General features: G+C 50.7%; 2 protein-coding genes and 1 pseudogene across 5 annotated transcripts; 1 reads left to right on the top strand and 2 right to left on the bottom strand.

Moving 5' to 3' along the window:
* Positions 1-40,651: 40,651 nt before the first annotated feature.
* Positions 40,652-43,120, top strand: LOC109757681 (RING-H2 finger protein ATL46). Its single transcript, XM_020316515.4, has one exon. It carries the CDS (start codon positions 41,671-41,673, stop codon positions 42,781-42,783), a length of 1,113 nt encoding a protein of 370 aa, XP_020172104.3. The 5' UTR covers positions 40,652-41,670; the 3' UTR covers positions 42,784-43,120.
* A 2,044-nt stretch (positions 43,121-45,164) lies between these two features.
* On the bottom strand, positions 45,165-54,051 carry LOC109757669 (AP-1 complex subunit gamma-2). 4 transcript variants are annotated; one of them, XM_020316494.4, is made up of 19 exons: positions 53,820-54,051; positions 53,419-53,721; positions 53,160-53,301; positions 52,609-52,782; positions 52,046-52,225; positions 51,516-51,670; positions 50,770-50,860; positions 50,496-50,659; positions 49,777-49,831; positions 49,567-49,689; positions 49,378-49,473; positions 48,781-48,908; positions 48,009-48,113; positions 47,621-47,910; positions 47,184-47,294; positions 47,026-47,103; positions 46,770-46,942; positions 46,173-46,277; positions 45,165-45,631 (listed from the first exon to the last, which is right to left on the bottom strand). In XM_020316494.4, the coding sequence occupies exons 1-19, from the start codon at positions 53,861-53,863 to the stop codon at positions 45,536-45,538; spliced, it is 2,613 nt and encodes an 870-aa protein (XP_020172083.1). In that variant the 5' UTR covers positions 53,864-54,051; the 3' UTR covers positions 45,165-45,535. The 4 variants fall into 4 exon arrangements, with proteins under 4 accessions (XP_020172083.1, XP_020172086.1, XP_020172084.1 ...); XM_020316497.4 differs by having other exon boundaries at positions 47,041-47,103; XM_020316495.4 differs by having other exon boundaries at positions 47,026-47,100.
* A 6,265-nt stretch (positions 54,052-60,316) lies between these two features.
* On the bottom strand, positions 60,317-62,922 carry LOC141026867 (uncharacterized; annotated as a pseudogene).
* Between the last annotated feature and the right edge of the window lie 8,191 nt (positions 62,923-71,113).

Here is a 71,113-nt window from a genome sequence, read left to right as displayed (position 1 = left end):
ATGGAGGCCCAAAGAGATCCAAGTGAAGGAGCTCCAAAGGCCTCTTCGAGTAAATGATAGTCGTGGGAGGGTGAGCCTTCTCATGTAGCTTTCCTTCGATACAAGCACTGCAAGCACGATCTTTAGCAAAACTAACATTCGTTAGTCCACGGACATGGTCCCCCTTGAGAAGACTTTGCAAAGATCTCATATTGACATGGGCTAAACGGCAATGCCAAAGCCATCCCACGTCAACTTTAGCCATTAGGCATGTCGTGGTCTTAGTGGGTCGCTCCAAAAAGTTAATCACATAGAGACCGTTCTCAACATGCCCAACAAAGGCTACTTTAAGAGTCTTGCTCCACAAGAGGGCCATGGTATCAATATCAAAGAAAGTGGCAAAGCCCATGATTCCAAGTTGACGAACGGAAAGTAAATTGTATGCAAGGGACTCAACAAGCATGACCTTCTCGATCGTGAGATCATGAGAAATGACAACTTTGCCGAGTCCCAATACCTTAGAAGACGAGGCATCACCCCACTCGACATTGGTGGGCATAGATGGAATCTTGTGCACGTCCACCACCAAGTCCTTGCTTCCGGTCATATGATTTGTAGATCCACTATCGAGCAACCATGATCCCCCACCGGAAGCAAACACCTACAAGAGATCAATGTTTGGTTTTAGGTACCCATTTTGTAATGGGTCCTTTGATGTTAGTAACAAGGGTCTTAGGAACCCAAATAGACCATTCAATATACTCATGAGGAGAACCAACAAATTTGGCATAAACATGCCCATCACTAGCACGGCATAACACATAAGAAGGATTAAAGTCGCCGGCTTTGTTGGAAGGGGTGGCATTGCCCTTCTTGACACCGCCACCCTTCGCATTGTTCTTCTTCTCCATGGAAGCACCCTCTCCCTCCTTCACAAAAGTTTGCTTGAGAGGAGGAGGTCGTTTGGTCTTGTCATTCTTCTTCTTGTTCTTGGGATTGGGTGCGAACCCAATCCCCTCGCCACAACTTCCTTTCGATTGCTCAAAAGGTTGTTGAGGTTCTTCTCACCTTGTATGCATGACACAAGGCCTTTCTCAAGTTGCTCCTTCAACTTAGCATTCTCCTCAACAAGATGCACATGCTCACAACAAGGGTTAGTAGCATTTGCATTATCAATTAACACCACATGAGGAAAGGTGGATTTCTCCTTGGTTAGCTTCACTTGGAGTTGATCATGAGACTCCTTGAGGCTAGCATGAACACCCTTCAAGACTTTGTGAGCCTTGTCGAGAATGTCAAACTCCTCTTTGAGTCTAGCAAGATCAACCCCAAGCTTTGCCTTCTCGGAGTTTAGCACACGAGAAACAACAAGAGCATGATCAAGATCTTTCTTTAACTTAGCATGATCATCGTTGTGTGACTCCTCAAGAGCCAAACGAAGACCATGCTCTTGTCAAGAGCATTGGAAAGATCCGAAATCTCGTCGGCATAGTCACGACTATGCCCCTCCATCTTAGAGATGGTATATTCGTGAGCCTCGATCATGTCATTGGCTTCACCAAGTTGTTCCAAGAGAGCAACAAAGTGCTTCTTGGATTTACCCTTGAGTTTACCCATAAAGGTCTCAAACTCATTCTCCTCCACATTTGTCCCCTCATGTTCATCAATGCTATCCGAAGAAGGATGATTAATGATGGTAGTTTTGATGTTGGGGGTTACCTTGTTGGTGGCTTTAGCCATGAGGCACTTGGCGATGGTGTTCTCATTGGGTGAGTCAAAGAGAGACACCCGTGGAGTTGTCGCAATGGCAACGGAGCCCATGGCAACTGACTCACCATCTTCCTCATCGTCATCATCCTCATTGTACTCTTCTTGTACCACCAATGCCTTGGGAGGATTCTTCTTGGTGAAGTTGCTCTTGTTGGGGAACGACTTGGCCTTGTCCTTTCGGATGAGCTTGCCACCATTGTCTTCCCTCTTCTCATAAGGGCACTCCGTGGCTCACATTGCCACAATTGAAGCAAGTCCTCACTCGTTGCTTGCCCTTTGCGCCACTTGAATTGTTCTTGTTGAAGTTTGGCCTTGAGTTCTTCTTGCTCCAAAATTGCCTTGAAGCAAGCGCCATGTGTTCATGATAGGCATACTTCGTATCTTCGAGGTTGCTCTCCTCTTCTTCCTCTTCATCCTCTTCCTCCATACTAACCTTGGCCTTTAGAGCAAGGTTGGGCTTCTTTACTATTTAAGAGCAAAGAACCGCATTGTCGGCGGTCTTGTCCAAGATGCTCATAGCAACGAACTCATCCAACACTTCAATTGAGGACAAGGTGTGGAAGTCCGGCCTTTGACGAATGACGGAGGACATGGCTTTGTGGTAGGGCATCATTGCCTTGAGGAATTTGCGCTTGATCCAATTGTCATCCGTGTCCTTACTTCCATGATGTCGGAGAGAGACCACGAGTTTAGTTACTCTCTGATAAAGCTCACGAGGTTCTTCATCTTCTTTCATTGCAAACTCATCGGCTTCATCTTGCACCACCTCATAGTTGGAGCGTTGAATGCTTGCGCTTCCCCGATAGAGGGAAACCACTTGGTGCCAAGCATCTTTGTCCATGGTGTAGGGCCGGAGATGAGGAAGATCTTCGGGTGGAATTGCTTCTTGGATGATGAAGAGAGCATTCTCATTGAATTGATTATCCACGGCTTCTCTAGGAGTGAAGTTACTTCGGTCATGCGGATAGAAACCTTCTTCAATGATTCTCCAAAGGTTAGTGTTCACATGATTTAAATGATGCTTAAAACAATAGACCCAAGAATCAAATTCTACATTCTTCTCAATCTTAGGGGCCGGTCCGACATTATTCAAATGAGTGGAAGGAAGCGGTCCACCATAGACAAGTGGAGGTTCCACATGGGCAAAGATGCCGGTGCCATTTTTACCACTAGAAGAAGGAGCTTTCTCGCTAGTAGCTTCCCCCTTGTCGGAGGTAGCATCCGTCACCTTGTTAGCGGGATCACCCACTTTCAACGGTGCGGTGGAAAGTTTAAGCCCTTCTAAGAATTTATTAAACATGCTTTCGACCTCGGTCGTCATGGAGGTTTTCAATGTGTCCAACGCCACATTGAATTCCTCACGAGAGACCGCGGTTCCCCCATCTCCCATAGACGAGACCGGATTCACACCGGAGTGCTCCTCCACACCGTCTACAACGTCAACCATACTCTTCGGACGGTAAAGCCCTTAATAAAGAGACAAGGATTTGATACCAATTGAAAGGATCAATATAGTTGACTAGAGGGGGGTGAATAGGCAACTAACAATTTTTAGCTTTTCTTTACCAATTTAAACTTTGCATCAAAGTAGGTTGTCTAGATATGCAACTAGGTGAGAAACCTATATGATGCAATAATAATAAGCACACACGCAAGCAAGAGATAAAGCACAAATAAGTTTGCACAAGTAAAGGCACGAGATAACCAAGAGTGGAGCCGGTGAAGACGAGGATGTGTTACCGAAGTTCCTTCCCTTTGAGAGGAAGTACGTCTCCGTTGGAGCGGTGTGGAGGCACAATGAAGGAAATATGCCCTAGAGGCAATAATAAAGTATTATTTATTTCCTTATATCATGATAAATGTTTATTATTCATGCTAGAATTATATTAACCGGAAACATAATACATGTGTGAATACATAGACAAACAGAGTATCACTAGTATGCCTCTACTTGACTAGCTCGTTAATCAAAGATGGTTATGTTTCCTAGCCATAGACATCAGTTGTCATTTGATTAACGGGATCACCTCATTAGGAGAATGATGTGATTGACTTGACCCATTCCGTTAGCTTAGCACCCGATCGTTTAGTATGTTGCTATTGCTTTCTTCATGACTTATACATGTTCCTATGACTATGAGATTATGCAACTCCCGTTTACCAGAGGAACACTTTGTGTGCTACCAAACGTCACAACGTAACTGGGTGATCATAAAGGTGCTCTACAGGTGTCTCCAAAGGTACTTGTTGGGTTGGCGTATTTCGAGATTAGGATTTGTCACTCCGATTGTCGGAGAGGTATCTCTAGGCCCACTCGGTAATGCACATCACTATAAAGCCTTGCAAGCATTGTGACTAATGAGTTAGTTGCGGGATGATGTATTACGGAACGAGTAAAGAGACTTGCCGGTAACGAGATTGAACTAGGTATCGAGATACCGACGATCGAATCTCGAGCAAGTAACATACCGATGACAAAGGGAACAACGTATGTTGTTATGCGGTCTGACCGATAAAGATCTTCGTAGAATATGTGGGAGCCAATATGGGCATCCAGGTCCCGCTATTGGTTATTGACCGGAGAGGTGTCTCGGTCATGTCTACATAGTTCTCGAACCCAAAGGGTCCGCACACTTAAAGTTACGATGACAGTTATATTATGAGTTTATATGTTTTGATGTACCGAAGGTTGTTCGGAGTCCCGGATGTGATCACGGACATGACGAGGAGTCTCGAAATAGTCGAGACATAAAGATTGATATATTGGACGACTATATTCGGACACCGGAAGTGTTCCGGAGAAGTTTCGGATTAAACCGGAGTGTCGGAGGGTTACCGGAACCCCCCGGGGAAGTATTGGGCCTTGGTGGGCCTTGAGGGGAGAGAGAGGGCAGCAGCCATGAGGTGGCGCGCCCCCTCCCAAGGGGAGTCCTAGTTGGACTAGGAGAGGGGGCGCAGCCCCCTTTCCCTCTCCCTCTCCCTCTCTTTCCTTCCCCCCCCCCTTCTTTCCTAGTAGGACTAGGAAAGGGGAGTCCTACTCCTACTAGGAGGAGGACTCCCCCTCTCTCCTTGGCGCGCCTAGGGCAGCCGGCCTCCCCCTTGCTCCTATATATACGGGGGCAGGGGGCACCTAAGGACACACTTGATATACGATATTTTAGCCGTGTGCGGTGCCCCCCTCCACCATATTACACCTCGATAATACCGTCGCGGAGCTTAGGCGAAGCCCTACGTCGGTGGAACATCATCATCGTCACCACGCCATCGTGCTAACGAAACTCTCCCTCAACACTCGGCTGGATCGGAGTTCGAGGGACGTCATCGAGCTGAACATTTGTAGAACTTGGATGTGCCGTACGTTCGGTACTTGATCGGTCGGATCGTGAAGACGTACGACTACATCAACCGCATTGTGATAACACTTCCGCTGTCGGTCTACGAGGGTACGTAGACAACACTCTCCCCTCTCGTTGCTATGCATCACCATGATCTTGCGTGTGCGTAGGAAATTTTTTGAAATTACTACGTTCCCCAACACACAATGCTCCCCAAGAAGCCACTAGGGCAACCGTATTCTCCTCACGCCCTCACACAATGCGAGATGTCGTGATTCCACTATTGGTGCCCTTGGAGGCGGCGACCGAACCTTTACAAACAAGGTTGGGGCAATCTCCACAACTTAATTGGAAGCTCCCAACGATACCACGAAGCTTCACCACAATGGACTATGGCTCCGCGGTGACCTCAACCGTCTAGGGTGCTCAAACACCCAAGAGTAACAAGATCCACAAGGGATTAGTGGGGGGATTCAAATTTCTCTTGGTGGAAGTGTAGATCGGGGCCTTCTCAACCAATCCCTAGAGAATCAACAAGTTTGATTGGCTAGGGAAGGAGATCGGGAGAAAATGGAGCTTGGAGCAACAATGGAGCTTGGAGGTGGAAGAGATGGTCAACTAGAGGAGGAAGACACCCCTTATATAGTGGAAGAACAAATCCAACCGTTATCCACCAACTCAGCCTGCGCAACACGGTACTATCGTACCTGAGGCGCGGTACTACCGCAGGGCCCTGCGGTACTACCGCCCACACAGCAGAGACCAGAACAGCCTAAAATGCACTAAAGCAGAGGGCGGTAGTACTGCTGGCGCGGTACTACCGCTCCCCCTTACGGTACTACTGCAAGGCAGGGGCTATCCAGAGATGGGAAGGCACGGATATAAAAAATTACATCCGTGGCTACTTCCGCAGAGTTGGAGTCGATGCAAAACCCGACGCGGTAGTACCGTAAGCCAGCAGCGGTACTACCGCGCGAGGCGCGGATGTAAAAAATTACATCCACCCCTTACTGCCGCGTACTTGCGGAACTAAGTCAGATACCACGGTACTACCGCTTACTAGAAGCGGTACTACCATGGGCCCTTGCGGTACTACCGCACCAGCGGGCGGTACTACCGCAAGGTCCTGCGGTACTACCGCTCAAAGGAGCAGTACTACCGCACGCCCTAGTTCAGCAAGCAAGAGCAATATTTGCATAGACAAGGAAAACATAGGATACTCCAAAGGCTAGAGGAGAGGAGGTGCAAAGGAAGATGTGTACGTGATGAATCCACCCAACCTTTCCAACGCGGACCCCCTCTTAATAGTACGGCTTCCCTACGACTCAATACCACCGAAAAGAACCAAAGAGAAACGTTGTCTTCCATAGCCTTCGAGGGGAACCAAATCATCTTGTGCCTAGTCAATATATCTGAAATATTCGATGCACATGATTAGTCCGCAAAAGCATTGTCATCAATCACCAAAACCAACTAAGGGATAAAAATGCCCTTACAAAGCCTACGATGGAATTACTCACGCACGGCGGTGAGCATCATGAAATTGGTGATGGAGGATGGTTGATGATGACGATGGCGACGGATTCCCCTCGCCGGAGCCCCGATCGGACTCCAGATCAGCCCTCCCGAGAGAGATTAGGGCTTGGCGGCGGCTCCGTATCGTAAAACGCGATGAATCCTTCTCTCTGGTTTTTTTTCTCCCCGAACGTGAATATATAGAGTTGGAATTGAGGTCGGTGGAGCTCCAGGGGGCCCACGAGGCAGGGGGCGCGCCCCCCACCCTCGTGGACAGGGTGTGGGCCCCCTGGCCTTGATTCTTTCGCCGGTATTTTTTATTATTTCCAAAATAATTCTCCGTTGATTTTCAGGTCATTCCGAGAACTTTTATTTGTGCACAAAAATAACACCATGGCAATTCTGCTGAAAATAGCGTCAGTCCGGGTTAGTTCCATTCAAATCATGCAAGTTAGAGTCCAAAACAAGGGCAAAAGTGTTTGGAAAAGTAGATACATTGGAGACATATCAACAGGCAGTGCCGTGGGGATACAGCTAAGGATTTGCCTCTAGATCTATTTGAAATGTACAAGACAGATCCTGAAGAGAATTACAATCAGCGCATGACTCAAATCCAATGGATTCGAAGATATTGGGTAGAGGAGTGGTTCAAATACAGATTTGTGACTGATGAATATGCTGAAAAGAACGCCATCAAGCGCCCATGGGGAGATATCCTACACAGAAATCTTCAGCCCAAGTCCAAGTCCGAAACCATTGCTCAAGGCTTCTACCCATGCATGGTACGCGGACCGAAGCCTGAAAATGCCGACCCGTCATCTATGTTATGGTGTCGAGAAGACAATCTTTTCAAGCACAACTACCAGTTTGCCAAAGATTCTGCTGTGAAGAACAAGAAAAATCTTGGCATCAACTTCAACCCTGGTCCGTCTGCTCCAAGGGCTGATGGCACACGCGATGCCAACCCCAATGTCATCGGCCCCTTTGACAACTTTGATGGTCTCCTCTCCTACATCGCTGCTCAGAGGGCCACAATGGAGCAATCAGGTGATGACGCAGACTCTGAAGATGCGCCAGCTCCACCTAAGCCACAGAAGAAGAAAACAAAGGCTTTGAAGCCCTCTGCTGCACCAAGTGCTTCACGTGTGAAGCCATTGGCAACTGCACCTCCTAAACCCAGTGTGCAATCAGAAGATCTCTCCCGTGTCTCCAAGAAGACGGAGAAGCCCAAGAAGAAGCCCATGAAGATTTCTGGGCATGAACTTACTCCAGCTGCCATTCTGAGGAACGAAGATGAAACCATCGATCAGTCAAGCAATGAAGATCTTGGTGATGATGCCCTTGAGCTACTGATCAAGAGCAAGCAAGAGGCAGAGATCTTCAACGACCTGCCCCTCTTTGACATGGATATTCTCAATAACTTCATCGACGAGTGGTTTGAAAATCCCAGCCTCAACATTGATGATCTTCAGCTGCCAGTTGATATCAGCGTCACCTTCCACGGAGCCATTGCTAATGAGTTGGCCTTGGCTCAGAAGATTGTCGAGCTGAAGAACAAAATTGATTATGAGAAGGCTCTCTTCAAGAAGAACATGGCCAAGCTCAGCGTGGCAGATGTTCAAAGCTTCAAGGAAATGTTGCATGAGCTCAAAGAACAGTTTCACAAGAAGCATGAAGAAGCAAAAGGTTCAAGAGAGCGGATGAAATACTTCACAGAGAAATGTGTTCAAGCCCACTGTCGGGTGGTAGGTGCGACATATGCCAACGGCTGGCTTATCATTGTGGGAGCCAGTAAAACATCGCTGGTGCCTGGAAACGGGATGAGGCGAAGACATGCACGCCAGCGGATCTTACCCAGGTTCGGGGCTCTCCGTGGAGATAACACCCCTAGTCCTGCTCTGCGGGGTCTCCGCATGATCACTAGATCAATACAAGTAGCTACAAGCGCTCCTTGAGCTGTTTGGCTAGAGGAAGAAGAAGGGCAAGGCTAGCTCTCCTTTTCTCTCTATGTGGTGTGTGGAATTCTATGAGATCAACCCTTTGCATGGGTGTCCCAGGGGTTTATATAGGCCTACCCCCTAGGGGTACAATGGTAATCCGGCTGGGCGCGGGTCCCAGCCGTCAGCTTCTATGCTCGCCGGCTTCTCCGCCGGTCATTGGGGCCCGCCGACTGGTGGATCCCGCCGGCTGCCGGCCTCTTGGCCGACAGGCCGGCCCCACCGCTTGGGGGCTTTATCGGCGGCTGGTTACTGTCGCCTCGCCTCTGATGACGAGAGCTTTGTTGAGGTAAGCGTGGCTACAGTGTCGCCGCCTGGCGGGCTCCCACTGTAGCCTTACCTCGTCTTGTCTCCTTAATGAGGCACATGTTTCGAGGGAGGGAGGTAGCCGGCTATTGGGAGCCGGCCACACCCCTGGCCGACTAGAGGAGGCCAGGCCGCCTCCGGGCGTCTCTCTGGCAAAAGGGCCCCGCCGCCTACGGGCCGTACTGGCGCCTGTCGTGGGTGACATCAAGGCCACCACGGCTACATTGCCGCGCCAGACGGGGGATGGCTGGCCCGTACGGCGCCCTGTGACCATGCCTGTTCCAGGATTCGGGGGTAGTAGGCTGTACTGCGGCCGCGCCCCATCCTATCGCCGTTATGTGGGTATAGTCTTAGTGGGTGCAGTCTTGGCCGGCTTCTGGGAGCCCGTTTTCTTCATGGCCGGCTTCTAGGAGTCGGCTTTCTTCATGGCCGGCGTCTGGGAGTCGGTCCTCTTGGGGCCGGCTCCCTGGAGTCGGCTATCTCGTATCTTTCTTGGGGGAGGTTTCTGAGGCTGGGTCGCCTTCTGGGAGTCGGCCCTGGGGATAGCCGGCCGGGGGAAGGCGGCCCTATGCTTTGTATGCTTGAAGGCTTGAATGGCCTGATAATTTTTTGAAGAGCCGGGGGGAGTCGGTTAGGCTACCCGGGGGGAGTCGGTTAGGCTACCCGGGGGGAGTCGGTTAGGCTACCCGGGGGGAGTCGGTTAGGCTACCCGTGGCCATTTACTCCGACAGTAGTCCCCGAAGCTGGTTGGGCTTCGAGGCTGAGAGGAGGTCGAGAAGCTCGGTCGGCTTCTTATCTTGACGAGCCAGCAGCTGGGAGCCGGCTTCGGCTGGGCGCGCCGTCTTGGCGAAATTTTTAAAGTCGGAAGGCGGGAGTCTGTTTGCGCGTGCGCCGGGCTGCGGGCCGGCCGCTCGCCGCCTACGAACCACGTGGCGTCCCTTGGCTGAAAAGAGCCTGCCAACCCACGCGCGTGACAGGATGTCGCCGCAGGCCGAGGGCCCACCACTCCGACGCCTAGGCCCAGGCGCGGATTCTTTGCGGCCCAAAGCTGTCCGCACGTCTTCCGGCGGCGGTTTCCGCACGCCGTTAGGGCGCAATAATCGCGGGGCGTGGGGGAGTGAGCGCAGTTAATCCCACATTCCTCCCCACGCCTCGCCTCCTCGGCTTCGCCGCACGAGGCTATAAGTAGGGGGAGGAGGGGAAGCGGCAGACGCTCGCACGCTCCTCTCCTCTCCGCCATCTTCTTCCTCCTGCTTTCCCTCGCAGCAGCGCCTCGCCGCCGCACCGTCCAACCAATCTTCACTCCGCCCCGTAGCTTTGCCGCCGCAGGGCCGTGCTTTCTCCGCCGCCGCACTCTTCCTCGTTAGCTTCTCGCCACCATGCAGTACGGCGGGGACTGGGACGGCTCCAACGTCCATATGGACCACATCGAGTTCCTTTGCAAGACGCGGCGGTTGCCCGGCGCGGACCAGGTGCGGGTCCGTCTCGCGCCTGCGAAGGAGATCACGCCGGTGCCGGAGGAAGGCGAGCGGGTAGTCTTCCGCTCGCACTTCCTGCGCGACATCGGCTTGCCGGCGAGCGCTTTCTTCTGCTCCTTCCTTGACTTCTATCAACTCCAGCCGCACCACCTCACTCCGAACACAGTGGTGCTACTATCCGCCTTCGTCACCTTGTGCGAAGGCTTTCTTGGCGTTCTCCCCACCCTCGAGCTCTGGGGGGAGTTCTTCCAATCTAAGTTGGGCACCCGCATGCAGGGCGTGCCGGCCCAGAGCGGCGCCTTCATCGCGATGCGGAGGCCGCCGACCGACAACCCCTTCCCCGTCATCACATTAATCCAGTCGGTGAAGCTCTAGCAGAAGTCATATTTCTACATGAAGAACGTCGCCCCACAAGGCGACTACGTCAACTTGCTGGCTTACGTAGCCGGCCCGCCGGCTGGGAGGCGGCCCCAGTGGTCCTATCGGGCCGTGACGCTGTCGCGGGCCGGAGCCGCGGCCGTCGCCCGACTGCGGGTGATGATCCAGTCGGAGGGCCTGACTGGGTCTGACTTGCTGACCGCCTTCGTCGCGCGCCGGGTGCTTCCGCTTCAGAGCCGCCCTCACCTGATCTGTCAGATGAGCAGCCAACTTGATCCGAGTCGGATGTGCACCAAGGACATGCCGCACGACGAGGTGGCCCATATGGTGAATTATCTTGCGAACTGCAAGCTCTCCGCAGAGTGGCTATTTGGCAAGGAGCCATATTCCCATGCACATCCTCCGCCCACGGTATGTTCTCTTTTTCCCTTTCTTCTCTTAGTTTTGTCGCCGAGTTCCTTTTGGCCGACTCTGACCAGTCGGCATGCCTTGGCAGAGCCCTCTCCTTCGACCTGCAGCCGGGTTGGAGGCGGAGCGCGGATTCCTCCCCGACCGGGCGGAGCATGACCTCGAGGACCAGGACTTGGGGGCGGCCGCCATGGATGAAAACACCGAGGCGGGTGGCGGTGAAGCAGGCGGCCCCGGGCTTGGAGCCAGCTTCGACGACTGGCCGGATGACGACGAGACGGAAATCGTCCCATGCCGCCAGCCGGTGTCCGGCCACGGCGCGGGTTCCTCCGCCGCACCGCCTGCTCGGGGCGGCGGGCATAAGCGCCGTGCCGCGTCGGGCTTGTTCGGCAGCCGGCCGAAGAAGCCCAAGGGCGGGGCGGTGGCGACCAGGCGGGATGAGGCGGCCGCGAAGGCGGCCCGCTTCAGCAAGGTAGTGAAGCAGCCGCAGATGGTGTCGGCGTAAGTGTATATTCCTTTGTACATTCTTTCTTCTTTTCTTGGTGATTTCTGAATCCTTGCCCTTTCTCAAAAATCAGGGCTCCGCTTTCGCTTGAGCGGGTTGCTGCCGCCTCCGTCGTTGGATCGCCGGGAGGATCCGGGAGCACCTGCCGCGTGGACCCCCGCGCTGAGCTTCAGGCGGAGACGGAGCAAAACGGGCGGGAGGCGCGGGAGGAGCGGGAGGCGGAGGAGTTGAGGGCGGCTGCCGCCAAGGCGGCACAGGAGGAGGAGGAGGTGGCGAAGGCGCGCGCCGACGCAGCGGCCAAGGCCCAAGCGGAGGCTACGGCCGCGGCAACAACGGAGGGGGCCTTGCTCGTCACCCCTCTGCGTGTCGCGGCGCCCGAGGTCCCGGAGCCCCCACCGGACGAAGCCGGCGGCGACCAGCCGGGGTTGGAGAGGGAGGACGACGTCGTCGTCCCGGAGAGGGAGGCGGCACCGGCCCCGACGACTGGGGCGGCTCAAGGCAGTCGGCCTAACGTGTCGCCCGTGCAATCGGCCGGGGGCGAGCCGGCCGCGAGGACGGACCTGGTGGTCCAGTCGCCAGCGCGCGGGGAAGGCCGCATCGGACCCGCAGAAGGCCGCGGGCTCCGGCTCGTCGGCCCGGGACGTGGAGGCGGCCAGTGCCGGCTCGGGGTGGACGCCGGGTGGAGGGACGGCCGTGGTGAACGTGGCGGCGCAGGACATCCGGAACCGGCTTCAGTCCCAGGCTGCGGCGCTGAGGAAATACAATGACGAGTTCCTTGCGACGCGAGCGGCCATTCGGGTTAGTCTTCCTATTTTTGCTTTTTTTATCTTGGTTTCTTCCGTGGGGGCGCGTCAGCGCACCCACTGGGTGTAGTCCCCGAGTTCCGAGTCGGCTGCTGAGCAGGCGGCTTGGAACTTCTTAGCAGGCTTTGTTTTGCTATCTTGTTCTTATTCGCTTCTCTGCCTGACTTGCAGGACTACCACAACCTCCGCGCGGCTGCCTTCAACTCCCAGGCTCGGGAGCTGACCCAGAAGAATGCTAATCTATCTGAGAGCCGGGGTAAGTGCTTTGTTCTTTATCTCACGTGGGGGCGCGTCAGCGCACCCACTGGGTGTAGTCCCCGAGATTCGGGCCGACTGCTGAGCAGTCGGGTCGGATCTTCCTTGACGACTTCTTCCTTATTGCTTCTTTCTTTTCTGCCGTGCCTGCAGAGGCCAACGCCGGACTGAGGGAGCAGCTGGGTGGGACTCAGGCCGCCCTCCGCGCTAAGGAGGCCGAGTTTGACGCCTTGGCCCAGGAGCGTGACCGCCTGGCCAAGAGGCTGGCCGACCAGGAGAAGAGCCACAAGGCGGCCCTGAAGGCGGTGCAGGACAGCGAGGCCGCCCTCCAAGCCGAATATGAGACAGAGGCGGCAAGCTGGGCCGAGGCGAGGCAGTTCCTGATCAACGGCTACGGCCAGATCGAAGACTTGCTTGACGGTAGGCCGCCCTCTTCTTCGTCCCTTGCTTGCCGCTTGCCGTTTGGCTCATTTTCTGACTTGGTGTTTTTCTCTTCTTTCTCTTTCTTTCTTGTGCAGAGTACTTCCCTGGCTACTCTACTGCCGCCAACCAGGTCGTCGAGGCCCACCGCGAGGCACAAAGGCAGGCTGGCGCCGAGATCGCGCCGAACACTTGCCGGTCGCTGGAGGAGCAGCTCTTGGCGATTCAAGCCCGCCTCCAGCCGGCTCACCGCATGCTCCGCAGGCTTCAGCGTGTTGGGGCGCAGGTGTTGGCCGCTCTCTGGCCTGGTGAGGTGATTCCCCGCACCCCCAGTCGGACTACCGACTGGCTGGAGGTGGCGGTCGGCCGCTTCGAGGCCTGGAAGGCTTCTGCGGCTCGGTCCGGCGCCAGGCGGGCGCTGGAGTTCGTCAAGGCCTGGTATCCCGAGCTGAGTCTGGGCCAGCTGTCCACCTGGCGGCAGGAGGCCGACACGGAGCTGGAGCCGGCGCGGCCGGCTATCATCCAGCGGGCTTCGGCGATTGCCGACTACACCGACACCAGCGCCTTCGCTCCTGAGGTGGACGATAATGGCGTTGCCCAGCCGGAGGAGTGGTTCGGGCTGAACCCGGCAGATGGTGAGGACTCGGCGGAGGAGATCGACTCCAGCGACGAGGGCGAGGAGGAGGAGGAGGAGGGTGAAGACGCCGCGCCAGATGGTGGAGCGGCCGGTCAGCCTCAGCTTGACCGTGCCTCCAGCAACAAGGCACGCACGGGTGCACCGCCTGCAGCCGGCGATGATCAAACCGAGACCCGCCAGCCGGCCACTCCTCTAGCCGGCGGCGCCGTCTCCACCGACCAGCCCGGCTCCCTTGCTGTGCCCTTAGTCTAGTCTGCTGCCTCTACTTTCCTGTTTTACCACTCTTGGAACAGTATTTTGTTAAGTTTGCACAATTCCACCCACTGGGGTGTATTCGAACTATATTGACTGTCGGCCTGTTGGGGGCCTTATGTGTAAATATAATTATGCATACGTTTGGCTTTCCCTTGTTCTTTGCTCTTCATCCTTCGGCTGTTTCCTTTGCCGCCCTCCCTTGGTTGCCGCCTTCCCAGCCGGACAGCTGCTCTGCAATCTGTGGCTGGAGAAGTGCTTGGCCAGTTGGGAGGGCAAGTACTCTAGCTTTGTTGGATTATAGCGAAGTGACTGGGAGGCCGGCTAGCCGGCTGTTTTGACAGCCGGTAGGCGTGGTTGGAGGCCGTCTTTGCGTTATATAAGTTCGTTAGTCCTTAGCCGTTTTTCGTGTGGGCATCCTTTCTGCCTTTGGCTCTTGCCAGTCGGACAGTCGGTTCTTCAAGCTGCGACTTTCAACAAGAGAGGGCTCGGGTGCCGGCACACTACTTGTCTGACTTCAGGTAGAACTTTTAATATAACTTAAGGCGGCCAGTCCCCGGGCCAACTAGTCGAACCCGGTGCCAGACAGAAAATCAAATGTAATAATACATTCATGAGTATGACACTCGTCATTCATAGATAAAGGAGGGCAGTCCCCGAGTGCGCCTCGGGGGGCCCGTTTGTCTCATATTTAATACAAAAACGGTAGCATGATACATACTGCTTTCAGCTATAAAATCTTCTCAGGAGGTTTGCGTTCCATGGTCGTTCCGACTCCTTGCCGGAATCATCCCTCTTGCGTGCTCTTGGTTTTTGTGCGTCGATCAGGTAGTAGGAGTCGTTGCCTAGTGCTTTGCTGACGACGAAAGGGCCTTCCCAAGGGGCCCAGAGCTTGTGCGGCTGGCTGTTCGCTGGACCAGCCGGAGCACAAGGTCGCCCTCTTGGAAGGATCTCGGTTTCGGTTGTGGTAATGGCGCAAACCCTGCTGGTAGATGGCGGACCGGCTAAGTGCTAACAGCCGGCCCTCTTCCAGCAGGTCGATGCCGTCTTCTCGCGCTTCCTTGGCCTCCGCCTCCGTGTACATGGTGACCCGAGGCGAGTCGAACTCGATGTCAGTTGGGATGACAGCCTCGGCACCATATACAAGGAAGAAGGGAGTGAAGCCGGTTGACTTGTTTGGGGTAGTACGCAGACTCCAGAGAACAGCCGGCAGCTCATCGAGCCAGCAGCCGGCCGATCGCTCCAGTGGTACGACCAGTCGGGGCTTGATGCCGGAGAGGATGAGGCCATTTGCTCGCTCGACCTGGCCGTTTGACTGCGGGTGGGCAACGGACGCTGAGAACAGTCGGATGCCCTGTGTCGCGCAGAAACGTGCCAGTGCTCCCTTGGCAAAGTTTGTGCCGTTGCCGGTGATGATGTTGTGCGGCACGCCATACCGAGTAGTGATGTCGGCAATGAATGTCACGACAGTCGGCCCGTTCAGCTTCTTGATCGGCTTCGCTTTGATCCACTTGGTAAATTTGTCCACGGCGACAAGCAGATGTGTCAAGCCGCCGCGGGCTGTCTTGAATGGGCCCACCATGTCCAGCCCCCAGACGGCAAAGGGCCGGGTGAGGGGGATGGTCTTGAGTGCAGAAGCCGGCAGGTGTTGCTTGGAACTGAAGACTTGGCATCCTTTGCAGCATTTGACTATCTCTTTGGCATCTTCCAAAGCAGTCGGCCAGAAGAAACCATGGCGGAAAGCTTTGGCCACAAGTGATCTTGAGGCTGCGTGGTGGCCGCATTCGCCTTGGTGGATATCCTTGAGGATTGCTACACCCTTCTCTGGCTCGACGCAGCGCTGGAAGACTCCAGTGATGCTGCGCTTGATAAGTTCTCTGTTTATTATTGCATATGCTCCGGCTCGGCGTTGCACTAGTCTTGCCGAGATCTCATCAGTCGGCAGCTCTCTGTTGACTAGGAAGTTGAGGATGGGCTGGGCCCATGATGGAGCTGTGACTTCTTCTACTGTTAGTATGGCCACTGTGACTCGGGTGGGTGGGTTGGGTGGTGGAGAGTTGGAGTCGGCCACCGCTTCTTGTGTCGCTGCAGTCCCCGGGCCGACTGCAGCAGTCCCCGGGCCGGGTTCTGAAGTCCCCGAGCCGGGTGCGACTACGGCAGTCCTCGGGCCGCTTGACGAAGTCCCCGAGCCGCCTGCTGGGTTCCTCCAGTCGGATCCGGCTGCATCGGGGGCGGGCGGTACGAAGATAGAGTCCGACTCTGGAGACGGCTTGATAGACGGTTTGAGGAGGCGCTGGAGAGAAACACCGGTTGGTATAGCCTATCGGGTGGAGCCGATCCGTGCCAGGGCATCTGCTTGGTCGTTGTCGGCCCGTGGCACGTGAAGGAACTCGCACCCTTCGAAGTACCCACTGATCTGCTGGACGAGGAATCGATAGCTCGCCATGTTTGCATCCTTGGCGTCCCAGTCGCCAGATGACTGCTGGACCACCAAGTCTGAGTCGCCATAACACAGGATCCGGTGTATGCCGAGCTCTTTGGCTAGCCGGAGCCCGTGTATGAGAGCCTCGTATTCAGCCACGTTGTTGGAGGCGGCAAAGTGGATTTGCAGCGTGTATCTGAGCTTGCCGCCTTTGGGAGAGGTGAGGACGATGCCGGCTCCCAAGCCGGTGCGCATCTTGGACCCGTCGAAGTGCATTCGCCAATGAGTAGAGTCGGGAGCCGGCGGTAGGTACTGGGTCTCAACCCAGTCGACGAGGAAGTCGGCCAATGCTTAGGACTTGATGGCGGTGCGGGGCTGGTAGAAGATTGTGTAAGGCGCCAGCGCAATGGCCCATTTAGCCACCCGGCCGGATGCATCCCGGCTGCCTATGATCTCGGCAAGCGGGGCGGTGCATACGACCGTGATGGGATGCTCTTGAAAGTAGGGCTTCAACTTCTTGGCGGCGAAGTACACTCCATAGCACATCTTCTGGTAGTGTGGATAGTTTTGCTTTGAGCTGGACAGTACTTCGCTTAGATAATATACCGGCCTCTGGACTAGCTGGGCTCAGCCTTCTTCTGGGCGCTGGACCACGATGACTGTACTAACCACTCGGCTAGTTGCGGCAATGTAGAGGAGCATGGGCTCCTTCTCGGTCGGCGCCGCCAGGACAGGTGGAGTGGTCAGCATCTTCTTCAACTCATGGAAGGCTTGGTCTGCTTGGTCATTCCACTCGAAATGAGTGGATTTCTTCATGAGTCAGTACAGGGGGAGAGCCTTCTCTCCTAGCCGGCTGATAAAGCGGTTTAGGGAGGCCAGGCACCCGGTGAACTTCTGCACATCTCGCAACTTGGTGGGAATCTCCATTCTCTCAATGGCCTTGATCTTCACAGGGTTGCACTCAATGCCGCGTTCGGAGACCAGAAAGCCTAGAAGCTGGCCGGCTGGTACTCCGAACACGCATTTCTCGGGGTTGAGCTTGATCTGGAATCGGCGCAAGTTGGCAAATGTTTCTTTGAGGTCTTCCAGCAGGGTGCCGCGCTTCTCTGTCTTCACCACAATATCGTCTACGTAGACATGTGCATTTCTACCGAGTTGCTTGAGGAGGCATTTCTGCATGCAACGCTGAAAAGTGGCACCGGCATTCCTCAAGCCGAATGTCATAGTCAGGTAACAGAAAGCTCCGAATGGTGTGATGAAGGCGGTCTTCAGGCGGTCTGCTGGGTCCAACTTAATCTGGTGGTATCCTGAGTAGGCGTCCAAGAAACTCAACAGCTCACATCCGGCTGTGGAGTCTATCACTTGATCAATCCGTGGCAAAGCAAACGGATCTTTGGGGTAGGCCTTGTTGAGGCTAGTGTAGTCTATACACATACGCCATTTGTTGTTCTTCTTCAACACCAAGACTGGGTTGGCAAGCCACTCTGGGAAAAACACTTCCATAATAAAGCCGGCGGCAAGGAGCCGGGCTATCTCTTCTCCTACGATTCTTCTCTTCTCTTCTGACAGTCGGCGGAGAGGCTGCTTGACCGGCTTCGCGTCGGCTCGGACGTGTAACTTGTGCTCGGTGAAATCCTTCGGAACACCCGACATGTCCTTTGGGGACCATGCAAAGATGTCTCGATTCTCACGGAGGAAGTCGACGAGCTCGCCTTCCTATTTACTGTCCAGGTTTGCACCAATGACTACAAACCTCTCCGGGTTCTCAAGGTCCAAAGGTATCTTCTTCGTCTCCATGGACGGCTGGAAGGAGCCCTGCGCATCATATTCCTTGGGGTTGGGGGACAAGGCCGGCTGCTTGCCGGCCATGGCCACAACTCGCTCCAGCATCTTCTTCTCTTCTGCCACTACGAGGGACTCGGCCAGCCGGCTGCTGGCTGCAGCGCACTCGATGGACTTCTTGTAGTCGCCGGCTACAGTGATGATCCCCTTCGAGCTTGGCATCTTCATCTTCAGGTAGGCGTAGTGGGGCACAGCCATGAATTTGGCCAGAGCAGGTCGGCTAAGCAAGGCGTGGTAAGGGCTTTCCAGATCCACTACCTCGAACCAGATCGCTTCTCGGCGAAAGTGATCCTTGTCTCCGAAGAGAACATCCATCTTGATCTTGCCGATCGAGGAACAGGACAGGCCGGGTACGATGCCATGGAACACGGTCCGGCTTGGCATGAGCTGCTTCGCCTTGAGGTTCAACTTCTCCATGGTGTCGCGGTACGGTATGTTGATACTGCTTCCGCCATCAATTAGAACGCGGGAGAATCGGGCAGCTCGCCTCTCCGTTGCGAGGGTGACATCCAACACCAATGCGTAGGAGCCAGGGGACGGCATCACCTCTGGGTGATCGGCCCAGCTCCAGTTGATAGGCCTTTCGGACCAATGCATGAACTCGGGGTTACTGGAGGCGACTGCGTTGACCTCTTGGTGCTGTCGGCGCCGGCTGCGCTTGTCTTCAACCTGGCTCGTGAAGACGATGTAGGTGGCATGCTCATCAGGGAACTCATCTTGAATGGCTCCGACTGCTGGTCAAGCAGCCGGCTGCTGGGGGGCTGGAGGAGGCGGGCCGGGAGGCAGAGGCGGCACCAGCCCCTCGCCCTTCGAGATCCGGGTGAGCCAGTGGCACTTTCGGGTCGTGTGGTTGGACGGCTTCGCGCTGCTGTGGAACTTGCAGGGGGCATCGAGAGTCTGCTCGTAGGAGAAGGCCGGCTGCCAAGCCGGCCTGCCGCCCTTCTTCTTGGGAGCGGGCCATTCTTCAGGCTGCTCATCTTCGACTGTGGCCACCTGCCGACTGGTGGAAGGCGGCATAGGGGCCTTGCGCTTGTGGTCGTTCTGGTAGGGGCGCCGATTGGAGTCGCCAGCCGGCGTCTTAGGAGCCGGAGCGAGCACCTTCCCAGAAGCGTCCACTCGGAGCTCGGTCTTCATCGAGGAGTCGGCCGTGGCGTACTTGTCTGCAATGACCAGCAGCTCGTCGAGGGTAGCCGGCTCGTCGCAGAGGAGTCGGTGCTTGAGGAGGGTGCCCTCTCGGCACCCAGCGGTGAAGTATTCGATGGCTTGAACCTCGTGCACCCCCTCGCAGGAGTTGCGGAGCTCGGCCCACCGTGTGAGGTAGTCGCGGGTCGACTCGCTGGGCCCTTGGACGCATAAGGAGAGCTGGCGGGGCTTGGGAGGCCGCTTGTACGTGCTGGTGAAGTTGCGGACGAAGACTTCCGTGAAGTCCAGCCAGCTGTTGACGCTGTAGGGCTTGAGGCTGTTGAGCCAGGTGCATGCCGTGCCTTGCAGCATGAGAGGGACGTACTTCACGGCAACGCGCCTGTTGCCGTTCGCTATACTGACAGCGGTAGAGTAGTCGATGAGCCAATCTTCCGGCTTCACAGAGCCGTTGTACTTGGGCGTGTCTCTGGGGAGCGAGAACCCTTTGGGGAAGGGCTCGTCGCGGATGCGGGGGCCAAAGCATGGCGGGCCGACATCGTCTTCTTCTTCTAGTGCCAGGGATCGATCTAGGCGGTCGATCCGGTGGCGGGCGTCGTTCTCGCCGACTCCTTCGTGGTGGCCTAGTCGGCCACCGAGAGTCGGATGTGTGACAGGCGGCGGGGTGGGATATCCCTCCCCACAAGGCAGGGGAGGAGGCGGATTGCCTTGGCGCTCCACTGCTCGAGGGCGGCCTTCCGCGTCGCGCTCGATGGTGATTCGAGTCCGGCTGCGGCTAGCAGCCGGCTCCTTGTCTTTCCTTGCGCGGGCGCCGCTCGCAGTCGGCGACCGGGACGTCACGGCGTGCTCTCGGCGTGGGGGAGGACTCTCAGCGCGGGCGCCGGCTTCATGCCGTTCTGCGGCCGCGTCGATCAGCTGCTGGATGCGCCTTGTCATGTAGGGGAGCTCATCAGCCCCCAGCCCATTCAGCTCTTCTGCGGCCGCCTGAGCGGCTCGCAGATTCTCGAGCGGTGTGGCGTAGACGGGGCGGTCTGCCCCCAGCGGATGGTAGGTGCGACATATGCCAACGGATGGCTTATCATTGTGGGAGCCAGTAAAACATCGTCGGTGCCTGAAAACGGGATGAGGCGAAGACATGCACGCCAGCGGATCTTACCCAGGTTCGGGGCTCTCCGTGGAGATAACACCCCTAGTCCTGCTCTGCGGGGTCTCCGCATGATCACTAGATCAATACAAGTAGCTACAAGTGCTCCTTGAGCTGTTTGGCTAGAGGAAGAAGAAGGGCAAGGCTAGCTCTCCTTTTCTCTCTATGTGGTGTGTGGAATTCTATGAGGTCAACCCTTTGCATGGGTGTCCCGGGGGGTTTATATAGGCGTACCCCCCAGGGGTACAATGGTAATCCGGCTGGGCGCGGGTCCCAGCCGTCAGCGTCTACGCTCGCCGGCTTCTCCGCCGGTCATTGGGGCCCGCCGACTGGTGGGTCCCGCCGGCTGCCGGCCTCTTGGCCGACAGGCCGGCCCCACCGCTTGGGGGCTTTGTCGGCGGCTGGTTACTGTCGCCTCGCCTCTGATGACGAGAGCTTTGTTGAGGTAAGCATGGCTACAGTGTCGCCGCCTGGCGGGCTCCCACTGTAGCCTTACCTCGTCTTGTCTCCTTAATGAGGCACATGTTTCGAGGGAGGGAGGTAGCCGGCTATTGGGAGCCGGCCACACCCCTGGCCGACTAGAGGAGGCCAGGCCGCCTTCGGGCGTCTCTCTGGCAAAAGGGGCCCGCCGCCTACGGGCCGTACTGGCACCTGTCGTGGGTGACATCGAGGCCAACACGGCTACAGTGCTGCACCGGACGGGGGATGGCTGGCCCGTACGGCGCCCTGTGGCCATGCCTGTTCCGGGATTCGGGGGTAGTGGGCTGTACTGCGGCCACGCCCCATCCTATCGCCGTTATGTGGGTACAGTCTTAGTGGGTGCAGTCTTGGCCGGCTTCTGGGAGCCGGTGTTCTTCATGGCCGGCTTCTGGGAGTCGGCTTTCTTCATGGCCGGCGTCTGGGAGTCGGTCCTCTTGGGGCCGGCTCTCTGGAGTCGGTTATCTCGTATCTTTCTTGGGGGAGGTTTCTGAGGCTGGGTCGCCTTCTGGGAGTCGGCCCTGGGGATAGCCGGCCGGGGGAAGGCGGCCCTATGCTTTGTATGCTTGAAGGCTTGAATAGCCTGATAATTTTTCGAAGAGCCGGGGGGAGTCGGTTAGGCTACCCGTGGCCATTTACTCCGACACCCACAATGAGGCAGAGAAGCGCAAGGCACTTGGGCGTCCTGGCATTGACCCCAAGATGGCTGCCAAACAGAAGAAGAAGCCTGTTGTGGCCCAAGCTGAAGCTTCAAGGTAGGAAGCACCTTGCATTGTCTTCCCTGCCAACATGACACGCTCGAAGCCTAAGGTCCCCACAGCAGCTTCCGAACTCAAAAAGACAAGGACAGTTGAAGCCGAAGCCAAGAAGCGCAAGCACAAGAATGATTCTGATGATGCTCCATCAAAGAAGAAACTAAAAAAGTCTTCAAAGAAAGAGTGTGCTGCGGCCTCTGAGCCTATTGTTGTCGAGCCCATTTCTGTTGCTTGTCCTGCCTCCACCAATCAAGAGCGTCAACTTGTGATCCACGAGCCTGCTTTCACAGAGGCTCCTGAAAATGAAGAAGTACCTGTTGTTGACCCCATCACAACTGAAGACATTGTTCATGAAGACAATGTTGAAGATGATGAAGTCCTTCCTCAAATCGAGCACCAACCGGTATCATCGCCTGTTCTTACGAATAGCGAACTCATCAGCATTGATCGTCCCTTGACGCCAATTGCTCAGGATGATTCATGGGCAGATCGCCCTCAACAAGACACCCCCATTGATGATGAGACACCCAGAACTGCACCACCTCAAGCCACCACCCTGGTGCTTGAGGACGACAACTACATGGTGCAGACCACTCCATCACCACAGGCGTCGCCAGCTTTCCGTAGGCTTCGCAAAGGCCCTAGGCCACAGGTCGCCATGTCAAGCATTCCAGAAAGGGAAGCGCCACAAAACTCAGTAGAACGTCAAGTGTTTCCTGAAGCCACCCCAACTGCGAATGTCTTCGAGTCCGAAGCAAAAGCTGCTGAAGACATTCCGGCTGCATCAGCCGATGAGAATCAAGAACCAAGAGAAGACGAAGAAAGAGTTGCCACACCCCCTGCCACTGAAGATGTCATTCTTGAGGAGAATGTGTCTGTGCCCGACCCTCCTGTCATTGAAGACACGGAGGTTGAGAACAGTGAGGCTGCTACCAACAATGATACTGAAGCCAATGACGTTGTCATGGCTGAAGATAATGTCGAGCCTGAAGCCAATGTTGTGCATGAAGCTCATGTACAACCTGAAGCCCATGTGGATGCTGACACCACTGTTCCAGCCCCAAGGCCTCACACAATTGAGCAGGCCTATAATCATGGTGAACTTGTCACTGTCGGTGCCAAAACCGGCGGATCTCGGGTAGGGGGTCCCGAACTGTGCGTCTAGGATCGATGGTAACAGGAGACGGGGGACACAATATTTACCCAGGTTCGGGCCCTCTCTATGGAGGTAATACCCTACTTCCTGCTTGATTGATCTTGATGAATATGAGTGTTACAAGAGTTGATCTACCACGAGATCATAATGGCTAAACCCTAGAAGTCTAGCCTATGAGTATATGGTCATGAATCTGTCCTATCCGGACTATGCTCTCCGGTTTATATAGACACCGGAGAGATCTAGGGTTACATGAGGTCGGTTACATAGGAGGAAACCTTCATAATAGGTCGCCTAGCTTGCCTTCCACGCCAAGTAGAGTCCAGTCCGGACACGGACATAGTCTTCGGTCTTCACGTCTTCACGGCCCATCAGTCCGGCCCATGGATAACAGGCCGGACACCCGAGGACCCCTTAGTCCAGGACTCCCACAGTAGCCCCTAAACCTGGCTTCAATGACGAGGAGTCCGGCGCGTAGATTGTCTTCGGCATTGCAAGGCGGGTTCCCCTTCTTCTGAACCCCAAGGTAGTCTTCGGATGTGACGATTGTATCTGGACCTGTGTATATAATTGCAGAAAATACAATACTCCACGAGTCCAATCTGCTGACAACTGTTTATGACATTGTATCACGCATGCCCGGTTATTATTTCCAACCGTTGGCTAGCCCGTCGCCCCACGTCTCGGGAAGCGGTTTTATTGGCTCGTCTTCTCAAAGCAGAGATCGTGTCCCCTTATTCACGGGATTTTCGATAATTTGTATGGGTAACCCAACCGTCCCCTGGGTACAACTCTTTGGGGATAGGTAAGTTTCAAGACCCAGGAGGGGACGCTCGATATTCTGGGCCTTCATATAGGGACCCAGACTTGTCTTTTTCTTCCGCGCTTGCTCCTTCCTCAACCCTAGCCACCTTGAGTTCTAGCCCTCGAGTTCCAATCACCACTAGCCCCAATCATGTCCGGGTCCAGCCGTTCAGGCCGGTGGGTGGCCTCTTCCGTCACGGAGGAGGATATTGCGAAGCTCCGCGTAGCGAGGTACCTGACCCCAGAAATCCTTCATCGGCTTCCTGCCGAGGGGCAGATTATTCCCACCCCAAAATCCGGCGAGAGGGTAGTATTTGTGTCCCACTTCCTCCATGGATTAGGGTTCGCGCTTAGCCCCTTCGTCTGGGGGCTCATGTTCTACTATGGGCTAGATTTTCACGATCTGGCCCCGGACTCTGTTCTTCTCATCTCAGCATTCATCGTCATGTGTGAGGCCTTCCTCCGGACTCCTCTGCACTTTGATTTGTGGCTCAAGACTTTTGATGTGAGGCCGTGGGTGATATAGGGGGAGCAGGCGGAGTGCGGCAGCGTTGTAATAAACAAGCTTGCCAGCGCGGTTTGGTTTGAAGGATCCTTTGCCGAGTCTTCCGAACTATGGCAGCAGGGGTGGTTTTATGTCAACGAGTCGTGGGGCTCCAAGTGGGTGGCTACGCCTGCGTTCCGACCCGGCCCTCCGACTCAGCTTGCTTCATGGATCAACAAGGGGTTGGACTGGGGATCCGCCAATGAGGTACAGACTCTGCAAGGTCGCATCCGAAGCCTTACCGAGAAGGGCATCGAACTTGTGAACGTCGTTCAGGTAATGTTGGTCCGCAGGATCCTGCCGTGTCAACGGCGGCCTCTCCGTATGTGGGAGTTCAATCCAGAAGGGCGGCGGACTGTTCAGCACTTCTTCGGTACTACGCACGAAGGAATGTGGAAGTTATATTTCGGGAAGCGAGAGCAATGGCCGGACACCACCGAAGACGTCGGCCTCGACTGCAATCATCCGGACACTCCGGTAAATATTCAATCCCCGCACACCTTTCATTCAAGCATCTCTTGACAAGACACTAAACAACCTGCCCTTATACAGGACTGGATAAAGAAAGCGGTGTTAATCTAGTGTCTGGCGCCCCTTCCCGAAGACCCTGCGTCCGCCCTACTGACGCGGATGTTGATCCCGACACCATACCTGGTGTCTACAGAGGGGGGCGAGAGCGGGGAGTCCAAAGGAGATGCCCATCCTAAGGGCGATTTAGGCGCTGTGTTCGGGGAAACCGAAACCCTTTTGCCCAGGGGCAAAGGTGTGGAGGGGGCACTTCATGGCAAGAAGAGGGCCGCTTCTGGAGGTCAGGAGGGGAAGCCTTCCAAGAAAGGGAAAATGCCATCATCGGGCGGCTTGAGCCGGGCAAGCGATGTCGTCGTTGAGCTTGATGATGAGGACGAACCTCCGGCCAGACCGTAAGTGGAGCAGGGCACTTTAACCATACCTCATTCCTTTCTTATTACTGAAATAACCCTCCGACATATGTGCATCCTCGCAGGTTAACGCCTGGTGTTTCTCAATCCTCCTCCTCCTCGGGAGACCTTCTTATGGAGATGATGGAGAGTGACACACCTTCTCCGGCCTCCTCGCCTAACAGGGCGGATGATCTCGAGGTGTCGTCCCGGAGGGCTCCTCCCAACCGGCAAGTAGCGCAGGAAACGAGGAAGGAGCTACCCGAAGGTGGTGCCTCTGTCACTCAGGGTTCGGGGATCAATAATAACGGCCCCGAACTGTCCGGTTTACAGCCGGAGACAATGCTGGAGGCGGGTAAGCGGATTCCTTCAAACGAACGTCGTGCTTCGGCAGCGGTGTCCGAAGAGCCAGGAGTGCCGGAGACGCTGACGGACATGCTGCAACGAGCGTCCGTTTCAGAGGAGCACCGTGCCTTAATGGTTACGGTGGTCGAAAAAGTTGTATCCGCGAAGAGCGGGTTGAACGAGGTCTTTACGAGCCTTCTGAGAGGTTTTGATGCTTGTGATGTAATGTTGCCAATTGAATAATATTGACAGAATGCACCTGTTGTGTATGCAGTAGCCCCTGAGACTCGGATCGCCTTCCAAAGGAAGTGATCGGAGGATCGAAAAGATATTTTCCGGTACTAACCTTAGTTTAATTTGGAATGCAGGCTGTCTTCCCTCCTGCCACTGCCCGAAATTCGGAGGTAACCAAACTGCAGCGAAAGCTGGATATTGCGGAGGATGACATTGCTTTGATCAACAGGCGTCTTGACGACCCACAAGGTATATATTTCGAGCATTCCTTACACCAATATGCTTGTAATGTAAGCCTGCCTCTGAAGAGAGGTTGATATGAAATGTGCATCAATGTAGATGGTGCTGCCGCCGTGGAAGCCCTTCGGGCGGAGCTAGCCCGGGCCAAGGAGCGGGCCCGGTTTAGTAATGCGGCTACCGAAAAGGCATCGGCTGAATTGAAGGCCGAACAAGCCACGCGGGGCTCGGACAAGGAGGCAATGTCCACCATGGCGCGTGAGTTAGAGAATGCGGCTGGCCGCTGTAAACTTCTTGAGAAGGAAAATGAAGCCAAAACGGTTGAACTTGACAAGGCCTTACGAGAGGCGAGAGAAGCGCGGTCTGAATCCAGAGCAGCCCGTGAGGAGATCCGGCAAGCTGGGGAGATTGTGGCTGGCAAGCCCTTTTTGCTACAGGCTAAGTTCGACGATCCGAACTATGCTCAACTTAACCAAGTATGGAGTTCTCCGGACAATTTTTTAGACTTGCCGAAGAGTTCTTCCGATGCGGCGCGGTTTTATCAGGCGCAAGAGGGGTATGCAACGGAGAAGCTTTTCTGGTCGCAATTTGGCGCGTCGAAGCGCCCTCTGTTGTTGAATGAACAGATGTCCTAGTGGGCCGAGCTGCATAGGATATCCGGCGCTGCCATGAAGAACGTCATGGTCCGTTTGTGGCTAACTGAACCTGTTCCGAGTAGTTACTTTGGCCTGGTGTAGCGGCTTGCTGACACGGTGCCGCGTATCGACGCTGTGAAGCAGGCGGCGTGCATTGAAGGTGCACGGATGGCCTTCGCCCGAGTCAAGACATTCTGGGGGAAGATGAAGGCCATCGATGTTGCGACGAAGAGTCCACCCAAAGGCAAGGACCGTCCGGAACCGGAGCATTATTTTGGAGACGTCCTAGAGGCCGCCCGCTTGATAGAGGGTCAATGCTCGAAAGACATAATATTCGAGTGATGTGTATAAGGGTTGTAACAGACAACTTTATAGTTAATCTATTTTTTCTCGAAGGCTTGTATTCCTCCTGTGCGGCCGTTTTAATGTAATTTGATAGTTTTCCAGACGTCGGCTTCAGCCCCCTCGTAGGAAATACGGGGGTGTTCGGAAAAGCATTGAATCACTCTTTATCCAACGTCTTGGTCCATAAAGGAGGTGATAATGCGGCGAACCAGGCAATCGGACTATAGGGCGTTAACACTTTCACTTAGCCATAGGAGTTTTATGGTGGGGCTACGACATAGCCCCTGGTATGTATGCGGTGTATCGTAATATTGTTCCTTACATGTTTTGATCTGAAAAAGATCCTTCCTGTAACACGGAGAATCGCTAAAGATTCGAATAAGTCGTCAAGTGGTTGACCGGCTCTCGCCGCATCATGACTGTCAGTTTTCGGCTTTCTCTACTGAGGTGCTCGTCCAGTCAAAGCCAGGGCACAATCGCAGTAGTTCTCCCTTTACTACCCTAGCCGATAGAGCGGAACGTAGGGTAGCAAGCACAGGAGCCGGGGAACCCAACTATTGACCAAAGACAATGATTCGGAGCTGATGCATATAAGGCCAAACTTGCGACGCCGAAGTACGTTGTAGAGTTGTTCGGACTTTTATTGGCGACTCATTTGTTCCCATACCGGGCCTCTGGCATGTTATGCTGAGACGCTTCTTGTGACACAGCCGTTGCGGCCGTACTCATTGTAGCAAGAGTATTTCAAGATTAGCTCAGATAAAGTTTACTGGGAGTGGAGCAATATGCAATGATAAATTCATATATAAAAAGAAAAACCACAACCCGGCTATTTGACATGCTCGGGGTCGGGAACGGAGGAAAAAGGGCATAGTACAGGCTCAAAATAAAGAGTGTGGTCTACAAAAAGCTATTTTGGACCTCCTGTCGCACGTCTGCGCCGCCCGTCCTCTGGGAGGGGAATCCTTAACGGAAGTAGCCCCTTAGGTGAGTGTACGGATCCGAACTTCGATAGAGTCCGTTGTAGGTGACGTCCTGTTGGTCACATGTTTATAATAAAGAAAAGTGAAGAAAACGGATAAAAACGTTACGGGAATTCTTGCAGGGGTGCCCGTATTGTGCTGCCGCCGATGCCCATGGTATCTTGAACGCGTAGTGATGTACGCGTGGTGTAAATCTTGCCAGCATAGTGGGTGGGTGGCGGAAGCCGAACTGCTATTTCCGCTCCGGTAGTGGTCGAACGTCGGAGGGAAACTGTTTCTGGCCCCTGGTGTTCGGCTAGCGAGCCGCTCTGTCGTCTTTATCGCTTGGTGGCCTCCTCCCCTTGTATTCGGCGTTAAGTTTGCCTGCCTGCTTAAAGACCCAACAGTTTCTGTTGGTGTGATTGGCTGGCTTATCAGGGTGACCGTGAATCTGACAAGGTCGGTCCAGTATCCTGTCGAGGGCGGATGGTCCATCTTGGCTGGCTTTAAATGGCTTCTTCCGTTGACCGGGCTTCGGATTGTGAAATCCGGCGTTGACCGTTGTGTCGCGTAATCCTTCATTATTGTTGCGACTGTTGTGTTCGGTTAGTCGTGGCTTGTCGTTGCCATCTCGGATTTTGGAAGTGCCCGGTTCGCTGGCGTTGTTGCTTTTACGAGCGAGCCAGTTGTCTTCTCCCTCACAAAAGCGAGTCATTAGAGCAGTAAGGGCGGTCATGGATTTAGGTCCTTCTTAGCCGAGGTGACGTGCTAGCCATTCATCCCGGACGCTATGTTTGAAGGCCACGAGGGCTTCCGCATCCGGACAGGCGATAATTTGGTTCTTTTTGACTAAGAACCTGGTCCAGAGCTCCCTGGCTGACTCGCCGGGCTGTTGGACAATATGACTTAAGTCATCGGCATCTGGCGGCCGGACATATATTCCTTGGAAGTTGTCACGAAAGGCGTTTTCCAAATCTTCCCAGCTGCCAATAGAATTTTCTGAAAAACTGTTTAGCCAGTACTGTGCGGACCCCTTAAGCTTGAGAGGCAGGTATTTAATGGCATGAAGGTCGTCTCCGCGAGCCAGGTGGATATGGAGGAGATAGTCCTCAATCCATACTGCGGGATCTGTTGTTCCATCGTATGATTCGACGTTGATGGGTTTGAACCCGTCTGGAAATTCGTGCTCCATTACCTCGTTGGTGAAGCAAAGCGGGTGCGTGGCTCCTCTATGTTGGGCCACACTGTGAAGCACCTCCTTTGGATGCCGTTGGCGGCTTCAGGCGTGGTTGGCTTGGTTGAGTCCGGCTGATTGACCATCGTAACCGGTTGGGGCATATCCCCGCGATCTGTACGTCGATCTTGTCTGTCCTGCTCCGCCCACTAAACTTTGGCGGATGTCGCCATTGTTTTCCCGAACCGTCTTGTTCTTGTTCTTATGGCCAGATTGTTTCGTATGGTATTCTGCTTGGGCTGCTGCTTTATCCGGACCGAACTGTGGTCGACCTGCCGCATTATTCGATGGTGGAACGGGCTCCAGCGTCTTGCCATCATGTGGAGGGAGCCACCTGCGCTTGGGGTGGCTTTTGTCCGGGCCACTAGGTCCGTATTCTATGGCGGCTAGGACCTCGGTCCATTTATCATTGAGCAGATCTTGGCTTGCTTGAAGCTGCAGCTGCTTTATTCTTAGATTCCTTGTTGTGGCTATTAGTCGGCGTTTAAAGCGCTCCTGCTCGAGAGGTTCCTCCGGCACGATGAATTCTTCGTTATCAAGGCTCTCCTCTTCCTCGGAGAGGGGAAGATAATTGCTATCCTCCGAGTCTCCGTACGTGACCTGTTCATCGGGGCTATCTTGCCCGCTTTCCTGGTCCTCCTGTTCGGATCCTGCCTCAACAGGGTCTTTGTTGTCCGGAGTAGTATCACCTCCGTTGCTAGTATTGTTTTCTCTTGGGCGACGTGACCTGGAGCGGCGCCGGGGGCGCCGGTGTTCGGATTGTGTACCAGGAGGTTTATCCTCAACTGGATCCTCCTTGTCATCGTCGATATCGTTGTTGGGTGTGTCTACCATACACACGTCATACCAGGAAGTGGTCGTCCTGCGTCTAGCGGATAGTGAGCTCTGGCCTTGCCCCTCATCGTCGTCCATACCGTCGATGTCTTCGGGGCGGAGGTCAAGCATGTTGGTTGGGTCTTCGACAGTGGCTATGAAGTGGGTGGCGGGTGGGAAGCAAAATTCTCTGTCATCCGCCGTAAGGTCGAACCGGGCATAGTTCGGCGACGAGCCATCTGCCAGGGATAGGTTTTTTAGTGAGCTTAGTAGATCTCCCATAGGCGAGTGCTAAAAGACATCTGCGGCGCTGAACTTGAATATCGATAAACGATCGAGTTCGGTATCCGCGAGCTCGCAGGGTTCGGAACTCGATATCGGAGACGAGTCCGGGGTTCCGTTGATGCAGGTACCGTACGAAGTGGGATCTGCGCGGCTCCAACACCGCAGACTCGGTGGCCCCCGTGATGGGGTTGAGTCTCCCATCTTCGGACGTCTTGATCTGCTCCGGATCTAAGGCCGGAGTTGTTACAGGAGCTATCTCCTGGATACGGCCTGATGACAAGTTTAAGCCATGTTCAACGGGGCGAAGGGGAGCGGTTGCCGCGGTCTCAAATCCATCGAAGTTCAAGTCCCCACGGATGTCCACGACGTAGTTCAAACTTCCGAATCTGACCTGATCGCCAGGGGCGTAGCTATCGATCTGCTCCAGATGGCCGAGCGAGTTGGCCCGCAATACGAAGCCGCCGAACACAAAGATTTGTCCGGGGAGAAAGGTTTCTCCCTGAAAAACGCCACCACCGACGATTGAAGGGGCCATCGAGCCTTATGTCGACGGCAAAGTGGAACTCTCAATGAAAGCACCAATGTCGGTGTCAAAACCGGCGGATCTCGGGTAGGGGGTCCCGAACTGTGCGTCTAGGATCGATGGTAACAGGAGACGGGGGACACAATGTTTACCCAGGTTTGGGCCCTCTCTATGAAGGTAATAACCTATTTCCTGCTTGATTGATCTTGATGAATATGAGTGTTACAAGAGTTGATCTACCATGAGATCGTAATGGCTAAACCCTAGAAGTCTAGCCTATGAGTATATGGCCATGAATCTGTCCTATCCGGACTATGCTCTCCGGTTTATATAGACACCGGAGAGATCTATGGTTACATGAGGTCGGTTACATAGGAGGAAACCTTCATAATAGGTCGCCTAGCTTGCCTTCCACGCCAAGTAGAGTCCAGTCCAGACACGGACATAGTCTTCGGTCTTCATGTCTTCACGGCCCATCAGTCCGGCCCATGGATAACAGGCCGGATGCCCGAGGACCCCTTAGTCCAGGACTCCCTCAGTCACAGTTCGGTGGCCCATCATGGTGCCTCCCACTGCTCCCGGACCTCAATATGACTATCATGTCGAGCAGAGGCCACAAGTTCAGAAGCCAAAGCCCAGGCTACCAAGGCTTCTAGGTGCTGCAACCTCCCCAGGATCGTTCAGTGTGAACAGCTTCAGAGCCCACAACACCTTCTTTGATAGCGCCAAGAATCCTTACTCGAATCCAAAGATCTCTTCTGATCGCTTCTGGAGCTATCAGCAGTGCAGCTACTACTCTTGCATCCTATACAATCAAGAGCGAATCTTTCAACACATGTGTCTTGATTGTGAAGCTATTGATGGGCTGCCCTGTCTGGAAGAAGCTCTTGACTGCTTTAGGGAGGTTGGTCTTCTACAGTTCGTCACTGACAAAGAACACTGGAATGAAGAGCTCCTGCTGCAGTTCTACGCCACACTTCACATTCGTGGCTACAATAGGGATCCGAAGACATGGGTCCTTGAGTGGATGTCAGGAGATGTGCACCATGAAGCCAAAGCTCAAGACATTATTGAGCTTACTTCCCTACCCACTCCAGGTGAACTTTATGAGCCTGATTGCCGGCTACACCAAAATGAACTGCAGAGTATCTTTCAGCGGCATGAACCAAATATGAGTCAGATGCTCAGCATGATGAAGCCATTGCCTCAAGATGCTGATTATCCCAAGGAATTCTTCGTCAAGGACCTTGAGTACCTGCCCTGCACAGTCTATCATATTCTGAGGCGTACTCTATAGCCAATCAAGGGATATTCTGCTGAAGCCAAACTTGAAGGAGCCATGAAGACTTTGGTATTCTATATTGTCAATGGCATCAGATTCAATTCTCAGGATTTCTTCATCAGACAACTTGCTGCATCTGGAATTGATCTGTTTGGCTTGAAGTTTTATGCTCCATGGGTAATGCGCCTAATCAAGCTTCACTCCTCTGTCGACTATAAGCCCTCAGCGCGCAACCATCTTGTCTTTTTGTCTGAGGTTGATATGTCCGTCGAAGCCATCTACCCTGAGCCTGCCAAGGAGCCACTTTATCTTCATAATGCTGATCACCAAAGCTTCTCGCAACCGATGGAGGGTGTTCTTGCTGCAACTCGAGAATATCCTCTGGCTGGAAATATACGTGCACGTCATCATGCAAACACTGAAGCCACTGAAAGCATCATTGCTCAAAGGCCTCGGAAGCAATCTCGTGTACTCAATGACCGAGAGATTCTTGTGGCCTTACATCAGAAACAGGATAGGCACCATGACTGGCTAAAGCGTCAGATGCAGAGCATCTTGGTGGATGTCAATCGCATTCGCAATCTTGCCACCAAGAACTCATTCGTAGCTCATGAAGCCTGTCGGCGGTCTTGGAAGAGTCTCACACTGCTATGCTCTGAAGACGATCTTCGCGAAGACGGCTTCACATAGGGCTTCAAATTTGATTCCAAGCCTCCCCAGAATGCAAGCTGGCATCGGAATCCTTCCATTGAAGACTCTGAGTATTCATCTTCGGCTACAACCGTTGTTGCGAGAGTCGTCGATGAAGAAGACGATGCCACTTCACCAACCATGGCTTCACCGCGTCTCGACACTGCACCAGGCCCCTCTGCACCACCGAACTCCAATGTCGACCCTACACCTGCATCTACTCCTGATGGGAACAAGTAGATACTCTATGTCTTCAAACCTTTTTGGTCATTACTGACAAAAGGGGGAGAAGCATATGAGTTGATAGTCTTCAAGCGGGTCCTTATGGGTGGTTGCTATATTTTGCCAAGTGTTTACAACTCTCGTCTTTTGATACATTTGGTTCTTTGGGTTGTAACACTTAAAGATGGTCGTCTGCTACTTCTTCTGCTACTCTGTAATGCGATGATAAATTCCGCATGAAGTCATTCCGCAGACGTCCATTTTTCATTATGCATGTCATTATCTTCATTATATCTTTATACGCATGATGAATTGTCTTCATAAGTTGAAAAGGATCTCCACAAAGTAAAACCTGCCATGTGCATTTGCATTCAAAAGCAAACTACTTATATGCACATCTTCAGGGGGAGCCTTTTGCCACTTATGAAGACAATGCTTTAATCATTAAACTTTCACATACTTTTATCCCCGGTGAAAACTTCAACCAGTTTGTCATCAATCACCAAAAAGGGGGAGATTACAAGTGCATCTAGTGCCACCCCTAGTTGGTTTTGGAGTATTGACGACAAACTTGGTTGAGGGACTAATGTGTTTGTGAGAATTGCAGCATAACACAGGTAGTAGTCCCTCATTGATTCGGTTTACCTACCAGAGATGACCCCTAAAAATGTGTGAAGACATTGAAGACAATGGTGGTCTGTGAAGATATTCACAACGAAGATTATGACTCGAGAAGACATTCACGTGAAGACTATGGAGTGCGAAGACATAGTTGTTTTGTAGTTTTCTTTTCTTCTTTGTTGAGTCATAGGAACCACCGCACTGTTAAGTGGGGTCCAACTAAACAAAGTCAGAGTGACTAAAGTGATGCTCAACCAAATCTTATGTATTCGAGCGAAGACAATGAGAGCAAATCTTATCCAGAGTTGGATGAGTCAGCCTTACTTGTAGCCCAAGTCAAGATGTTGCGTGTGTTTGAAATCTGACCGTTGAACACATGTCAGTTCCTTAGTGACCCAGGGTCATTTTGGACAAATCAGGTCGGGTTGCCTCCTAGCTATAAATAGCCCACCCCCTACACCATAAATTGGTGGCTGCTCAGAGTTAGTGCACAGCTTTTGTTGTTTGAGAGCAACCCACCTCCGAAGCATTTGAGAGAGAGAGATCCTTGCGAGGACAAAGCCCAAAACACCCAGAGCCAAAGAGTGTTAGGCATCACTGAAGTATTTCTGTCCGCGTGATCTGAAGACTTGTTACACTTGAGGACTGTGAATCCTCCAGCCGGTTAGGCGTCGCGTTCTGAGCATCCAAGAGTCATTGTGAATCGCCGGTGAACGAAGTCTGTGAAGGTTTGGAAGTCTACCTTGAAGACTTACCAGAGTGATTGGGCGAGGACTAAGTGTCCTTAGCTCAAGGGGAATAAGGTGAAGACGTGGTCTTCTGAGTTAAATCTCAGCCTCCCTAACCAGACGTACAGTTGTCACAGCAACTGGAACTGGTCCAACAAATCCCTGTCCTCACCAAGCAACTGGTTCTATCTCTTACCTCTCTTTACTTACAGTTTGTCTTCGTGAAGTCTTTGCCTGCTTGCTTGATCTGATTGACTTCACTGTGTGACGACTATTGTTGTTTGGCTTCATACTATCTTCCATCCTGATCCATACTACCTAGTTGCTAATAGTCTTCATGCTTTCACTTCATTGCTTACTTGACCATGGCTTGTCTAGTTTAGTCTACCTTCCGCTGCATATCAATAGGCTCATATCTACTATTTGTCTTCAAAGCCCCGTGTTTTGAAGACTTTCATAAAAATCGCCTATTCACCCCCCCCTCTAGTCGATAACTAGCACTTTCAAAAAGAGGATGGCAGGGGGACAACAATTGTTCCTTCTGTGGTAGAGAGGAAGATATAGATCATCTCTTTATACATTGCTCGGTGGCAAAAATGTTATAGATGGTCATGAAATGTTCCTTTGATTTACAAGATATCCCTGACAAGATTAATGATATATTTGGTAGATGGATAAATAAGTTTGAAAAAAATGATAAGAGTCTTTGACAGTTGGAATATCTGCTATGTTATGGACGATGTGGAAACTAAGAAACAGACTAGTTTTTGATAATCACAGGGTAGTTGATCCCTGTGTTCCTGTGAATCTGATTATTAAAAATTTACATGAATGGTGTGTATTGCAGAAAAACCAAGGAAAAATAAATCGCATGAAGGAGGGCGTAAAGCAAGTTGAGCGGGTTGCTAGGGAGATCTTCAAGGTGACGCATGGATGGACGACGGGAGTACCCAGGTTGGAAGGCTCCTGATAGACAGACTTGCCGAAGCCTCTCCCCCTCTGTCACCTGCAGCTCAAGTGGTTTTCCCCTTTCCTTTACTTGTTGCGTTTTGGACCTTCTGTTAATGGGAGAGACCCTTTCTCTATGTAATAGCGAGTAGAAAAATCCACTAGCTTTTGGGTTTTCTTTGGCAATGTATGATGCTGGAGATATAGCCTATCTTGACATAATGTTGTGTGGGAGGAGGGAGGGATGGATCCCTCTTCCAACATAGCATTGTTAGTTGTTGCCTCGCGAGGCTTAGTGTCTGTTAGTTTGCGTCGGGTCTGGAGTCTGTGAACCTTGTGGTTTCTTTAAATGAATCAGAGAGGGAAGCTCTCTTTTATTAAAAAAATGTTAAAACTTTGCTGCCAATCAAAAACATTTGTCAATGTTTTTTTTGAACTTTTTTCGATTTTAGTTTCCACCCGAGCTCACATTAGCTTGAGCTCAGTTTAAAAGCATCTAAAGCCGCAAAAACAAATTCTGGAGCCTCAAACGTCCACTGAAGCATCCCGGAGAAGGCCCGCTGTGTGCCATGCTGATGAAGGCCGGATTCGATGTGGCAAACGTGCCCGGGCCTTCCCATATCTGCCCCAGATTTTGGACTGGATGTGAGGGGATGACAGTCAACCCGATGTTTGAGGCCGGTTTGAGATGTCCGTTTATGTTGGCTATTTTTTAACTGATCAGTGACCGAACCGTCTATCCGGAGGTTTGAGGGGGTTTCACGCGCTCAGCTGTAGATGCTCTAACCGCGTCCGGGAAAACTCACATGCACTTCTTTCTGTTGGTAACGAACTAAAGCATATATAGATATAATAGACTGGATAGACTGAAAACGAACAAGGAGAGAACGCAGAAGACCACAGCGCGCTACACTCATCACTCGTTGGAGAAAAGGTTGCATCAAGAGCGATCACGCCAAGTTCTCGTGCCGCTGCACCCATCGCATCTCGACGTTTCTCCACGTCCTCGGTGAAGAAAAACGAACGGCTACAAACCCCAACTCAGGCAACGCACGATGCATCCCGCCGCCGCAAGCTCCATCTCTCGTCTCCGCCCTGCCTGCCTCCGAGTTCGCGCGGGTCCGCCGGAGCGCCGTGTACCGGGATAAATTTAGGGCGTGTTTGGTTGCAGTTTGGAACAGTACCTGCATTGCATGTCCATCTCAACCCAGCCTGGTTGCTGAAATACAGCCTCATATGCAGCAGATGCAACCTGTTTGGTTGCCTGCATCGCATCGAGAGGCACTTACCCCCTGTTGTTTGGTTGGCCGCATTTGTACTTAGGGTGTGAGCAGATGCAAACTTCAGCTGTTTGGTTGCAAACAGCGTTTGTGTTCTGCTCACCCCATTCAAATGTGGTGGCCTTACCACCACACATGATCAGCACAACAGCAACATCACAACAGCAAGATCAAACAAAGCAAGCAATGTAATGACAGCAAACTTAACACAGCAAACTACTTAACTAGATAGCATAGTCTAGATTAAGAGTAGGGGCATCCTCCTTCCCTACTGTGCCAGGGTGCTGCACCTGGCCAAAATATGAACATGTTCCCAGCACAAATCTCGCCACACACCCTAAGTAGATAGCATAAGTCTAGATTAAAAGTTCTCCACTAACACCTGACTTAACTTAACTACATAGCCTGCTCGATGCCACCAAAGCAGTTGTGCCTGCTGCAACGGTACCTGCACATCACCGACGAGTCGTGGTTGTAGATCTGAACCTTCAGTCCGAGTCCGGAGATGCGCACAACGACGAGATCGCCGGCGACGATCTTGTGGCGGCGGCAGAAGTAGTTCCACCCCCGGCCAAGCACCATCTGGCCCTCGAAGTTCTAGACCTGCACCCAGAACACGCACCTCTTGTTGGCTGAGAGCCTGACCACGCGCGGGAGTCGCTTGATGACCAGCCAGGTGTTCATCACCTCCACAAACTTGGGAGGGACGACGAGCATGGCGAGGTCCTCGTTATCCTTGATCTGTGCATAGAATCTCATCGGCTCCCTGGCCCCCTCCTCGTGGCCCTGCCTTGGAGATCGTCCCCTTGAACGAGGCACGCTCATGAAGGCGATCATGCCAGGCAGGTCCACCGTCCTGAGCCACCTGTTCGTGGGGATGAAATCCTCGGCGCGCTCAGCTCCGGCCACGACCTGAGCTCCTCCACCCGCCACATCCCAGTCAGTCTTCAGTATCTTGTCAGGCAACATGACAAGTATTAGTATCAAACAAAGCAAGCAAGCAAGCAAATGCCACTGATCAATGGCACTGATCAGTGGACTTGCCCAACAGCAAGTGCCACTGATCAGTGGCATGTGCTCATGGCCAAATGGCAATGATCAGTGGCACTTGGTGTTGGGCAAGAGCACTAATCTACTTGTTGTAGTGCAAATGGCACTGATCAATGACACTGATCAGTGACTTGCCCAATAGCAACTGCCATTGATAAGTGCCATTTTGCTCAACAGTAAGTGTCATTGATAAGTGGCATTTGCCTAGGGGCAAATGCCACTTATCAATGACCCTTATTGTTGGGCAAGTCACTGATCAGTGGCATCTTCTTTGCTGCAACTGGCACTGATCACTGCACTATCCTAAACAAGGAAACATCTAAAAATAGCAACAGCAAGTGCCAATAGCACCCATGTGCAGCCATGCAGATTTGGGACCATCCTACTACATGCACGTATAACATCCACTCATGGCACAAACCCTAGCTTCAACATGCAACATGAAACAAGGACATGATCCTAACATGAGCATGCCATCAGTCAACATGATTCTAGCATTCATCACTCAACATGAACATGATTCTAGCATGAACACAGCTACTAGCATGTAGCACAAATCTAGCATGTAGTAGCACTCGCACTGGCATGAACATGAATCTAGCATTAACATGAATCTAGCATGTAACACAGCTACTAGCATTCTAGCATGAACACAAGCAGTAGCACACGCACTGTACAAAACAAGAACAGATCAGTCCGATTGGATTCGATTGGGATCGCATCCAATCGGATTTGCTAGAATCCTATCAATCGTAGCACATGCCTAAGAAATTAACCGCTATTCTATATCTAGGAGCAAGATTGTTGGGGATTTGACTCACCGAAGCACGCGCAGCCACGGCGAACCGAGGCCGGGGTGAAAACCCCGGCGGGAACGATAGAGGTGGCAGAGCAGAGGACGAGCCGGCCCCGGCGACTGCCTGCGGCATCGGCCCCGTGCTGAACGCCACGCCGGAGGTCGAGAAGGACGGCCCGCCGACCGAAGAAAACCCTCGGACGGGGGTCAAGAAAACCCCCGAGGCCAATGGTGTCCCAACAAGGGGCGGCTCCGTCGACGGCGCCGGCGCCGAGCCCAGGACCACGAGGTCCGGAATCGGCGGCGGAGCAGGAGCGGCCGACACCGCATTGGCCGGCGCCGGCGCTCGTGGAGGCCGGCAGCAGATGGGGGACGGCGCCCGCAACGCCGAGGCCAGGTCGCGGCCCGAGTTCTGCAGCCCGGCCAGCCAGCGCTCCTGGATGCTGGAGACGCGCTGGTCGACCGGGGTCAGAGGGCGGCGCGGCGGTGGGCGTGGTGGAGCCATCGGAGCAGAGGAGAGGAGAGGGAGGGGCGGTGAGGGAGAGAGGGAGCGGTGGGAACAGTGCGCCTGGGCGATGACAGGAGATTGGGGGCGAGTAATGAGACGTCGCCTCCGTCTCCCGCGCTGCCCGAGGCGTGCAACTGCCTCGCACGCGGCCGCGCCCGGCCAGGCTCGCGAGAAACTACCGATTCGGCAGTTCCCACCGAGCCAGGCTGCGGGCTGCTTTAAGGTTCGTGCGGGCCTCAAACCGCATGCGACCAGCCAACCAAACAGGCCGCGCACATCCCGCGCGGCCCTGATTGGGCTGCATGCGGGCAACCAAACACGCCCTTAATCTACTCGGCGGGTCCTAACAATCCGTGATCTCCCTGAACGAGGTGTTCCTGGCTCGATTTCCGTTTCCTACCATGCCACTACCAGGTTGATCTCCGGGCAGCCATACGGTCCTCTCCTGGTCCTGCCCTGGCCCCTGGGGCCTGGTGTCCGTCCGGACCTCGGCCGTGCGTGCGTGCGCGGTCTGCCGTCAGCTCAGCCTCATCGGCAACGCCACGAATTGCACGCCCAAACGTACGGGGTACTGTTCCAGTACTACTACTACCAAGCAGCACTTGAACGACGAATCGCCATCAGCTCAACCACAATCGTCTTAATCTCACCCGCCGTGACACGGACGGATCCTTGATTCTTCCTGTCTCTCTTCTCTTCACATCATACCAGAGTGAACGAAGGGAAGAACAAGCTCAAAAGGCTGGCTATGTCTTGCCGATAAGTAGGACCAGGTTAATAATATAGCCAGCTGCTGGCTATAAGTCAGTGTCATGTCATCTACAACCCATCTTATAGCCAACATGTACAATAATAGATTAAAAAAGTGTATTTTTTTATTATGTGGCTCATCTTTCATTCTCACAAAGTGCCTAGGAGCACGTGCTAGAGCTGGCTCTTCACGAAGAGCCCGCTTATCTTCTCTCTCCTCTTCTCTTTCCTCCAACTAAATAGAAATATACTAATTTAATCCTTATAACCCACCGAGTCAACTCTATTATACTTGCTCTAGACACAACCTCAACTCGCTGACACTTTGCCCGAAGCGGAGAGCAAAGAACACGGTGCCAATCTTGCCACAGCAGCAATCAATGTTTGTTCAAGCAACGAGCTGACTTTTGCATTAACACAAGGAGGACAACACGGTACACGGTACACCGCTCTGAATAGATTGAAACAACGATAACAGCAGAAACACAACATGCATCTACTGCGCCCCAAAATCTACTCCCTCCGGTCTTTTTAGTTCGCATATAAAATTTATCTCAAGTCAAGCCTAATAATGCTTGATCAACTTTATAAAAAAAGATATCAACATTCACAATGTGAAATCGGTATCATCATTGGATGCGTAATGACTTTAATTTTCATATCGTATGACTTTAGTATCGTGGATGTTGGTATTTTTTCATATAAATATGGTCAAACTTTATTTTACGAAGTTTGACTTCGGACAATTCTTATATTGCAGAGTAAAAAGGACTGGAGGGGGTATTTTCTTAGCAAAACTGATGTTTCTTCAGTCGGATATGTACCATGGCATTCATCCTCCACTCATCCTGCATAATATTGGTTGTGTTGAATATAAAGAGGCGCGGAAAATCTCTTTCAAGATTTGGCACTTGAACCTTTCTTTTGCGAAAACCATCATATAGTACGACGCATCTCAAACACAATAAAATTATATCGAGATTCCGAGACCATTGAATGATCACTATTGCCACCAGAACGAACCGTTCACGCATCGCTCCTCTACCGGAGTCGGCTTGACCTTGTTGATGACAACCAAGAAGTCTTCGTACACGTGCCCCTAAGGACCAGCACCCTGGAACCGCAGTCTCGTTGTTGAACAGTTGCATAGATCTGAAGCACCTGACATCAAATCACGCCACATGATGAGAAACTCTAATCTCACCGTCCCAAGGAGACACCAGGAATTGCCGAAGCTCCGCCGACTACGTCCAAATGGACCAGCTCGAGGAGGATCGGATCCCGGAAGACAAATCCGAAGAAGAAACGGCGCCATCCTCCCGAGTGCCGCATTTGCAATGACAGTAAAAAAAATCCTAACCTAAACTGTTAACCGGAGCGCGGGCATCGGGAGTCTGCCGGGAGGCGGGCCGAGAGGAGACGAATCCACAAGCTTGCTCGGGAAGCCTGGAGAGGGGAGTTTGCCCTGGCTGTTTAGGGTTAAGAAAAAGAAAATCTTTGTGGCATAACACCTGTCTTGTATCAAAGGATGTCAAATTTACTAGACAGCCCAAAAGAAAAGAAGAAAAAGAAAGAAACCGGATATGAATGTCCACGTAGAGGATCTTTCTACCATACCATGCGCCCTTTACCTTTGAGCACACGAAGCGGCCACGGCCACCTTTGCCGCCACAGCGGTTCTACCGGCCAGCTCGCTTGCTTGCTCGGCTGCACAAAAACACGTGTTTTGTCACGCACGACGCCATCCTCCGCTCCGCTTGGGCCTCTTCTCACCCAAATAGCCTGGACTCATCCCCCGAGCGCCGTGCGAGCCACCGCCAGGACCAAGAAGCCACCCACTCCCAGAAGCCCGCTCAGCTCAAAAGTGCCGCCCGGGGAGCTTCCCCGCACGCAATGAGCCGCGCACTGCCCGGACCACACCGGCCAACAAGGGGCAGAGGAGGATGTTGCTAGCCGCCACGGCGTGCTGCTTCCTCGCCGACGAGGCCAAGAAGAGCCAGGACGGCGGCGGGGGCGGCGGCGGAGGGGGAGGAGGAGGAGGAGGAGGGCTGGGGATTAGCCCGGTGGTGCTGGTCGTGGTGCTGGTGCTGGCCGCGCTCGTGTTCGTCTCCGGCCTGCTGCACCTGCTCGTCAGGCTCCTGCGGTGGCGCGCCCGCGCGCGCACCGGGGCGACGGAGGATGGAGGGAGCGAGGCGGGGGAGGGAGGCGGCGGAGGGCGGGGGGCCGGGGAGGAGTCGGCGCTGCAGCGGCAGCTGCAGCAGCTGTTCCACCTGCACGACTCCGGGCTCGACCAGGCCGTCATCGACGCGCTGCCGGTGTTCCTCTACGGGGAGGTGGTGGTCGGCGCCGGGAACGGCGCGGGCGCCAAGGAGCCGTTCGACTGCGCGGTGTGCCTGTGCGAGTTCGCCGGCGACGACCGGCTCCGGCTGCTGCCGCTGTGCGGCCACGCGTTCCACATCGACTGCATCGACACCTGGCTGCTCTCCAACTCCACCTGCCCGCTCTGCCGCCGCGTGCTCGCCGCCGACGACGACGCCGGCGCCGCGGGCCTCCTGCTCGACGAGGGGTGGGGGCAGGAGGGGGAGGGCGCGGTGTTCCCGGTGCGCCTCGGCAAGTTCAAGAGCACTGCCAGGGCGGCCGGCCCCGGCCCCGTCGACGCCGACGGCATTGTGGCGGCGGAGGAGGGCGACGCGGGCAGCAGCAGCAGCAGCCTGGACGCCAGGCGGTGCTACTCGATGGGCTCCTACCAGTACGTCCTCGCCGAGGCCAGCCTGCAGGTGTCCGTCCACCGGCGGCACGGCGACGGCGCCAACGGAGGCGCGGAGAGGATGAGGGGCCCGAGAGGGGTCGTCGCCGGCGGTGCGAATCCGCCCGGCTTTGGCGGGGGCGAGGGCAAGAGGATCGGCGCGGGCAGCAAGGGCGACAGCTTCTCGGTGTCCAAGATCTGGCAGTGGCCGCGCAACGGCAAGGGGAAGCTCCCCGTGCTCGCGCCCGACGGCTCGCCGGCGGTGGACGGCGCGCTGCAGTGGCCGAGGAGGAGCGTCGGGGAGTCGTGACACCATGAAAAGAAGAAGAAAAATGCTGTTTTTTTGTTTTCTTGGTGCGGTGCACCGTGTCGGTACTTGGTTGCAACTTGCAAACGCTCTTGAGCTAATTGGTAGTAGTACAAGTGTTTTTGACTGCTCTTGATCTGTTCATGATCATTATGTGTTAGCAAAGAGATTGTGCTGCCGGTTTTAGAAATTCAGGGTAGCCTTCTAGGTTCATGATGAACTCAACTCATCTCTTCTTCTTTTTTATGTCTACATTAGCATTTCGATATACATTAGTGGCTAAAGTCATACATCAAAAACTGTGTTCATTACATTAGTACATAGATTGAACATTCATAAATGGTGCCGTCGTACTTCTCTTGGAAAACAATTTTATTTTATGTTTCTAAACTAATTTTGTAGACATAAAAAAAGTGAAAATCGTAGTCAAAATTTTCTGTTAGGAGATGGCTTTTTTGCTGCAAAATTTCTCTTTTTTTCTAAATTCTGTCATACATTTATGAAGAAACTGCCAGCCCCACTTGACTAAGATTGCCATGTAAAACGTTCACAGGTACCAACCCCTCCCAGCGGACATTCCCATGATATTGCGGTCCTCAAAAAGGGTATGCTTTGCATAGTTGCACTGGTGTAAAAACTGCTGACTACCCCGTCGAATACTCAGACAACAGCAACTTTCAAAGTACCGGTTACCTACTTCCAAATTTTCAGTACCTTGCAGGTCACGCTGCTACAGCTGCTAAAGCCTCAAGCGGTACGGTTTTGTTTAGTCGGAGTACATTCTTGTCTTAGCAAGCAAAGTGCGTGCACACTATCGTTGCTTCGTCTGGAAGCTCTTTCTTTTTCTTGCAAGACTCTTTTTTTCTGAAACTTTTTCTTTCTTTTTCTTGCAAGACTCTTTTTTTTTCTGAAACTTTTTCTTGCAGGACTCTGATGAGAACGGAAGCGATCAGCGTGCACGCACGGCACAACTTCCCTCCATTCTAATCTCCATCAGTCTCGCGAGTGAGTAGTAATGTGACGTTACTGGATAGTTAATGGCTGTGTCGACAGGTATGGTGGGCGCATCGCATCGGCCAAAACCGCGCGCCGATCCTGCTGCTGAGGCCACACTCGTAAAGCTGCAGCTGCAAGAGACCGTAAATTAACTACAGTTAGCGGCTCGGCTCATCGCTTGGACTGCAGCGCTTATCGTGTAGTAGCCTTCACGTGACAGCGCGCGGGGCCTTGTTTGGTCATGTGTCCGTATCCGCCGTTAAATGGGCGATGATAATAATACTGAGATTCAGTGAGTGAGGTGGCGGGATACATCCATCGGCGTCAATGCCATTTTCTTTTTAGCTGGTTTTGGTAGGCCTTCGCCGCGAGGGCCGGAAAGCTGGTTTTTGCCCTAGAGATGCAATGGGACTACTGTGGACTGTGGTGTCCAAGATCAAGATGGATAGATAAAAAGCTGGTAAAAGCAGCAGCCAATTTTATGTTACTCCCTCCGTCCGAAAATAGTTGTCATCAAAATGAATAAAAAAAGATGTATGTAGAACTAATATACGTCTAGATACATCCCCTTTTATTCATTTTGATGACAACTATTTCCGGACGGAGGTAGTATTTTGTAACTTCCCAACAGGCGGCATCTTCCCAACCCAGCCACGCTGCTCGCTCTGGCCGAAATCAGCGTGCGTGTCCGGATGTGTGCAAAGAGTTAATGGGAAACAGCGAGGTGACAAACGCACAGCTGCACACCAGCATTGTATACGGGGCAGACAGGCAGGCAGGCAAAGATGGAAATGCGAGGTGACGAGTGAGGGTGAAGGGCTCCTCTCCTGAAGGCCCGGTAGGAGTACTAGGCGGAAGCAGCTGGTATCCCGGAGTGGCGCTGAACTGAATGCTGATGCGATCAATCGATCGATCGCATTGAAGCCTGCAACCTGCCTGACACTGACTTTGATGATGGAGGGATCATGCATTCATAGATGGGCCGGACGCGGCACCAACTTTCACAGGAAGGGATGTACCCCGCCCGGAACAATCAAGTGCCGCTCTCACCCGATCACATTAATGGAGCGCACCCAGCCACCCACAGAGACCTTTTTTCATATGGGTCGTATGTGCAAAGCTAGCGCTGTTGCCCGTTCCAGATGCTCACATGGGCAAGGATTTTCGTAACAATAATCATGATGATGATGAAAAAGTTTGTAATAAAGGTGTAAGATGCACCTGAATAGCTATGCACCGTACCAACCTGGCTTCCACCGAACAAACCGGTCGGGTTTCAAATTTCAAATGGGTTTGGCAAATGCTGTGCAAATGTAAAATCCTCCCTGACAGACAGTGGGTGAAGGGCCATGTCATGTATGCAAGATATTCTGAACCCATGAGTTCGGTTAAACAGAAACAGGTAATTACATTGAAGAACAGCATGGTATAAATACAAGGCACTGGTCTGCTGCTGCCTGGAATGAGCGGGAGGCCGAAAATTTTGGTTATCCTCCGACTGTGAATGATGTACACCTTTGTATGAATACATTTTGGCAAAACTGGAGGTGTGTCATTAATCCTACTATACAGTATAGGTAAAGGATAAATAGCAAAAACCAGCTACTAGTGTACATAACTTACTAGTAATCAGAAAAAGCAGCACAAGGGGGAGAAAATGATGATGGGAGGGCTAGAAAAGTAAAACTCGCCTTTGCCAGCAGAGCAGCACACTGAAAGCGAAAGAGCTACTATCACAACATTATAGACACAGGTGGCACTACAACCCCGCGGGGAAATTGCTGATTTGCCCTTGTTCCAGCCTGTCCTCGCCATTCACTTTGTACGAAATCCGGATGCGCATCGCAAGTGGTTTCTGTGAGGCAGGGAATTCAAAACCACACATCATATAATCGCAGGAAAACGAAAGATAACCACAAACTCAGAAGTCACAACATACTGATGGATCATCAGGAGATACAAGAATATTCTAACTGACAACTACCCATGTAGTGTGCAAAACAGCAAATGACCCATGTGCTCATTTATGAATTCAGGCACACAGCATGCTGCGCCTAGCAGTACCACCATTTTTTTTTCTTGAATAAATGTATGTTTCATCGTTGATAAACACATGGTTGAACGAACATTAAACAGTGGGTGTAAAAAGACTACTTTAAGAGCTGAGGTATAACCAAATGACAGATCAGTGGTTATAAGGGATACACCATATAAGTGGGGAACATGTTAGAAGCAGACATCTTTGGCACACGGATGAGATCTATAATACTTTCAGGACCATGCAAAAAATGAGTTAAAATTACTTAGGCTCTTTCAAGCTTATAAAGAAACTACCAGTAGTCAAAGAAAACCAGAAAAAAAGTCATATCCCCTCCGACAGGCATACTGTCAAATACCTGCCCATGTTGATTATTAGTGACACTGAGGCTTTGCGTAATTGAACCATTTCCACTGGCCGGAAGGGTGCTGCTGCTTGCTGGGTCCAAGCGCAACTGGATGAACTGAAATACAGATTTGCACAGGCCGATGAACTGTCAATCTCTAGCATTTGATCAATAACCAGTAAAGCAGACTACACCGCTGTTCACAAATACCAATAGAATTAAAAGCGTCCTGTCACCACACTTGTCATTTGCAAACAAATTTCAGCACACATTTTAATTAGTGATCTTAAAGGAACACGAAAAAAAACTGAACTGCATATCAACCAGGATGCCGATGCCTGAGAATTTGAGAGTAGATATAGAAGTAATTTGTTTTATGGCAGAGCTTTATCTGAGAAAGAAAAGATAAATTAATGACCAATTACTATATGGCGTTTGACCAAACAAACAAGTTAGTAATTATAGATTTACCACAGAAACCAAACTAGACAAATCATATAGTTAGTTCTTAAGTGCAAGTGTGCGTCAACATATTTTTTTAATGAGAAGATCCGCTGCTGGGAAGGATTAGTAGCAGAGGGACAACATTTCAAACTTCATAGGTACTACCTTTGGTACAGCTGCCTGAAACATGAAATTGGTCAATGTAACAGATGTCAAATTTGTAAAGCTGGCATGCATTGTAGTCTCTTGAGGCTTTCCAGGCTGCTTTTTAAAATTGAAGGTCATCTTCAAAGTTGCACTCTGGAAAGCTGTGATTGAAGGGTAAGCTGCATTCACATCTGGTGATCAAACACAAGTAGAGTAATGGTTAATTTCCTAATGACTAGGAACGCTGCTAGATAATCAAGTGACAGGGGCAGACCAGGAAGTGGTGTACTTGGGGACAAACCATCGAGAAGATCGATAACTTGAGGTGTTCCAGGAGCATGTTTAGTCACTGCTGCACGGTGCAACATAAATTAAGTATGGATGACAGACAGGGCAGAAATATGCAAAATATTATCAATACAGTTACTTTACCTTGGCCAGGAGAGCCTATGTTTGATGTTGCCGGCAGACCATTTTGTACAGGATATGAACCAATAGATAGAAGATCCATCAGAATATCTGTACTTGCAGACGGCGCTCCACCTGACATAAACCAGGAATGACATCATAAGGAAGACTCAAACCAGCAATGTACACTACAAACAGTACACATATACAGCTAAGAATCAACACAAGGGCCTGTTTAGGACAGCTCAAAATATCTCAGAACTGGCACAATACTGAGCCTTCCAAAACAAGACATTGTTCAAGCAATAATCCCTCGTCAAATATGCATTACTGACAAATCAGTACCAAATTTCAGAAACCAGAATCACTAAACAGGTGATAGAACATCACTTGCTTCATTTGTGCTAAAAGAGAGACGTCAGAAGTAAATTTATGTGAAATAAAAAGAATAGAGTCAAAACCTGCGGTAGATGTATCAATCAAGCCGATGCCCAAAAGATCCTGTAGGAAATCATTAGGTGCTGTACTAGGGGCAGAAGTAGTCACGGGAGCATCATCCGAACTTAGATCAAGTAAGTCAGCCAACGGAGCTGGTGGTGGTTTCACTGCACCATTTGGAACCTTAAGTGAGCCTCCAGAAGCAGCGGATGGAGCAGACTTAGTTAATGAAACAGTTGCTTGTGAAGAAGCGGCTCTCTTCAACAAATAACTAGCTTCATCTAATACAGGCATTCGCTCAAGCAAAGATGATCTGCACGCACACCAACATTCACAAGATTACTATTTTTCATGAAGAGCTATGATACTAGTGCATATTCTGAGCAATAATGACTAGTAGCTGTCACCTACTTTATAGACTGATGCCTTTGTATAATGGAATTAAATTCGATTGATCTTTGCTGCAGCTCAAGCACAGTATTCCCTTTATTCTGCACAACAATTGCTTGTATCCTCCTGCAATAATAACAGGAAGGTGACAAAATCACTTTAGTAATAGATAACATAAACCACATACTCCAAGTCCAAGGCATACACAAAAAAGATAGCATAAACAGAAATTTGGGAAAAAGAAGGCTAGCAAATGAGGCTTCCAGCAAACTGAAGCTCCAGCATTAACATTGTAAGTGTGCCTACCATCGTAGAACCGAATGAACAGAATGATACGCTTAGTTTTGTCACGTCGCCAGGAAACTAAATTGTAAGTGTTGTAGTTAATTAGTCACGTCAGCAACACTTATTTTATTTAGTATAGGCTCATGAAAAAGAAACCAATTCATGAGAGATTGATGCACCATGATAACAAGACAACAAAGGTTGAAAATGTAAGCTTGCAACATTTTCAACTTATATTTGTCATCAAATTGTATTTCTTCATAGTAAACATGTATAATTGGTAAGCACAGATAGCTCATGCGCATGTGTAAGTGGAACATAGAGATGAGAATTGGTAAGTAGATGACCCAATTATCATAGCTGGCGGTATTGTCTACAAAGTAGAACCATGAAACAAGGCAACTTAATTCATGGAGCTTCGCCAGTTTTTGCTAAAAGCCAATTCGCATTTGAATAATGCAGTAGGTTATCCAACAATAATGCAAGGTCAAGTTGAGTAATAGCTTACTTTGAAGTTTGCGGAAATCGTGAGGAAAGCTTCAAAAGAGCAACGAGACACATAGCCCGTGTTGTAACATCCACAGAGTAGCGCTTAAGAGCTAGCTCTAGAGCATCCACAGCATCAGATTCTGTTACCTGAACAAGTTCAGGCATTGGCCAAACCATTTGACAATAGTAGAACTGAAGCGCACTACTATTAAATGAAATACAGAGAAATGACAGCATCCACTGGGGAAACATTGAACTAATTAACTGAACTAACATACTCTAAAAAAAGTCATCATTCAGCACTGAAACATTTATGCAGACGTGTGGCGAAATGAATGATTAAGTAACTTTTCTGGTGACAACCGCTACAGCTAATATAGGTGATCATGAAGATGATGTGAGGAACAAACAAGTAAATCCAAGAGCTACTCCTTATCTGCCTTAAATATGGACTAAATTAGCAGTTCAAGCACAGTGGATGCACATTGTGTGTGTAGAAAGTAAACAAGAATATGTAATACTACAAAAGGAAGTTCTCATCACATGGTGAGTAGTGGTGTTTCGGCAGAAAAGGCACCAGCCAATTACTATGGCTGGTAAAAAAGAATCAACTCACCGTGATTGGTTCCTCCACATCCAGCATACTAATATTGTTGACCAGCATCTCACCATATTCACCAATGCACCAAACAGCTACCCTAACTAAGCTTTCCTACACAGTTCAAAGTAGAAGAGATACATGCGCTTCAGATAGGGAGAAAATTGATCCCATGGTTTACCAAGAATACAAATTATGCCTCCATACCTGTGTACCAGATGCTTGCAATGCTTTGTATAATGATCTGACCGAGTATCCTTGAAGTTCAGGCGCATTGCTTATCAGAACTATAAGAGCATGCCATACATCATCCTTCACAAAGTTTCCAGTCTGTGGATAGACAAGGGTATATTCTAAATTTGCATATCCATGACCCATGGAGAGAAAAATGGCTGATAAATGTAGTTATGCACGTACCAGCGTCAAAACCTTGAACATCTGGTCTAAGTACCATAGCTTATCTTGAGAAAACCTGTTAGAATTACAAAACTGTTATTATTTTGTAATCAACATGTTATAAGAAAGTTGTAAATCAAACAGGATAGGTATAGATCTAAAAGCAAGTTGATAAATAACATGTGATGCAATTAAGCAATAGTAAGGGGGTAAGGGAATGAATCACAGCTTCATGTGATTGTCAAAATTGAATAAAAGGCATGAAAAAGACCCAAGGATAGATTTCTGAACTATTTTATTTTATGTTATAGCCTGTAAAAGATAGCATGAAATGACAGGAAATTTGTTAGAAGATGCTATCTTATAGTATATCCAACATGACACCTAGAGTTAGGTTCTCCCCAGTGCTTAAAGCCTTCTGCTATATTCCAACAGGCAAAAGAACGAGCAGTTGAAAAGACAAGGACTAAAAATACCAAATGAAATAAAGAAACTGCCCCTCTTGTTAACCTAATCTGTATACCCTTAGTTTAACTTCCACTGTCACCCTATGGGGAGGAGAACAAATTACAGTACAACAAGAAAAATCCATCATTTATTTCATTATAGGTGAACAAAAATTTAATTGTTCCAAGACATATGTAACAACAGTGATGTACAACCAATCTTTGGAGCAACTAGGGTAGCAAATCAGATGTTCTTCCAAAAGCCAGTAAAGATGATAATGTGCCAAGACTTACTTTTCAACTATTGAGCATATTTTTGCCGTGAGGTCTTCCTTGAAGTCATCATCACTTACTTCTAGGTAATCAACAAGCTCCTTAGTCAAAGGCTTTACATTCGTGTCATTGACGAGTAGGTAAACAAGTTCAAGGGCCCTTTTGCGAATAGAGACATCTGCATCCTGAGAGTGCATACATGATTGCAAATTTTTAAGGGGAAGAAAAAGGAATCCCCAGAAGAAAAACAATAAGCCTAAAGCATATTATACCATAGAACTGTATGATTGATTACCTTGACACACTCCAATATTGTTACCCTGTGCCTCTGCACTGCTAGTGTGTCCACTGCCATGGCCTTCATTAGCATATTCAGAGCAACGTATCTGAAAACACAGTGTGCATAGTAAGTAAAGTATCTATTACTCTCTCCGTCCCAAAATAACTGTCTCAAGCTTAGTACAACTTTGTACTAGAGCTAGTACAAAGTTGAGACACTTATTTTGGGACGGAGGGAGTATCTATTAAGCTTTTAAAGCAGCAGAAAAAGATCCCCCAACATTCGTCCACATGGGCCAAAATATATGGTCCACAGATTGTAGTGGGTCCAGATTATAATGGCAGAGAATTAAGAGATAAGGGAGATCTTTAAGATGGAATCATCTTGGGCCTCCAGAATTGACATTAACTCTAAGTTGTTGGCCTATGGGAAAACAAACAGCTGAACTAATACCAGATATGATGATACAGATCAAATCTAGCCCTGCAAATGAGTACCGCATGGGTCACTCTCCTAATTACATTTACGGGAGACTGTAGAATATTTTAAAACAACTTGATGGTGCAAGTGCTCTATTCATTTCTGAAATTGAAGAACAATTGTATTCATATATAACCAGCAAGTAATAGTGGTTGGAACTATGCTCGTCTACTACAGAGACAAGTCAGAACTCCAGACCAAAAAATAGCCCAAAAAATCACAAATAATTAACCTCTTTGTTACGATGGGTATCAGTTATCCAAGAGCAAGAGGAAATTTACCTTATATTGTTATCACGGTTGGACAAGAATCTACCCAAAATATTAATTGCCAGCACACGCAGACCACTAGTAGCTTCAATGCCCATTATGGTCTCAACACATTCATATAAAATAGCGTTTCCAGCATTTTTGTTTGACTCAGTTTTCGTTGCAACCTGGAAATCCAGTACATGTGTTAACTATGAACTAACCACTATAAGATACACAGGGGGCAAGTGTAACGGATAACCAAGAAACAAGCTACTAAAAATAATAACACAGCAAAGGCAAAAAAATAGTCATGCTACCAGGTTTCATAGTCCATGTATAACAGTACTCTTAGCAAGACCTAAATGGAAGAATGCCTAAAAGAAGTTATAAATTGCTAGTAGTAGTTTCATTACAGGGGAGAGATCATTTTGCTGTACAGCATGTGACTAATGTTCATATGTAGCTTGTAACAACAAATATCTAGTTCACTAATTTGATGGGAGCTTATGTACTTTGAATTGAAATTTTGTTTCGTGTAAAACCAAGGATGAACAAATTACCTGGGCAAGAATATCATTCACATGCTCGCTGCAGTCTGCATCCCCTTGACCCAATGTCCGCATGAGTCTAAGAACTCGGATGTGCAAGAATGGATCTGTGATGCCAGCAATGTCATATTCAGGAGCATACGAACTGTTGGACACGTCTCTCAGTATCCGGACCAACCCTTCGACGGAGTGCTGAAACAGCAAGATTTTGTCAGAATGCTAAATAATTATTGTCAAATATATATATATTGCATGTACTACTCTGTACCAAAATATAAGACGTTTTGTAGGCTAAACTAGCCTACAAAAACGTCTTATTTTTTGATATGGAGGGAGTACAATCTAACAAGAATTTTATGAATATAGTTATAGACAAGAACACAGAAATGTTTTTGCTTCTTTTGGTGAACACAATGTTGGAAACGAACTACCAAATAATGATGAAAATATTATATCAATGATGATGTAAAATGGCATTGTTGCGTCAATGCATCACCGAATGAACGATCTGAAGGAGCAGGGACTGGGACCGATGCTAATGGTTTCCGCTATGGTCCATAAAATAGCGCTGTTACCTTTCTCAAGTATTCCAATGCTTCTCTGCTTGCTTTACAGAGTTCTGTACAGAGCTGGACAACAGATATCAGAACCCCGTGATGTTTTTCCTTGAGTAATGATGCAGCAGAACCCATGAAGTTCTCTGCCAAATCTGGAACTTTTCTTACAATCCGTATAGAGCACAAGGCAGCCTACAAAGAGGAGTGGTATACAATCAATAATAGTTCTCCACAAAACATATTCTAAGACTACCCAAAACGAGCAACACATACGCAGAATGAAAACAACAAGACAAGAAATGCGCAGAATGTAAGCTTCGAAATAACGATGGTATTGATTAGAACACTCCAGAAGTAACGAGTTGGTGTTTGAGTGCAAAATTACTGATGCTAAACTACCTAAAGCATACAGGTACACTATCCTGTAGGCTTTTACAGTTCTTATACTAGGGGTGGAGGGATCATTGCAGGTTTGAAGCATCCAAATAATAACTAATATCAGACTACTGCCATGGTGCTCAAAACAGTCTTTAGAAGGGACTAAAGTATCATGATAAAAAGATGAGCACCTTCTTCTTCGTGTTTGGGTCCCTAGTTTGCAACAGCCTCTCCACCTCGGGCGCCAGGTCGCGCGCCATTTCGGCGGAACAAATGTTTCCCAGGGCACAGAGCGCGAGGCCCACAATGAACTGGTTGGAGTGGTTAAGATCTCTGCCCACGTTAAGTACTAACAATTACTCAAAGATCGGCATGGCATTGCAAAACAATACACCGAACAAGCGGCGGCAAATGTAAGCAAGCATAGGCATAGGCGGGCGAGTCGGATACTGCTTGAGGGAGTTGGTGACGAGCATGAGGACCTCCTGCCGCTCGTCGAGCAGCAGCGTGAGGCCGAGGTAGCCGATGCGCTTCTCGGGGAAGCCCGAGGCGGCGATGAGCTTGAGGCACTCCATCTGGCCGAAATGCGTGGGGTAGCCGAGCATGTGGATGAACATGAGCTTGGCCATGTTGCGGTGCCGGTAGTCCTGGTCGTTGTCGCTGATGGCCGCCCTGATGGCCGCGCACTCGCGCCGCACCACCGCGCGCTCCTCCGCGGCCGTCTTGGAGGCGCGTATCGCGCGTATCATGTCCCTGCAGAGGCGCCACGGGGCGGGGTTACAGGACGCGACGGACGGATCTGAGCGGGGGGCTGGGCGGGCGGGCGGACGGGCGCGATCGAGGAGGCTCACCGGAGGCGCGTGCCGGAGGAGAAGGGGTTGAGGGAGAGGTCCATGGCGGCGTCCTCGACGATCCTCTCGACGGAGTCCTGGGGCGGAGGGGGAGGGGAGTCTCGCCGTCGGGGGGCGGGGCGGGGCGGAGGAGGAAGACCGCGGCGACGGCCGGGTGGATCTGGACGTGGGCGGTGGTGGTGCGAATTGCGAAGAGGCCCTTGGTTTTGTTATTTTAGTCCATGTGGGGAATAGTTTCGCCGTGCTGATCTCACAAACCACTAAATTCCTAGTGTTAGTGCTCAGCATCACGGCTGATTTATTTATTCATTCAGTGATGACAAATACCCACTTGCTTGGTTTTTGCGGTCACATGGTGGACAATTATTTCTTGAGACATATAGTACTATACTATATAAATCCAAATGCAGCATTAAAAAAAAAGTTGAGAATGAAAACGGAGCGAAAATGGACGAAACTGAGTGTTGCCACATTTGTTTTCATATACTTTTGCAGAAGCGGCAACAAATATAGAAATTCCGGAAATGAATACGGAAAAAGATACTATCAAAAATAGACACGGAGCGAATACAAAGTGGACATGAATCAAAAGTAGGCATTGACCGGAACTTAACAACCCCTTGAATCATAGAGAAATACACGCAAAAACAAACAAATTTAATGAATTATTAACATGGCTATAAAATAATATTATTATGTTAGCAACTTAGCATAGTATTGCAGTAGTACTGGACAACTGCACATAGGGTCAAGCTCAGTGCATGTGTGTTAGTAGAAGTTGTGCCTCAAATGATCCATTCTACTCATTGTATCATTGTGTGTTGTTTGATGGTTGGGCTACAAAGCAGCCATACGTTTATAGTAAAAACGGAAATTACATATTCACGGAAACGGAAAGTTCCGTTTCCACGCCCGTTCCACCGGAAAACACCGTTCCGTTTTTGTTTTCATTTTCGCGTAAAAAATCCATTTCCGCTTCCATTTTATAAATTTCCGTTTTCATTTTCGTATTTGCCCTCCGTTTCCATTTTTTTCTCCGGAAAAGCGGAAAGTGTCCACTTCATTTTCATCCCCAAAAAGGGCAAATTTAACAATTTTGACCTCGGGACAAAATCAAATCACAGAATGAACTGCCCGCGAAACTATTTCACGCCGCTGACCTTTTTGTGTGGCGCCCGACACAGGCGCCACACCCTACGGTGCAGCGCCTAGCTCGGGGCGTTGCACCTCTATCCACCGTGGCAGCCCCTGGGCCCGCACCCAGCAGTGCAGTGCCTCCGAGCTAGGCGCCACATCTTTAATGTGCAGCGCCTAGCGCTCGGGCGCTGCACTATGACTTATCCAGCCGAGCTTTGCCCCCCTCCCCCACTCCCCACACCCCAACCCGAGCTTTGCCCCCTCTCCCCCTCTCAAATCCTCTCCCAAATCTTGCAAATTTGAAAAATTTGTCCGTGGATTTCGAAGTCAAACTCTCCCTCAAGGTAATCTTCTCTGATCCCCTTGTTTTGATCCAAGTAATGTTATCAAATTGCTCATTTGTTGCTAGTTTGGGGAACCCTAGTTTTGTTTGGATCTAGAGATTTGCATGGAGATGTGAGATGTTTGTTTGCCAATTTCCTATGATTAGGCTTGTTAGTATGTTAGGGTTATTCTTATGGGTGTTCTTATGTTGGTGCTAGGGTTAGGTTTAGGGTTATGGTTAGGGTTAGGGTTGTTGTTTCATATATATTTTAGGGTTTGTATTCTGTGTTCATCCTTGGATTAGTACTCATGGAAGCAATGTTACGTTGTGTTGTTTGAATGCTTATAGGGATGGGAAGAACATGTGTGTTTGTTCATCATGGGGACAAAGACGCCTTCTTGAAAGGCAATATTGAACCGGACCCGGATGAGCTTGACATGGTGTTTGATAGTAGTCCTAGCTATGCGGAGCTCTTGCAACAAGTGAGGAAAGATTTGAATTGGATGGACCCTAGTGATATCGTTGAGTTGGAGGGAAGGCATAATGTTGGTTTTGGAGTGCACATCCGTTGGAAGACAATGCGTGTCAACTCGGAGCAACGTTGGGTTGCATACAAGGAGACGGTGGCCGAATCAATAGACAAGGCTCTTGAGTTTTTTGCAACGAAGAAGGTTGATTCAAGTTTGCATTTGGACTTGAACCGGAACCCCTCCCCTTTGGTTGCTAGTAGCCCCCCACCCTTGAAGTGAGATGAAATTGTTGAACCTCTTTTGACCTAAGAAGTGAGGCCAACATTGAGCCCGTTTACAAACAACCAAGATGAAGCTTTGCAAGAGGAGAATGATGAGTATGCGGACGATGACAATGAAGAAGATCTCCATGACAACAATGTGGGTGATCTCGACAAATATCATTTGCAAGAGACAATGGACCATTCCATCCCTTATTCCCGTGGCTATGCATTGGATTCGGATGACGAAGGTCCCGATGAACAAGTTGATGAGGAGGGGTTCACGGTGAAGGAGGCCGAAGCTTTCGAGAAGGTATTCGGTCGGGATCATCGGACTACATTGTTCAAGGATGTTAGTCTCGCGGATGAAGCCGTGGTAGATGGTGGCCAAGGTATATCTCTTGGGGTTAGGCCAAGCTCTCACCGTGATTTGGAAGACGACAAGAACCGGATTGCTAAAGGGTCTAAGTTCGAAACCTTATTGGAATTGAAGATGTGACTCGACAACTACTCGGTTACGCATTATCGTCCACACAAGGTGGTGAACTCGGACGTCAATGTGCGCTACACGGTTGCATGTGCATGCGAAGATGAAATATGCCCGTGGATTGTGCGTGCAAGACCATGGAAAGGAGATCCCACTTGGCACGTAGTGAGTTGTGTGCCAACTCACATGTGCCGAGGCAAAAGGGTGGATGGCAAGATTGTGTCCCAAGACCACAGACAACTCACTTCCGAGTTCATCGCTTACAGGCTCTCCAACTCAATATCCACACTTCCAACAATGAGCGTCCAACATGTCATTGACCTTGTGAAAGCCATCTTTCATTACAAGGTGAAGTACGACAAGGCATGGAAGGCGAAGCAAGCCGCATTTAAGATGTTGTATGGTACTTGGGAGGAAGCATACAACCGAATCCCTAGGTTGTTGTTAGCCATGGCCGCGACAAACCCGGGCATGGTTCATGTGGTCGAGGCTCGTGTGGAAAAAACAACGGTTCGTGAAGGAAGGAAAGTCCGAGTATTTGGCCGTGCATTTTGGGCGTTCGAGCAATGCGTGAGGGCTTTCGAACACTGTAGGCCAGTCATCGCCATTGATGGCACGTTCTTGACCGGACAATACAAGGGCACCTTGTTGGTTGCGATAGCAAGTGATGCCAATAACCGGGTGTTGCCATTGGCATTTGCTTTGGTTGAGGTGGAGAACAGTGACAAATGGGAGTGGTTTTTGCGTCTTTTGAGGACGAAGGTGTTACCCGCTCAAAGGGAAATTTGTGTCATATCGGATCGGCATCCAGGAATTCTTAACGCGGTGGAGATTGACATTCCCGGGCATGCTCCGTTGCACCATCGATGGTGCATGAGGCACTTTTGTTCGAACTTCTATAGGGCATGTGGCCTTAAGGAGTTGGCCGATGATCTTCAAGATTGTTGTCTCGCTTTCTCCGACAAGCGGTTCGCCACTTTGTTCAACAAATTGCTCGCACACAAAAAACTTGATCTCGGGGGTCAAGACTTTCTCAATAGGCACATTCAATACCGGAACAAGTGGGCACGTGCTTTTGATGAAGATGGCCGAAGATACGGTCAAATGACAAGCAATATGGCCGAATGCTTCAATAGGGTGCTCAAAGGTGCACGTGGATTACCCGTGACGGCAATAGTTCAATACACATTTGACAAGATGAATGCATACTTTGTAAAGTACTCGATGGAAACGGATGCACAGATAGTGGGTGAGAACCCGCGCAAGTACAAGTACAAGTTCCCACCCAAGATTGATGAATGGTTGGAATTTCAATCACAGAAGGCGAACTCAGAAGAAGCTATATTATATGACAACGAAGAGTGGAAGTACGAAGTGAAAGAGCCAGGAGGAACCACAAACGATGGCCGTCAACATGGAGGTCGGGCTTTCAAGGTGTCGTTAACACAATGTGATTGCTCTTGCGGGAGGCCATTGTTGCTTCATCTCCCATGCTCACACTTGTATACCGCCGGTCGCGTTAGGAATGTGGACATCAATCACCCACGCACCGTGAGGGAGTCGGAGTTCTCAATCATGACGGTCAAGAAAACATGGGCTCCCCGCTTTCACCCATACTTTGACCAATCACAATGGCCGGAGTACCATGGAGTCAACTATGGCCAGATCCGGAGTTGAAGGTTGTTAAACGGGGTAGACGTAAGACAAAGCGTCTTAGAGGCGACATGGACGGATGGGGCCATGGTGGCCGCCGCGAAGCGGGCAATGACCAATTCCAAGAGCCTTGTGAGAGCTCCCGTTGTGGGGAGTGCAAAGGTCATGGCCACAACAAAAGAAAATGTACGAAACCAAGGAAAAGGTCCAAGAAAAATGATGCAAGCACAAGCCAACAAGGAGCTACATAAGGGAGCCAACCAAGTGGTAGCCAACAAGTGCCAAGCCAACCAAGAGGTAGCCAACAAGTGCGAAGGCAACCAAGTGGTAGCCAACAAGTGCCAAGGCAACCAAGTGGTAGCCAACAAGTGCCAAGGCAACCAAGTGGTAGCCAACCTAGTGGTAGCCAACAAGTGCCAAGCCAACCAAGTGGTAGCCAAAGAGGATCTAGGCAACAAAGAGGTCGGCAACTAGGACTTACAAGAGGCCGTGGTGGTGGTAGAGCTCGTGGTGGTGGTCTAGGCCGTGGTGGTGGTAGAGCTCGTGGTGGTGGTGTTGGCCGTGGTGATGGTCTTGGTCGTGGTGATGGTCAAGGGCAAGGTCGTTATAGAGGAATGTTTGGATACCTCGATGGACCATTTCCATATGTTCTTGTTTTTCATATGTTCTTGTTTTTCATATGTTCTTATTGTCTTTACTAACCATTATGTTTCACTCATTGTAGGTCTGGCGGCCTCCCGACCCAACAAACCAACAATGAAGGAGGATGGCGAATATGAGATGGCGGGATGGTGGGAGAAGGCTGCGAAGAAGCTGAGAGGAGGATGCAGCCGCACTAAAGAAGAAGAAGGAAGAGGAGCTTGAAGAGAAGAGGAAGGAAAGAGTGAGAATGGATAATGAGTGTCGCGCTAGGGAGCAAGCGTTGGTGAGGAAATGTGAGGAGGCACGGAAGAAGCGTTAAAAGGATTTTGAAGAAAGAACCATGAAGCTTTGGGCAATTGCAGCTGAAAAAAGAGAGAGGGAAAATCAGATATTCATGGAGAGGGTGGTTAAGGAGGCTCACCGCATAAGGAAAAGAGAGGAGGAAGAGGAAGAAGAGAGGAAGAAGAAGAAGGGAAAGGGGCCTTGCTCTACGCAATAGAGCTATGTCATCTTCAACTATGCTCTTCGATTTGGTTGTGAACTACTATGTGTCATGAACTACTATGTCTACTCCTCGATTTGGTTGTAAACTACTATGTGTCGTGAAGTACTATGTATTTCCTCCTCGATTAGGTTGTATGAACTACTTCTCAAGTTGAAGTACTATGTGTTATGAACTACCATGTGTCGTGAAGTACTTTGTGCATATGTTGTCTTCACAGTTGTTTGCTTACTATGCGTCAATCGTACTTCACATCATACGCCTATGTGTGCATATGCCAAAAAATTCGCCAAGTCAAAGTGCAACGCCTAGCCTGGAGGCGCCACACTATACAGTGCAACGCCCATGAGCTAGGCGTTGCACAAGTCTGTAACTTGCAAAGTTTCTATTGCTCTCTGGATAGCTCTTCCCAGGCGTGCAACGCCTCAGAGCTAGGCGCTGCACTGCTGCATATGATGCCTAGCTCTAAGGCGTTGCATAGTGTGGCGCCTCCGAGCTAGGCGTTGCACAAGTCTGTAACTTGCAAAGTTTCTGATGCTCTCTGGATAGCTCTTCCCAGGCGTGCAATGCCTCAGAGCTAGGCGTTGCACTGCTGCGTGTGACGCCTAGCTCTGAGGCGTTGCACGCCTGTGTACAACTATCCAGAGAGCAACAGAAAGTTTGCCTCCAGTTTGGGCCAAAAATTCGCTAAGTATTTGTGTGGCGCCTAGCAGAGAGGCACCGCACTGTACAGTGCAACGCCTGCGAGCTAGGTGCTGCACTGTACAGTGCGGCGCCTCTCTGCTAGGCGCCACACCAACACTTAGTGTTTTTTTGTCCCTCAAACTGGGTCATTTTCAGGCACAGTTCAACATTTCCTAGAATAAACAGTAATGATCTTTAAGTTCAACAAAGACAACATTTCCTAGAGTGACCATCACAACAAGTTCAACATTACTAAGACATACAATCACTTCAAGTTCAACATAGAGCTACCACCACTCCAAGTTCAACGACATAACAAGTTCAACATTACTAAGAGCTACCACCACTCCAAGTTCAACATTACAAATAGAGGAGGACGACTAGTTCCTTGAGTGCTTTTTGGCTCCTCCCCCCTCCTGTTGGCTATCTTCTTCGCCTTCCTAGGAAGAGCAACCCGCTCCGGCTCCGGCTCCTCCTCGTCATCCACATAGTCATCCAAAGCCGCCATCCGCGAGGTGCCGACCGTCCTTTTGCCTCTTTGGGTGAAGTCTTCAGGTGTGTATTTATTGATTCCCTTCCTAGGCTTTAACTCGTATGCAAACCGAACTTGGTAGGTCCCCAAGGTCATATCATCAACAACCTATTACAAAAACAAAAGATATGGAAAGACCGTGTGTCAGGATATAGTTAGCAATGCATCAACAATTGAATATATGCTCATGCCATACCTCTTGGGTGACCACACCCACATCCTCATCCTCCAAAGGATCAGCATGGCCAGAAGTGGGATCTGATGGTGTCAGGGACCTAGACCGTTCTGGTGATACATACTCGGGGTCACGACAACCGAAAAGGTTTGATAGCCGCCTTAACCTTTGGTCCTGGCGCTGCAACATGTACAAGTGAATGAGACATCGAATGTAGCAACACATGTTAAGTGCTAGTTTGAAGGAGATGTGAACCTTAATGAATGCTTGAAGTGCACCTTCCCCATCGCTTTTGCCAGCCGGGGTTGTTTCCAGAACAGTCTCGGTCTCATCAGCTGCTTTCTTGATCTGGGCACACTATGAACAGAAACGGTATTAACGTGTTAGGCAAGCGAAGATGTGAATAGTGCGAATGGAAAAGCAAAAAGGGCAAATACCACAAAGTTCACCATTGGAGCTGAAGGGACTGAGTTGCCTTTCCTGACTAATGCATTGTACTCGTGCTGGGCTAGCTCATCAAAAACGTTGGGATCTTCCAAAATCTCCTCAGCATACGCCGGCTTGCATACCTCCACATGGGTACTTGCAATAAACCATGTGAGATAGTTGTTGAATGCGATCGGGCAGTGCTCATGAAGCTAGGCTCGTTTTCCAGCCCTAGCTTGCTCCACACTAAGCGCGAACTGTACGACATACTTCCTATGATGCTTGGCCCAATCCTTGATCTTCCGCTGCTTTTTCCTATCCAACCTGCAAGTTAGAAACAAAATATTAGCACCATCGAAACCGCCGAGAAGCTGCTAAGTGCTGAAGGTTAATTATATCTTACGCGTGTAGCAACTTGTCCGTGTCCTCCCACTCCGGCGGGTGTGGCTGGAACAAACCAAACTGGCGGTACACCCGATGTGGCAGGTGAAGCTCAACCCCCCAGTTGCATATCAGTGGGCACCGTATATGCCAGAGATCCCTATCCCTAGTGCACATCGGGTTCAGCCTGAACTCTATATATAGGGTTACCAAAACTCTCCCCTCTTCCATACGGCTCCCATTCCACCTCAAAATAGCATAGAATGCAAAATTGATTTTGAGTTACGATAGAAGCATGATAATCACTTATGCAATGTCGAGTCACCTGCTCAGCCGTGATCGTGTCCAACTCGCTCTTGTACAACTTGTACATGACCGAGGGATCATTCGTCGTCTCATTTAACACATACCACTTGGGCCGTAGTGGGTCATCTTTGTCGTCCCAATCCTCGTACTTCACGGTCTTCGGTCGTCCAACCGGCAAACGCTCCCAGCTCCATATGGAAAGTGCGAGCATACAACCACCAATACCTCCAGATCGCCTACAACAGGCTTCGTCCAACTGCACATAAAAGAGAACATGGTTGAATTAACAGCAAGATCGCATTGATAATGTAGCAATGAAGTGAAAAAGAAACAACTTCATACCTGTCTATACAAGTAAGCCAGTGTCGCCGAACCCCAACTCCATTTGCTATCGAAGACGGTCAACGCCTTCAACCACATCCATGGAGCATTCTTGCCTGTGCCATCAGCAAACATAGTCCTGGATATCACGTACCATATGTAGACACGAGCATATGTCTTGACCTCATCCTCATTAGCGTCCTCATGGCACGTACCAAAGTGCCATGTAATCCACGTCAAAAGGAGCACCGGCTGCGACTCTTTCCTTCTTCTTGTCTTCTGCTTCTGGTTCCCGAGGCTCCGGAGGAACCATATCGATAAGGGCATGCATCTACGCACGCCACCCTTCAGAATCGGTGTTCATACATAGAGGCTTCCCCTCGATAGGAAGACCAGTGATCATAGCAATATCCTGGAGCGTCACGGTCATCTCCCCGGTCCGAAGATGGAAACTGTGTGTCTCCGGCCTCCAATGATCAATAAGCGCGGTGATTACTGCAGCATTGTTGGGTGGCGTCGACCGGCTGACCAACTGAATGAAAGGGAGAAGTCATGTCTCCCTTACATACGGTGTGTATCGCTCATCATAGCGCATCCCCCCAAGGCTGATCCCGTGAGACCGAAGCTTCAGAGGTGCAAGCTCCTACAAACAAACAAATCATAAAATTACATATGAGCCATTTGTGTTTGAAATAAACACGAAATTCATAACACCGGCCACTTTTATTATTACCCGCTGCTCCATCGACATAGCGTACGACCGGTGTTGTTTGTCCCAATGATCATCGAGAAGCCAAACCATCCTAACAATTTCAAACAAAGCTTTCTTATCAACACGATTATCTTTTGAATACAAATAAACTAAAGTATGCCTACTATATGCAAAATTCAAAGCATATGTATCCAAAGCATTCTTGTCAATACGAATATAATTTCAACACAAATAAACTAAACTAGGCCTACTTCATGCAAGATTAAATACACATCTCTTTTCCATATAAAATAACATGTCAACCTATGTATCTAAACCATATATTTTCAATAAAATCAACTAAACTAGGGTTGCAAAATTAGGTACATGCAAGATTCTAATACATGCAACATTCAAATCAAATCAAATCAAACAAGGGTTCCCCAAAATCTTCAAAATAGCATACATTATATGGATAGAAAGAAGGAGATCAGAGGAGGATACCTTCTTGGATGGATTGGTGAAGGAATCCACGGACCAAATCGTCAGATCTGAAGGATTCAGGAGAGGGGATTGAGAGGAGAGAGGAGAGGGCCACCGCCGCCCTTTCTAATCTATTTCTGTAACTGGTGGTGGGTGGGGGAGGAGAGGGCCGCCGCAGCTGGATAAGTCACAGTGCAGCGCCCGAGCGCTAGGCGCTGCACGTTACATGTGTGGCGCCTAGCTTTGAGGCGCTGCACTGCTCGGTGCGGGGCCCGGGGCTGCCACGGTGGACAGAGGTGCAACGCCCCCGAGCTAGGTGCCGCACCATAGGGTGTGGCACCTGCATGTCAGGCGCCACACAAAAAGGTCAGCGGCGTGAAATAGTTTCACGGGCAGTTCATTCTGTGATTTGATTTTGTCCCGAGGTCAAAATTGTCAAATTTGCCCCCAAAAACAGTCATAGGTTCCACCCATAACAAAATGTTTGTGGATGGTATTTTTTTCTCGGAATGGAAATGCAGTAAAAATGTCTGCATCAGAAAAAAATGCAGTCACATTAATTAAGAAGAAAATAGTTACCTAGTTAATTAGTGAAAAAGGGGCAAAAACTGATACAAACTTGGCCACCACAAGCCAAACTCACATGCCCAAAGAAGCCAAATTCAACACAAAGCGCGGACTCCAACTTTCAATACTGCAATGCTATCGTCATCACATGTCCATAGATACATAACTATTTCTTGAGACATACTACAAATCCAAATTTTGCTACTCGAAAAGCATGACGCAATCAGGTTACTTGAAGTTGATATGAAATTGTACCTGTGTAATCCGAAAAAAGGGTGAGAGTCTCATCCGTCCATAGAATATAACTTAGCCATGCACTTTCAAACATGTAATTCCATGTTTTACAAGAGTATAATAGTTTTCATCTTTACGTGAAAGATAGAGTATAATAGGTTGGATTTTATTGCGCTCTCGGAAACTGGTAGAGATAATTTTTCTCCCCAGTTTCTTAGTACTTTATCGGGAGGTGTCGATTTTGATTGGCATTGCCTGCCTCCGAGAGGAAGATCGGGTGGGATCTTACTTGGAGTTAGATGCGATTCTCTGGAAGTCTGAAGTGTAGTGATGGGAGATTTCGCAGTTAAGTTCTGGGTTAAGTCAAAGGCCGATGGGTTTAATTGGGCTCTGGTGGCGGTTTATGGTGCCGCACAGCCCGAACTCAAACCAGAGTTCTTGGCAGATCTTGTTCGAATTTGCGGTTCCGAGCAGCTACCAATCCTGGTTGGGGGTGATTTCAACATTATTAGAAGAAGAGAGGAAAAGAATAATGATAACTTCGACGGCAGGTGGTCGTTCATGTTTAATACCATTATTGAAAGCTTGGATCTGCGAGAGACAGAGCTTTCGGGTAGAAAGTATACCTGGGCCAATACTTTGCCAAATCCGACGATTGAGAAGCTAGATCGAGTCCTTGCGAGCGTCGAATGGGAACATAAATTTCCTTTGGTTACGGTCCAGGCGCTTTCGCGCAGTATTTCTGACCACACGCCTCTTCTGGTGGACTCTGGTGAGGCCACTCACATGGGGAACAAAAACTCCTTTTCGTTCGAAATGGCATGGTTTGAACGAGAAGGCTTCTTGGATCTGATAGCCAGGGAATGGGCTAAGGATGCAGGAGGTAGGACTGCGGTTGAGCGCTGGCAGAATAAGATAAGGCACTTGAGGAGTTTCTTGCGTGGGTGGGCTAAGCATCTTAGTGGGATTTATAAGGTTGAAAAGGAAAGGCTCCTTACACTTATTCAGTCCCTAGATCTAAAAGCCGAGTCCACAATTCTTCAAGCCACAGAGCTTCATGCAAAACTTGAGGCAGAGATGAGATCGAAAGAGCTTCTTCGTGAGGAGGAATTGAAGTGGGCGCTGCGGGCTAAGGTTCGCAAAGTTTTCCAGGGGGACGCGAACACTCAATTCTTTCACGTGATCGCTAATGGCAAGCATAGAAAGAAGAGAATATTTCGGCTTGAACAAGACGAAGGGACGATTTTAGGACAGGAAAACCTAAAACTTTACATGACCGAATACTACAAGCAGTTGTTTGGGCCTCCGGAGGATAATTGTGTATCCCTGGATGAGTCTAGGATTAAGGATATTCCTCAACTTGCTGCTGATGAGAATGATATTTTGACCGCCCCATTTTTGGAGAAGGAGGTGTTTGAAGCTATTTCAGAGATGAAAAATAATAAGGCTCCAGGGCTGTCATGGAATTGTCACGGCAGATGTCCTAGCGAAAGGACTTAGTCGTGGAGCCATCACAACTAGGAAGCAAGAAGGGGTTAATCGGGACAAAGGACACGGGTTTTATACTGGTTCGGCCCCTTACGGTGAAGGTAAAAGCCTACGATCCAGTTTTGAGTGGGATTGCTTATGTCTCGATAACCAGGGAGCGAATCCGCTTGACCTAGCTCTCGATTTGATGTTACTTGCCCTAAACCGCCGCCGGGTCGTCCCTTTATATACAGAGGTCGACGCCCAGCGGCTCATAGAGTCCCGGCCGGCTTATAAACAGTGTCCGGCTCGGTTTCTCTCTATTCTTGCCTTATAATACAAGTTACACACATATGGCGGTTTATCTCTACGGGCCTTAAGTCGCCCTTTGGGCCTTGGGCCCTTAACTAACCCGCCATCTCCAGGAGTCGTCTTGGGCTTCATGAGTCGTCTTAAGTATAACCCGACACCTTCTGGCGGGTCATACTAATAGTTATATCCCCAACATTAGGCTCCAGATTGATTTGAACTGGTTCATGTCAATCTTCAACACTTAGAAAAAATCTTCTGCTCTCTATTGCACGACAATTTGTAACCCGCCATGATGTCATCTTCTGGATTTGCAATAACCCGCCATGACGTCATCTGTCATTAATTCATATTTTATCCAATATATCTCAACGAATCCTTATCTTTAATAACCATCCCGAGAATCGAGGCGTCCTGACAACCTGAGCTTGTCGAGAGAACGACAGCGACCCTCCGCAGCAGATCTGCGTCCGTAAGTCCTTGCTTTTCCGCACCTTAGATCCACATTAGGGTTTGCGAGTTCTTTTGTGTTCTTCATTGTTCATCACGGATTCTTCGTAGTTTCTCCACCGCAGTCTCCTTTGATCTAAAAGAAGTATGAAACTCATGCGGTAGCTGTTTAGCATCCATTTCAGATGCTAGTAGATCCCCTTTTCTTGTACAAAGGCCTCTTTTAGAACTGATGAATTCCTCTGTACTTCATTTTTAGGTCTAGAATATTTTCTTTTCTGAGCAATCGTTTGATCCAAAATAATGACTGTGATCTGTGAAACTTGTTTTTATGACACTTAGCCAAATATCTGTGTTTTTTGATAGATCCATCCAGCCCCGGCGGCTCTAATCACTGATTTAAATTGCAATGCTCAACAGATAACATCAACCACACATGGCGGCTTAAGTAACTTGACTGCTCATGGCGGTTTAAACAACCTAACATAATTAGCCATATACCATTAGGCCCCTTCATAAGCCGCCATCTTGAATACGTACTGTAATATTTGTCTTCTCCGGCTTAAGTTTGAACCGGTAATTTTACTCTTTTGCTAGGCTTCCGTCTTCATAATGCCACCTAAAACACCCGTCACATGCAATTGGGTCAAATCCATCGTCACAGATAGCACACTTGATGATTTTGTGAAGACTGGCTATCTGCCAAAGAAGGAAATCATGTCCTACCGTGCACCTGATCCAACCGAGGAAAAGCCTCAACCCAAAGAGGGGGAAGTCATTGTCTTCACTGACCACATGAACCGGGTTTTTTCCCCACCCGGCTCAAAGTTTTTCAGAGACGTTCTTCACTTTTTTGACCTCCATCCTCAAGACATCGGACCCAACTCCGTGTCTAATATTTGCAACTTTCAAGTGTTCTGCGAAGTGTATCTTGGAGAAGAACCCGGCTTGCTACTCTTCAGAGAGTTGTTTTACTTAAACCGCCAGAATGAACGTGCCAACGGGCCTAGCTTGGAACTTGGTGGGGTCTCAATCCAACGACGGAGAGACGCCATTTTCCCTTATGAAAATCCACCGAGTCACCCCAAAGACTGGAACTGTCGGGGATATACCCCGCGGTATGACCCGGCCGGAAGTATGGCCCGGCCGGACTTGGCGCTTCACCGTGACCCGCCGGAGGACTGGAGACTCACGGGTCTGGCGGCTCACTGTCAGACGACTCACGAGCCTGACGACTCACGGATGACCCCGACGGCGGGTCAGATAGAAGACTAGGCCCAAGGCCCAGAAGGCCGGCTCACGTTTTGTGATGGGCCGGCTTAAGAAGAAAGGGATGACGAATATTTCCTTTACAAGGAAGCAAGACCCGGACTTGTAATTAACTTGTAAGAGAAGATAGACTAGTCCTAGTCCTACTAGGACTCCACATGTAACCCGCCCCTCTAACTTATATAAGGAGGGGCAGGGCACCCCAAAGAGGAACAAGCAACAAGAAATAATCTCTAGGGGTAAACACCGAGAGCCGGACCGGCGACTCTCCCGTGATCATAATGAGACCTAGCCCCAAACAGCATGTAGGGTTGTTACCGGATGATGTTTCCCGGGGCCCGAAGCTGTCTAAACCCTTGTCTTGTGTGTTGATCCGCCCTGCGTATCTCATCCCAACCAACCCCTCTCAAGCTACTACATAGATGCGCTGGCCTCACGACTAAGTCCTCACGCTAAGGACATCTGCCGTGACGATTCCACGACAGTTGGCACCCACCGTGGGGCTCGCGCACGGTGGTGTTGAGTTCTTGAAGGGATTTCATCTAGGGATTGAGAAGTTCGCATCCGGACGAAGGAAAGACCAATTTTTTTGAAGGGATCTGCATCAACTTCAAGTTCACTGAATTGAGATTAGAAATTTTACGGGCAGTAACCATCAGCTCTGTTAACAAAATCATCAAAGAAAATCCCGAAGATTTGGCATAGGCCGCCGTGTTTCTTAGCAGGATCATCTACTGTCACCAAACGAGCAAATCCAGCATGGAAACTTGAAGGAAGACTCAGACGTGGGCGGTCAAACCTGCCACGACCCGGAAACCGGGCCAACCACAGGATCTCCAGAATCAGTCTCGATTGGTTTTTGTCTTAGATTAAAGAAAAAGAGGAAAACGGAGGGTCACGACCCGGAGGTTGAGACGGACAGGGAATTGGCAATAAAGCGTGACTCTGAAACGGACATGGCCGCAGACTCAGGCCTCCGCTGCTCGCCTCACGCCCTCGCGCCGAGTTGCCTGAGCCGTCGTGGCCAGCCTCCGCCTCTGCAGCCTCACCTCAAGCAGTCGCCATGGCTCACTCCCGCGGCCCCCGGCTCATCTCTGCATCTGCTGGTTTGCCCCAACCTCGCCGTTCTGCCCGCCGCATCGACTTCCGTTCGCCTCGCACCTGTGCAGCCCCGACCGGCTGACTCCGGCGCTGTTTCTTTATCTAGTACCCGCGCTGCCTCCTGTGCGGCGACACATCAAATCGCCGGCCTTGACCCGCTCGGCACCCGCGACTTTTGCTCCGCCCTCGGCTCTGCTTCGGATTGCCGCGAGTCACCGCGGTTTCGGAGTGCCTTGGCCTCGCCTGACGGCCTCAATCACAACTGGGCCCCTTCCTTCTCTGAGCCGCAGGCGCGCGCCCTTCCGACCACGAGCCGGCCCCGAGTCACCGTCGATACAGGCTGCCACTGCATCCTCACCTTCAGAAGTTCTCCAACCTGCCGGCTCTCCGCCGTCGGAGGGCTGCCTCTGAGCCGCCGACAAGTTTACTCCCCTGCCGCTCGCCTCGGGACGCCTTGTCCGTGGTCCGCCACGAGCCACTGATTTCGAGCCGTCCGTGCTTCCATTGAGCCGCCATTCCGGGCAGCCGCCGTCCCGTGCTAAGTCGCCAGACCGGGTGCCCCGGGTCTCCGCTCCTCGGCTGCCGTCCCGTGCTGAGTCGCCGACCAGCCCTCTGTTCCTCTACTGGCCGCGGATTACGCGCCCGCCTGCCCAAGCCGCTTTCACCTCGCCGTGACGCCTGCGAAACCACCGCGGCTGCCTCTGCCACTGCCCGTGGGCCCGCTGCGGGAGCGACGGCCTTTCGAGCCACCGCCGTTTCGGCCTCAAGCTGCCCTCCTGGCCTTGAACCACTGCCGCCAAGTCGCCGTCACGACCACCGTGGCCCTCGCCGCTGTGTGCTTTGAGCCGCCGCGGACACCGTGGCCCTCGCCTCCTTTGCCGCAACGCTGGCTTCCAGCTCGCTTGAGCCGCCCCCGCCGGCGCACAGAGCCACTGCGGCCGCACACCTTGTCTGCCGCCTCACCAAATGGCCACGCCTCGGCCCCTCGCACTGCTCCGTCCGGGGTCGGACTCCTCCTTTGCTGTCGTGTGAGCCGTCTCCGCCTTGAGATGCCCCGTGCGGCCGCTCCCGCTGTTTCTTCTGCTGTGAGCCCGTGACTCATCTCCGCTTTGCCAAGGCGTCCCCTGCTGATGTGGTCGTGTCTCACCAGTACAAAACAAAAAGAAAATTGGGGGTTCAGCCGTAGGAATGGAGCAGTGCATGCATGCATGATGATTCGAAGACTAGTCTGCCGACAATAATGGAGTAGGAATCTCAATGGACAAGTATACTATTCTCAAGTTTACAGCAGGTCGATGGCAGTCAAGATGCTGGATTAAATCCAAAAGACACAAAGCAAAGTACACTAGTACTGGATCAATTACGTCAAGGCTGATTTGATTACTTATTGGTGGATTACTACCCACGTGGAGGCCTGGAACAGTACTACAAGTATTATGACAGCAGACCATTATTAATTACAAGGGGTGTCGCAAAAGGGGCCAGCATTATTTTTATGCTAGCGCTTGTCAGTGCCATGCTGCTTGACGGATACGTGCGCAAGTCGCCGCTCCCGCTACATCAACACAATACAATTAACTTGCCCGTCCGCACCGGCTTACAACGTCGTGGATGTCTCTCGCGACCGCACCGATTTACCACGCCGTGGCCGTTTCTTGCGACCGCGCCGGTTTACGATGAGGAGGACAATTTGCCCGTTTGCACCAGCTTACAACGCCACAGACGACTCGCCCGTCCGCCCTCGCGGCCGGTTCACGTGTCTGCGCCAGCTTACAACGCCGTGGTCGACTCGCTGTCCGCGCCGGCTTTGAAAAGTCACGGACGATTCACCCGTCCACACCGGTTTACCACGCCGTGGCCGGTTCGCCCGTGAGCGACTTCAACTTCACCTAGCGATCATCAATTTCATGGCGGATTATTTCCGGCCTGGCACATCAGGTGATATCCATCTAAAATGTATTTTATTGGTACATATTATTTTGTCAAAGAGCAGTTTATCTTTGTCTTGATCTGCAATATTGTTGATGCAGGACAATTGTTCACTACATCAAACCGACGTGGTTAACTCGCCCGGCCGCGCCGGTTTACAACACCGCGGCCGGTTCATCTGTCTGAGCCGCCTCTGATGCTGAGGTCGTCTTTTCCGTCCGCCTCTCGCGTCCTGGTCTACATCAACACACCGAGCCGCACCTATCTGCATGAGCTGCGTATTGAGTATGAGCAGGTCACTACTTGGGAAGCCCGGTTTTCTTCCAACAATTTGGAGGCAAATTATCATATGTTATCAGCCGCCGTCTGCACCTGGATGGCTCAATGGACATGCGCACAAGTCGCCATCACTACAGTTTGGTTTCAAACAACCAGTTGGAAGGAACCATTGGCCGAGTTGCTGACACGGCTCATACGGGATCATTTGTAACCC

This window comes from Aegilops tauschii, chromosome 7, assembly GCF_002575655.3.
Source record: "Aegilops tauschii subsp. strangulata cultivar AL8/78 chromosome 7, Aet v6.0, whole genome shotgun sequence".
Taxonomy (NCBI): Eukaryota; Viridiplantae; Streptophyta; class Magnoliopsida; order Poales; family Poaceae; genus Aegilops; species Aegilops tauschii.
This window is presented reverse-complemented; position numbering and strand designations above follow the sequence as displayed.

Bases quoted from the DNA above. Each gene is read 5' to 3' on its own strand.
- LOC109757681 (XM_020316515.4), top strand. From the start codon at position 41,671: ATGTTGCTAGCCGCCACGGCGTGCTGCTTCCTCGCCGACGAGGCCAAG.
- LOC109757669 (XM_020316494.4), bottom strand. From the start codon at position 53,863: ATGGACCTCTCCCTCAACCCCTTCTCCTCCGGCACGCGCCTCCG. The intron at 50,861-51,515 runs GTAAATTTCCTC...CTGTGTTTTCAG, and splicing joins AACCGTGATAACAATATAAG to ATACGTTGCTCTGAATATGC. The intron at 50,660-50,769 runs GTAATCAATCAT...ATGCACTCTCAG, and splicing joins CAATATTGGAGTGTGTCAAG to GATGCAGATGTCTCTATTCG.